At 38.4% G+C, this 72,089-nt stretch overlaps 1 long non-coding RNA gene across 1 annotated transcript; it reads left to right on the top strand.

The window, feature by feature from the left end:
- The first annotated feature begins 26,944 nt into the window (after positions 1-26,944).
- Positions 26,945-44,593, top strand: LOC122014457. The gene is made up of 3 exons (XR_006120681.1): positions 26,945-27,187; positions 38,741-38,822; positions 44,489-44,593. It is a non-coding gene; the product is annotated as an uncharacterized LOC122014457 (long non-coding RNA).
- Positions 44,594-72,089: the final 27,496 nt, after the last annotated feature.

Genomic DNA, 72,089 nt, shown 5'->3' with positions numbered 1-72,089 from the left:
GCAAACAATCACTCCGATTAGTGGCCTATAAATAGCACCCTAAAGCCAATTGTAAAGGACATACTTGTACTACAATTTCTGTATTTCTTTTTAAGAGTTCAACTACTATAAGGGGTTTCTCCACCTCTGACGTCTGTCAAAAAAGAAGTTTCCTTAGTGCACTTCTACTGTATTGGATTAACAACCATCCATATTATAACCAAGTAAATTTTGAGTTCCTTTTCATTTTATGTTATTTATTCTCTAATTAATTAAGTGTGTCATTGCTAGTTAGAAAGTAAGAGATTTAAAATTTCAAATTACAGGTTATTCACCCTCTTTAACTGATCCATCCGATCTAACAAGTGGTCGAATCTAGCAACTATCCATTGACTAAAGCAATAATAAGAATGACCAAATCTAGTATCTATCCACTAAAGTTTGAAGGCAAATTCACGATATGAAAAAGAAAATGAAGGTATTCTTTAAAATCAATTTTGATTTTATGCCTAGTATAAAACTTTGTTTCGAAGTGCTTAGGAACACGGATGGTGAAGAAATGGAAGAGCACATTTGGAACAAAAAGCTGTAGACTGACTTTATGACCAACAGTAAAGCATAATTTTATATGCTAACCTTACTACTACCTTGGGAAGTAACTCGAATTGGCACCTATGGCTCCGCTAAAGAACTCTAGAAAAATTTCTTGGAGCTACATGAAAGACCCTTAGAGGCTAAACTAACAAGATGAGACCTGTTCCGAAATCAACTAACTAACCTCCAAATGAAAAAGGAAGAAAATGTGGTTCAATTGCATGCAAAGATCAAGGAGTTGATCACAGAACTCAACAATCTTGAAGAAATGGTAATGAATCAAGATTTATTAAGGCATGTTATAAATGTATTTTTGAGAACACCGGAATGGACGTCAATAGTAGACTCCTACTACATCTCCAAGAACCTCTAGATAAGTAGTTTAGAAAATTTATTTTTGACTTTCAAAGTTCATGAATCTCGATGTGCAGATTTTAAAGACATAGAAAAGTCAAACAACAACATCATCCTAAAAGTAAAAAAAGAATGAACCAAATTCAGAGTCATCACCCGACGAAGATTAGAAGGCTTACATGGTAAGAAAAGTTAAAAAGTTTTTTAAATCTAATAATTTTGTTAAGACACTAAAAAGGGGGGGAAATGGAAGGTGAGGTGTTACAACTATAATAAAGAAGTACATATCAAAAATAACTTGGCGAAAATGAAAAGCAAAGAAAAGAAAAAAGACAAAGGGTCAAGACGGTACAAGCAAAGGAACCACAAATCAACATAGAGTGAGTTATCATCAGAAGATCTAAGATCAAGGAGTATACTGGACTAACACTAATGATAATCACCAAGAAGAAGAAGACGAAGCCACTTCGAAAGAGTATCGATGAAGGGGGACCATCTACTTATGAGTCTGACACAATAAGTGATGTACACAACATTCCCTTCGATAAACTTTACGAAGCTATTAAAATGCTAAGTAGATTCTTATGCAAATCTAGAAGCAAGTTTCTTGAAATAAAAAAAAAATTAATTGTAGAAACAAAATTAAAAAAAATACATGTTTAGAACGGAAAAAAAGTTGAAAATGAAAATAAAAAATTAAAAGATTAAATAGTATTGTTAAAAAAATTCTCTATGATCAAATTCAATTTTTTTTTATGAATTCCAAATCTTATAAATTATGGAAGAATAAATTGGTATTTAAAAAATTATAAGAGATAAATTGTAAAAATGATATTCCAAGAAAATACATTCTTAATCTAGTAGGTACAAATTTATATTAGATTCTAAAATCTTTATCAGATTATTAGATTTTTTTTCCTAAGAAATTTAATTGTTCTAAATTAATTTTGTTGAATTACTAAATGCATGCAAAATTATTTTTCATGAACTTTTTCTATTTGGTTTTTTGGATTAAATTTTTTTATAATTGACAAATATGTTATCTATTAAGATAAAATTTGAAAAAAAAATGATAGTTGCATAATTTTTTATGGGGTTTTAATAAAAAAATAAATTTAAAAAAATTGGTGATTGGTTTTTGAAATAATTGATTTTTTTATATAATCGTTATATTTTCAATTTCTAGAAAAATTAGCATAATTAAATTCTATTTTTAAGTATTTAATTTTAAAAATAATTATTTATGCAAAAACTATTTTGTGACTATCAAAAAAACTATTTTCTAGTGAAATTTTCTAGTGTCGCACCGAAATGCTCTCCACAACGCTCATAAGCTACCCCAACAACCAATGTTCAAGATTCTACTTTCAGTTGTTGGTATAATTATATTTTGCACTTTAACTTTCTATCTTATTGTAATTATTCGATTGATATTAGTAGATTATCCATCGGAAATTTCTAAAGGACCTAGGTCTTAGAGTAGGAGTCATTGAAGGCTCCAAACCAAGTAAAATACTTGTGTTCGCTTTCTCATAGTGTTTTCTTTCTTACTTAGTTTAATTTTTCTGCTGCGCACTCGACTTCAAATGAAAAGAAATATTTTTAAAATCACATGATTCATCCCCTTCTTATGTGCACATGATCCAACACCTTTGACTTTGTTGAAGGACTTTTCTCAATGCACTTATATTGTCTTGGATTAACAACCACCCAGATTATAATCATGTAAATTTTGAATTCCTTTTCATTTTATGTTATTTATTTTCTAATTAATTGTGTCTTTGCAAGTTAGAAAGCAAGAAATTTCAAATTTTAAATTACAGGTTATTCACCATCTTCTAACCGATCCACCCGATCCAACACTAACTATGCATCTTCATATCTCATGAGACATAGAGAATGACTGAAAGGTGAACCTAACTCTCTGTCCTATAAGGATCGAGAGTTGAGGGGTGTTCACGAAAGTAGTTCAAAACCTCACGAGGGTACTATTGGCTATAACTTAATGAATTTACCCCGATCTAATGCCATGAAGTTAATGATATTATCCATAGGATAGTGGAGTTTCATGGCAGGAGCCTCCCTGAGAAAGCGGTCACTTTAGTAGGGTTACCTTGAAAGTAGGTGTTGCATTTGGGTATACACACCAATATCATTCCAAAAGTCTATACTAATTACCTTGGGATAGACTGTTGGAACAATCCTAATGGTCCATACGATCATATGTTTTGGTATTTGGCCAATGTGTTTAAGTTAGATTCACCCTTGTATTTGATATGTGTATATGAGTGTACAGGTTTGTAGTATACACATATGACTCAACTTGATGGCTTCGGGTCCAGTGAAGAATGGAGCATCTGAGGAATTGTGGACAAGGCAGCAAAGACAAGGGCTGAGGGAAGTGACTTTGAGGCATACACGAAGGATGACATTGGGAACAAGCCACGAGCTTGAATGCATTCGAGGGATGAGAGCCAAAGAAAGTAGGCTTGAAGGCAAGAGGTCAAAGCTGCTAAGAAGAGTCAAGTGAGTCGTGAGCATCTGAGTATGAGAGAAATGTACTCGAGAAGGGAAACCCTAGGTTTAGGATTGTGTCAATCGATTGGTACTGGACCGACCAGTCGATTAGGGGTGACCACAGAGAGTTTCTGTCCCCGAATAGTTTATGCTCGAACGATAGAGACTAGTCGACTGGTGCAAGGACCAGTCTATTGGTAAAGAGCCGTTGAGAGAGCCGTTGGCTAGGCACCAATCGACTAGTAACGGTAAACAACCTTGTTGTTTCTTCCCAAGCTCTATAAGATGGAGCTTAGGATGACTGGCTAAGGTGACGAAATTAATGGTGGTTAACCCTAATTAGTAGTCAACAAGTACTCAAGAGTTCTTTGTGTTTCAAGAGGTCTTGGCTAGAGTTGTGGTGAGGTTTCTCAACCCACAAGGAGACTTGAGCTAGCCGAAGTTCCGGGGCTTGATCCACCGAAGGATCATAGGGGCGTCCACCTTACAAACAACCATGGAGTAGGAGCAAGTTATCTCCGAACTACGTAAACGAGCTTATTAATGGTTTGCATTTCTTTCTTAGTCTTTGGCTTTCTTATTTATATTAGTTTATATTTCTGCTGCACAAACTAATTGAATTGGGGGCAATGTCTATTCAACCCTCATTCTAGTCGGTCATATAAGATCCTTCAACAAGTGGTATCAGAGCTAAGGTCGCACTTCATCGGACTAACCGCTGAGAAGAGTAACGCTTAAGAAGATGACCGACTTGATAGCACCGTCGAAGTATGAAGGAGGAATCCTAGGGGACATCACATTTTGGATGATGGAGATGGAAATCTTCTTCGATACTGATTAGGACACCATGATGGTGGTCAAGGAGCCGTTCAAAGTCCCAAAAGATCGTAAATGGAAGAAACTCTAACCACGACATTGGACGGAAGAGTAAACCTCATAATCGGAGGTAAACTAAAAGGTAATATCAATCTTAATAAATATATTACCATCTAAAATGATAAGTGGTGTAGGTGAATATGAGAACGCCCACGATTTATGAAGCAAAGTGAAGATGGTTCTAGGGGAAGAACCTGAACCTACATAAGAAGAAGAAGAACCTAAGGAGATGAGTTTAATTGCTCAAGTTGAGGAGGATCAAACGGAAGTTGAGTCATACTCAACATCCGAAGAGGAGAAGGATGAAGAAATGTCATCCATAAGTGTGGATGAGGAAACATCCTCAAGGGTTAAAGAAGAATCCAAGACAAGCGAAGAAGAAGTCTTAAAAGTCAACTTAGTGATCACCTCCATCGAATTGAAGTCAAAAGACCACATTATTTGCCTTGAGTGCAATGAGAAGGGATACTACAAGAGTAGGTGTCCATTGGGTAAGAAAGAGATAACTCCTAAACTCAATTCAATTCCTTTAGAATCTAATTTGAGTTGTATGAAGAAGAAGGAGAAGAAGCACATTAAATGTTTCACGTGTAGTGAAAGAGGGCACTACCACACCAAATGCCCAAGGAAGGGAGAGCTCAAGAAGTTAGAGCATTTGAAGAAATGAGAGAAGAAGTGTAACGTCTCTAATCTACTTTAATTCAAAATGACTCTTCCTCTTTTGTATATGTCTTTTTATTTAAATTTTTATTTATTTATTTAATCTCTAATAATAGGAAGAAAAAAGGTACATGAATATCCCGAGAAAGTCGACTAAGTCATAAACAACTAGTAATTCTTATAGAAAATTTGCTGGACTAAATCTTTTATTACATCATTTCAATTAAAAGCGGAAACATAAGCTAGGGGGGTCCATGGGTTGTGTTGCCGTCATTCTAAGCTTGCTTGATTGTCAAAGTCTCTTGTCTCATTGGTTCCGCCTCCTGTATTAAACAATATAATGAGTCTAAAGACCCAGTACGTTCAAACCATAATAGCCAATAATCAGATCCACTAAATTAGGTTAGACAATGAAAGAGATGTAGGTCGAAAGCTTGCATGCCGTAAACATAAGGAAAAATATTCTAATAACAAAATTAACTTAAATGCTTTCATGACATAAATGTAACAATTCTAGTAGAGTTCAGTTCAATGAAAATGGCCACGTAACATAATTATTTGATCAAACATTTATCCTAGCGCTAGGTTGATAGGAATTCGAACCTCGGAACGAACCCACTATCCATACATAATTTGGCAAGCTCCCCGGTTCATAACTCAACTCATACATAATTAAGTAAGATCTCCGGGCGTAGGTCCCCGGTTCATAACTCAACCCATACATAATTAGATAAGCTCCATGGGCGTAGGTCTCCGGTTCATAACTCAACTCATACATAAACATATATTGGCCACAGACAAATCACATTCCTCATAAGAAAACATGTTTTTTTTTTCTTAATAACATCATACATATATGCATACATAATTCTCATAAATCTCTAACATGCATATTCACTAACACAAAACATGGCCGAAATAAACATGATATAACTTAGCATGGATCTCATTCCCAATTTGCATGATATAATCATAGTAGGTACATCTCATCTTTATACCACGTTACACAATGTTTTGTAGAGGAAATTAAATAGCCATATATGGGTGGGTTGATGGTATCACATGATGTATAGGAAGGAATTGAATTAATGCATGGCTTAACCCCACGTGTTTTATCTTTGATCACCTTCCAAATTTGCATGATATTTTCACCGTAGACACATTAATCGTTAAAGAGTTATATCATGGTAAACAAGGTTCTATAGAGGAATTTAAGTAGCCATATGGGAGGTTGATACATTAATATTCGGCACACAATCAACCCTTAGAGCCTTACGTTCTTTTTTTTTTAAAAAAAAAAGATAAGTGGGTTCTAAGTTCTTGAGTCCCAAAAAAAACATAACTAGGAATTGGTAACGACATTGCATGTATCAAAATATTAATGTAATGACTTTATCATATCAATAGAATTGACATGTACAACATCAAAGCAAAGGAACAGATTAAGGAAAGAAAGAAAATGGAAGTAAATTAAGAAACAACATATGATTTGTAATAGGGGTGCCAAAAATGAATTCGACTCGACGATCCAATTTAAATCGATCTGAAAAAATCAGGTTCGGGTTGGATATTTTTGGGTTCGGGTCGAGTTCGGGTTGGAGGGTTGGAGAGTAAAAAAGTTTCGGGTTGGGTTCGGGTTGACCCGGGTTGACTTAAATATAGGGTTTTGTGAGTTTTTTGGGGGTTAAATAAAATTTTATTTTAAAAATTTAGATATTTTTATGTATATTAATATCATGTTTGTATGATAATGATGAAATATTGAGATAAAAGTGAAGAATTATAGGGAAAATAGCCCAAAAAAGTCGTTTTGAATAGGATTTTCGGGTTATATGGGTCGGGTTTGGGTTGATCGGGTTGGTCGGGTTCGGGTTCGGGTTGAGGTGTTTTGGGTTGAACTCGGGTTCGGGTTAGGTTTAAAAAAAAAACTCAACCCGACCCAACTCGACCCAGGCGAATTGACACCCCTACAAAATTTGTAATGCTTTTAAAAGTCAGACTTAAGGAAACTCACTCGACAATGAAGAAAAATCGACGCATCGAATCAAGAAAAATAAATAAAGAGGTATTGAACGTGTTCTGACTAAGGCATAAACAACATGAAGGGAAAATAATACATACACATATTACAACATGGATTCGACATAATTCATAATCTATTTGGATTATAAAAAAAACTGATCAACCGCGGAGAAAAACAAAGCATAACTTTTCTTTTCAAACTAGTATCAAAACATCCTAACCTATATCTCCTTCTAGCAATCAATCAATCTAGAACACTCTCTTTTGAACAACCTATTTTAATAGATTAATTGTTGAACTAAGATGGTAAGAACATACTCTTTTTTTTTCTTTTGCGACTAAACTCCACGACACCCGGCGGCTCTTCTCTCCCAACGACGGCTATCTCACCCTCTTCCTCTCTCAGGGTTCTTTCTTTTATAATTGTTACCTATGACTTGGTCCAACCACTAAACTATTTATTTCCAAATCAAATAATTCATTGTCATACTTATTAAATATATTTATGGCTCAAAATGTTTGTCCATGAATTAAATCTACTTTTTATTTATCTCATGAATCAAATAATCCATTACCATATTTATTAAATCTATTTATTGTTCAAAATGTTTATTCACAAATTAAATATTTTATCATCATATGTATACTAATTCTAAACCGTGCACTTCCTTAGCCATGTCATGTATATAATTAAATTGATTGCACATGCATATATTAATTAAATTATATTCATGAAATTAATTTGTCATGATATGGGTGTTAAGACCTTCGGATAGCGGCTAAAGAGGGGGGTGTGAATAGCCGACCTCAAATTCTCGTTTCTTCCTACAATTTAGGTTAGCGCAGCGGAAATACAATGTAGAAACGAAAGTGGAGAAGATCAAACCTCAAACACGATGATGTAACGAGGTTCGGAGATGATACTCCTACTCCTCGGCGTGTCCGTAAGGTGGACGAAGCCTATCAATCCGTCGGTGGATGAGACCCCGGAAAATCGGCTAACAACAACTCCTTCTGGGTGGAGAAACCTCGCCACAAACTCTTTTGCAACAGCAATAAAGGAGTACAAGATAGAGCAAGAAAACAAGAAGAATATGAATGTAACAACACTTTGCTTGCCTTCTTGTCGACTGGAGTTCGATGAAGCAACAACTTCACGATGCCAGCAGCAACTGATCAGCAAACAAGCCGAGGGAAGCTCACACGAAGCTTCAGAAACACAGAGCTCAGCAAAGCTCAGATCGCAAGAGTGAGGAACAAGAAGAAGAGTTTCGAGAGAGATTTATTTCTTCTCCTGTAGCAGCCTTATATCCTGCACCTGCAAAGAAGACAAAGAGCAACACAGAAATCTAGCCGTTGTGTCGCAACGGCTAGGCCTGGACCGATCAGGCTCCAACCTGATCGGTCTAGGAGACTCCTGATCGGTCTGTGTACCGATTAGGCCCTAGGCTGATCGGTCCCCAGGCCGATCAACCAACTCTCTGTGAGAGTTGGCTTCGAAGCCTGATCGATCTGTGGACCGATCAGGCTATAGGTGGATCGGTCCACAGACCGATCCCCCTACCTTTTTCTGCCTCCTGATCGTTTCCAGATCGGTCTGGTGACCGATCAGATACCTTACAGTAAGCCATTGTTACAGTAAGCCATTGTTTGGTTACTGATCGGTCACCACACCGATCAGATAACCCATAGTATCACTGGATCGGTCTGCAGGCCGATCCAATTTCCCAGCCTTAAACCTAAAGCCTTCCCGGTCTAGAGAACGAGCTACCGAGCCCTCTCTGATCTAGTCCGGAGAACGAGCTACCGAGCCCTCTCTAACCTAGTCCGGAGAACGAGCTATCGAGCCCTCTCCAACTCTGTCTGGTCCAGAGAACGAGCTCCCGAGCCCTCTCTGACCTAGTCCGGAGAACGAGCTATCGAGCCCTCTCCGACTTCGTCCGCGAGCTCCCAGCCCTCTCTGACCTAGTCCGGAGAACGAGCTACCGAGCCCTCTCCGACTTCCACGTCCGGTCCGGAGAACGAGCTCCCGGCCCTCGGACTAGTCCGAGAACGAGCTATCGAGCCCTCTCGGACTTCGTCAGAGAACGAGCCCCGAGCCCTCTCCGACCTAGTCCAGAGAGCCACCGAGCCCTCTCCGACTCCATCCGGACCAGAGAACCCGAGCCCTCTCTGACTTCCCATGCCAAGCTTCCATACTTGGACTCTTCCCCGTGCCAAGCTCCCTGCTTGGTCTTTTCCCGTGCCAAGCTCCCTGCTTGGACTTTTCCGTGCCAAGTCTCCATACTTGGACTTTTCCGCGCCAAGTCTCCATACTTGGGCTTTTCCCGTGCCAAGCTCCCTGCTTGGACTTTTCCGTGCCAAGTCTCCATACTTGGACTTTTCCCGTGCCAAGTCTCTATACTTGGACTTTTCCCGAATCAGGTCAACTCAAGTCGGGTCAACCAGGTCAACCTTGACCAAAGGTTGCACCCACACTCCCAAGTTCCTATTCTTGTCAAACATCAAAATACAACTTCTCTATTCTTGTCAAACATCAAAATATAACTCGAGTCAGGTCAACTCGAGTCGGGTCAACCAGGTCAACCTTGACCTAAGGTTGCACCAACAATCCTCCCCTTTTTGATGTTTGACAAAAACCATAATCAAGTTAGGTTAACCCGATAACCTAACTTAGGTTTTCCAATAGTTCTCCAATCAATGTTCTTCCTTGAACATTCTCCCCAAACTCCAATGGTCTTCCTTGAACATTCTCTAGACATTTCTCCTCCTTTTTGACACACATCAAAAAGAGTGAATCAAGGTTAAGAGTTTCTTACTAATGAAAGTCTCATACCTTTCATTGAAACCCTTAATTTCCCCCTTGATACTAAAGACAATAATCAACTTAGTGATAATCCCATATCACTCATCCTCAGAAATCGAGTAAAAACTCTCCCTAAAAGTCAACTCCCCTTTGACCAATAGGTAAAACTCCCCCTAAAGGTCAACTCCCCCTTGACCATTGCACCAACAATGTGTTGGAGAGTTTCAACCCTTTAGAAATCTAAAACACAACTTCCACAGCTGAAATTTCAGACAATCAGTCGAAAATCAGCATTTTGGCACGCTCTGATCGGTTACCAGACCGATCAGAATTCCTCTGGATCGGTCACCAGACCGATCAGAATTCCTCTGGATCGGTCACCAGACCGATCAGACTTCCCTGGATCGGTCCAGTGACCGATCCACACTACTCTGGACCGATCCGACTCTTCTCTGATCGGTCCACAACTCTCTGATAAGAGTTCTAAATTTTTTTTCTTCCCGAAATTCAGAAACCCCTAAAAAATTAGAGAAAATTCCAAAAATTGTAAAATTTTGAAGATACATTCCTCATAACATATATTATCATGGAAAAATAGTTTTCTATGAAAATAACTTCCATTTTTAAATCTTGATACAAAGTTTGAAAAACTTTGAAATAGCTCAAGGTTAATCCATCTTTATATCAACTTGCTCAATGATGAATGCTATCACTAGAAAAGCTTCATCAAGGTTTTTCAAATCAATTTTGAAATGATTTTAAACCATTCAATTTAGGACCACAATCTTAGGGCTAAATGTACATGACTTGTACACAAGCTTTCCCTATGATCCTCAATTTAGAATTAGGCTCATCTAGGTACAAGAGCTATGCACCTTGATCCTAACTCATAATCCTAATATCTCACACACATCTAAGGTGTATCAAACACATCCAAGTCAATTTTGATGTGAGATATGGGTTTAGGTCATCTTAAGCTAAGTTCTCATGCATTTTCTAGACAACAATTTAATTTCCATATCAAATTGAGTTTTTATCCTTAAATCAATTTAATTGATCATAAATGCAAGAGATGATGACATGACATAAAATAATATCATAAGTGAAAACATGTGCCAATGTCATGATGTCATGTCATAAAGTATGAAACTTAAATAAGGCATGACATATAACTAACCTAAGCATTATCATGACATTTCAAATGATAATAAAATAAATATGATGTCATGACATGACATATGATAAACAATATATGACAAATAACATATAAAGGTATAGAAAATACCTAATTCTAGCCTTAGTTGCCATTTTTGATAATTTTGATCATTTTGCCACAAATTCTATATTCCTAAGTGTAATAGACCTAAAATCATATACTAAAGATTTTTAGATCACTATGTGCCAATTAGATTGATCCTAGAAAACTCCTCAAATGTGGTTGGCACATCCTAATCACCTTAGGAATAATTTTTAATTTCATTTTCAGGGCTTGGTTATACCTTGAAACTTCCTAAAATGCCACCTTTTGCCATGATTAGGTTAACTACCTATCCAAATAAGATGGGCACACCCTAAACCATCTAGCGTGATGAAATCACGCTCCTAGGAACCCAAAACTTATTTGAGCTCATTGGGTTCACTAAATATTCACTAGGGATGACTTCCCTAGTAACCCTCCTAATGACCCTCCTAGGCTTTAAAGCCTTGGTCATTTGAGACTCATCAAGATCAACTCTAGGGATGACTCCCCTTGTGACTTTGGTGATGGTCTTCCTAGCCCTAGGTCTTGTTCCATAATCGAATGGAACATTATGATAAGTGGGCTTGACCACTTGAGACTTAGGTTTGTGACTCAAACCTCTCATGTCCTTGGGCTTTTGCTTTTGACCCTTAGACCCTAGAGTTGACTTCTCCAAATTCTTAAGAGTCTTTTCTAAGGTGTCAAGTCTTGACCTCAAGACTTGATTTTCCTTCTCTAATACCTCAAGTTTTAATTTGTCATTTTTCTTTGAGGTATACCTAGGCATATGTCTTGTTGTTTTGGGATTCCTATCTAGCTTTTCCTTAACCTTAGATGAGTTAATTCTTGGGTTGGCATTTCTAGTATCATCCTTACCTAGACTAACATGTTTGGCACCTAAGCACATGTATCGATTTCTATGGTTATCATGCTTATCATCATTGACAATTGCAATAAAGCTACTAGCATGTTTCTTATTAGAATTGCAATAATGTGCCTTAAAAGATACCTTAGGGTTTGCCTTAGCTCCCCCCATAGATGTGCTTGGTCTCTTGTCCTTGTGAGGTTGCCTCCCCCTTGGACATTGACTCCTATAATGTCCCCTTTGCTTGCATTGGAAACACACCACGTGCTCCTTGCCCTTGCGTATCGGGACTCCGACTTCCTTGACTTTTGGTACCGGTGGAGTCTTCCTAATCCTCTTTGGACATTTACCCTTGTAATACCCATATTCCCTACACTCAAAGCACATTATATGTAATTTACTTGAAATTAAGTTGCTTGAGTTACCTAGGGTTGAGGATGACCATAAACTCTCTTCTTCATCCCTTCCGGAGGTAGAGGCTTCTTCTTGCACCAATCTTGATGAAGAACTCTCCTCCTCTTCTTCCTTAGATGTTGAGTAGCCCTCAACTTCTAATTCCATACCTCCATGATGTGAGCTACTTGGCTCACTTGACTCCTCTTCATGACTTGAATTGGAGCTCTCCTCATGGAACTTAGCCAAGTTGTTCCACAACTCCTTGGCATCGTTGTATCCACCTATCTTACACAATATATCATTAGGTAATGAAAATTCAAAGATTTTCGTTACCTCGTCGTTGATTATGGATTGGTGGATTTGTTCCTTCATCCACTTCTTCTTCTCGAGAGGTTCTCCTCCTTTATCCATCGGAGGAATAAAACCTACTTGTACACAATTCCAATTTACTAGGTTAGTCATAAGAAAATACTTCATTCTTACCTTCCAAAACGCGAAGTTGTCGCGATCGTAGAAGGGTGGAATCGTGACGTCTTCTCCAAGTTGATCCATTCTCTAGCTCGTGCTCCCCCGGGTGTTAATCCGACGAAGAGCGACCTCGCTCTGATACCACTTGTTAGGACCTTCGGATAGCGGCTAGAGAGGGGGGTGTGAATAGCCGACCTCAAATTATCGTTTCTTCCTACAATTTAGGTTAGCGCAGCGGAAATACAATGTAGAAACGAAAGTGGAGAACATCAAACCTCAAACACGATGATGTAACGAGGTTCGGAGATGATACTCCTACTCCTCGGCGTGTCCGTAAGGTGGACGAAGCCTATCAATCCGTCGGTGGATGAGACCCCGGAAAATCGGCTAACAACAACTCCTTCTGGGTGGAGAAACCTCGCCACAAACTCTTTTGCAACAGCAATAAAGGAGTACAAGATAGAGCAAGAAAACAAGAAGAATATGAATGTAACAACACTTTGCTTGCCGTCTTGTCGACTGGAGTTCGATGAAGCAACAACTTCACGATGCCAGCAGCAACTGATCAGCAAACCAGCCGAGGGAAGCTCACACGAAGCTTCAGAAACACAGAGCTCAGCAAAGCTCAAATCGCAAGAGTGAGGAACAAGAAGAAGAGTTTCGAGTGAGATTTATTTCTTCTCCTGTAGCAGCCTTATATCCTGCACATGCGAAGAAGACAAAGAGCAACACAGAAATCTAGCCGTTGTGTCGCAACGGCTAGGCCTGGACCGATCAGGCTCCAACCTGATCGGTCTGGGAGACTCCTGATCGGTCTGTGGACCGATCAGGCCCTAGGCTGATCGGTCCCCAGACCGATCAACCAACTCTTTGTAAGAGTTGGCTTCGAAGCCTGATCGGTCTGTGGACCGATCAGGCTATAGGTGGATCGGTCCACAGACCGATCCCCCTACCTTTTTCTGCCTCCTGATCGTTTCCTGATCGGTCTGGTGACCGATCAGATACCTTACAGTGAGCCACTATTTGGTTACTGATCGGTCACCAGACCGATCAGATAACCCATAGTATCACTGGATCGGTATGCAGACCAATCCAATTTCTCAGCCTTAAACCTAAAGCCTTCCAGGTCTAGAAAACGAGCTACCGAGCCCTCTCTGATCTAGTCCGGAGAACGAGCTATCGAGCCCTCTCTGACTTCCTCATCCGGTCCAGAGAACGAACTACCGAGCCCTCTCTGACCTAGTCCGGAGAATGAGCTATCGAGCCCTCTCCAACTCTGTCTGGTCCAGAGTACGAGCTCCCGAGCCCTCTCTGACCTAGTCCGGAGAACGAGCTACCGAGCCCTCTCCGACTTCGTCCGGTCCAGAGAACGAGCTCCCGAGCCCTCTCTGACCTAGTCCGGAGAACGAGCTACCGAGCCCTCTCCGACTTCCACGTCCGGTCCAGAGAACGAGCTCCCGAGCCCTCTCTGACCTAGTCCAGAGAACGAGCTACCAAGCCCTCTCCGACTTCGTCCGATCCAGAGAACGAGCTCCTGAGCCCTCTCTGACCTAGTCCGGAGAACGAGCTACCGAGCCCTCTCCGACTCCATCCAGTTCAGAGAACGAGCTACCGAGCCCTCTCTGACTTCCCATGCTAAGCTTCCATACTTGGACTTTTCCCCGTGCCAAGCTCCCTGCTTGGTCTTTTCCCGTGCCAAGCTCCTTGCTTGGACTTTTCCGTGCCAAGTCTCCATACTTGGACTTTTCCGTGCAAAGTCTCCATACTTGGGTTTTTCCCGTGCCAAGCTCCCTGCTTGGACTTTTCCGTGCCAAGTCTCTATACTTGGACTTTCCCGTGCCAAGTCTCCATACTTGGACTTTTCCCGTGCCAAGTCTCTATACTTGGACTTTTCCCGAATCAGGTCAACTCAAGTCGGGTCAACCAGGTCAACCTTGACCAAAGGTTGCACCCACACTCCCAAGTTCCTATTCTTGTCAAACATCAAAATACAACTTCTCTATTCTTGTCAAACATCAAAATACAACTCGAGTCAGGTCAACTCGAGTCGGGTCAACCAGGTCAACCTTGACCTAAGGTTGCACCAACAATGGGTGTATTCAATTTAATTAATTTTTTTATTTACTACCCTACCTTAACTGAATTATTAATCCCTTCCTTATCTATGTCATTAATTATTTTAACTTATAAATAGTGAATGAATTTTAGGTGCTACAAAAAGAGAAGCAAAAGTCAAGGGAGACCTTCAAGGGTAAGGGAGGTATACCGTAATTTGAATTATAATTCAAATGTTTATTCTTCCATGCATGCTAGAAATAATTTTTATTATTTACCCATGTAAAATTTCATATTTAAATATTATGATAGAAATATGGTCAATATACATCATAACCCTAGAACATCTATGCATGATAAATCTAGAAACGATAGACCTAAGGAAAATCAAGACATTAATCCCAAGAAGGGGAGGCACATGCCTAGAATGGGTAGGTATAGGAATGTCCAAGGTGGACATACTGATTCTAGGTTTAAGAATCTAGAAAGAGAAAATTAAACTTTGAAGGCAAAGTTTGATCATTTGGAGAAAACCCTAGAGATATTCAATGTTGGATCTAAGGGGTTATTTATGGTGTTAGATAGTCAAAGATCCAATAATAGCAGATCAAATTTGGGATACCGATCTAAGGTCTCCAAGGCTAAGGGAAAGTCTTATATTAGTTGCATATGACTATAGCAAGAAAAAGTCAAGAAATGGCAAAGGGAAGCCATTTAAAGGTAAGGATAATTTAACCAAGGACAAAGTGTCTAAGGTTAAAAAGGTTAAATTTGCAGGCAAAGTGTCACCGGAGGTGCACCGATGTGACCTAGCAATTATGGATGAGTTACCTAGGGAGGTAGCTAAGGTTAAGAGATCTAGGGGGAGCTCAAAGAGTCAATTTGGAACCCTTGATCAATGGATCTCAAGTGAGTATTACTTGGGATTCTAGATGGGTCATGGAATGTGTCAAGGGGTTTTGGAGACGGACTTGAATCTCAAATCTAGGGATTTGCCACAATTAGATTGTGTTTCATGCTTGAAAATATGACATTATGGTCATATGACATAACAATTAGTTTAGATGTATATATGTCATATAAATCAATGCTAGAGATGCATTGTGGTTTAATATGGGCAAATACATCAAAAGGAAGTCAAAACTAGGACTTTAGGTCAAGGTTCAATTGAACCATTTAAATAGCTTTGGGTTTTGTGTCAATCTTGGGATCCGAGATATGTACATTTTTAAATATATTTTTTTCCAAATAGACATGGGTAAAACAGACATCTCTTTGAGAATTTTTAGATGCCTGTAGAATTATTGGTGCATTTTTTAAATCGGGTTCAGAATGTAGTTTGGGCTGGAAAAGGGTACCATTCGACTGGTAACAATGCTTTTTGATAATAGAATACTTCTGTGAGGTTGTATCGAAGAGACCAGTCGACTGATGTTAGAGGCAGTCAACTGATACCTATCTGAAACTATTTTTCAGTACTGATTTTGATGAAGCCAGCTCGTTTAGGTATATGAGATCCATGAGGGATAAATACATGAGTTTATGGTCAGTTTGATGATTAAGTTTTCGATAATTGGGATATTGTTGGAAACTTTTTAATGTTAGGTAAAAGGGGAGAAGTAAGATTTAGTTGGAAAAACTTTAAGTGTCTTTGTGTAAGGGGAGCTTTATGATAGGTTCTTAAATATCTCTGTGGTAAAATTCCTAACTTAATGGAGAGCTTAGGTGTAGGGGGAGTCTTGGGGTAGGTTCCAATACTTGTTTGCATTTTTCATTCGGCGATGTAAGTCCAAGTTGTGTAACCTTTGCAACGTAAGTCCATTCGGCGATGTAAGTCCAAGTGTGTAGCCTTGGCAACATAAGTCTATTTATTTTTAGTATATTGTTTTGCTATTATGTTTTCTCAAACTTAAACGTATTGTCAAACATAAAAAAGGGAGAGATTGTTAGAGCAATCCTAATGGTCCGTGTGACCATATGTTTTGGTGTTTGGGCAAAGGGTTTAAGTTAGATTTACCCTTGTATTTGATATGTGTATATGAGTGTGTAAGTTTGCAAGATACACATATGACTCAACTTGATGGCTTCGAGTTCAGTGAAGGATGGAGCATCTGAGGGACCGTGGATAATGCAATAAGAACAAGGGCCGAGGGAAGCGACTTCGAGGCATATGCGAATGATGACATTGGGGACGAGCTGTGGGTTTGAATGCATTCGAGGGACGAGAGCCAAAGAAAGTAGACTTGAAAACAAGAACTTAAAGCTGCGAAGAAGAGTCAAGTGAGTCGTGAGGGTCTGAGTGCGAGAGAAATGTACTCGGGAAGGGAAACCCTAAGTTTAGGGTTATGCCAAACTACTGGTACTGGGACCAGCCAACTGGGGGTGAGCACAGAGAGTTTCTATGCTCGAACGGCAGTGACCAGTCGATTGGTGTAAGGATCAGTCCACTGATAAAGAGTCGTTGAGAGAGCTGTTGGCCAAGCACAGTCGATTGGTGCAAGGACCAGTCGACTAGTAATGGTAAATAACCTTGATGTTTCTTCCCAAGATCTATAAGATAAAGCTTGGGATGACTGACCAAGGTGACGAAATTAGTGGCGGTTAACCCTAATTAGTAGTCAACAAGTGCTCAATAGTTCTTTATATTCCAAGAGGTCATGGTTGGAGTTGTGGTGAGGTTTCTCCACCCATAAGGAGACTTGAGCTAGCCGAAGTTTCGAGGCTTGATCCACCAAAGGATCACAGGGATGGTCCACCTTACGGACAACTGTGAAGTAGGAGCAAGTTATCTTCGAATCACGTAAATGAACTTGTTAACGGTTTGCATTTCTTTCTTAGTCTTTAGCTTTCTTATTTATATTAGTTTGTATTTCCGTTGCGTAAACTAAAGCCCCCTTCTAGCCGGTCATATAAGATCCTCCAACATAAACCACCTTCATGTGTATCAACATTGAGATAAGAAGTGAATAATCTTTAGGGTGTTAAAAATAATTGTGACAAAACCAAAATTTTAGAATTGCTCCCTAAAGTTGATTTTCTCCTAAGACTCCTCTTTCTTTCTTAATTCATTTTATTTCTCTAACAATTCTCACAATTTTGATTGTTCTAGATAGCCTATTTTATGATTTTAACTAGTACTCAATTTACAGTTCTTATGGGACAATCTAGTTACGAGTTCATCAAGAAATGAGATTGATGCCGATGAAAAAAGTTTGTGTAATGAAAACTCAACCTATGCAATTATGATATCCCAAAAATTAGGTTCAACGGGACAACATACTTACACTATCTAAGTCAATTACTCTAGGGGAAAACCTAATAGATTAATCAAAGGATGAAGGTTAAACATACGACTTTTAATTATCTAGTGGAGTAATGTGGATTACTTTTGAGATATCCCTATGTGAGGAAGAAGTGGAGCTACTTCAAAGATAATTAAAAGATATAATTCTTAGAACTTCTCATATAATCATGCACGTTTATAACTAAGAACGAATATATCCATGAGAACTGAGTTGTATTAGGAAATCTTAAGTGAAATATATCAATACTTACACAAACGACAGAACATTTCAAAGATATTACGTCTATTGTCAGCTAGTAAACAAACATGTCTTCACAAGAAAAAGTTTAAAGGATAAAATACACTCAACCTATATTGGACTCAACAATGAATACTATTTTATATCCTATTTCCATTCATGTGGGATTGTTAGAAAAAATGAATGGAAAAGAGTGGTGGATGGAAGAGACTCCATTGTGAATGAGATCTTTAATTTTACATTGAGAGTTTTAAGGAATGATTATGATTTATATGAAATCACAAGCATTCAAGTTATGAAAATATGCATTGGAAAAGACTTTTTTCCCATGAGCACCTGTGTAGGAGAGTGCAAATTCAGGCCCAAATTGTGGTGAAGCAAATGTGACTCGTGTGTAAGCATTAACTACGCGCGTCGAATGTTGGACTGGTCAAGAAAAATTCTTAGTCAATAATGGCTGACCATTGATGGCCAATGATTGTCATGAATCCTCGGCATTGAATACTCATTACTTGACCATTTAACACAACCAAGGATTCACGCTCCTATATAAAGAGTTTGTGATCTTGAGTAAAAACAAGTGAAAGAGGCATAAGCAAAAGAGACAAAAAAAATCCATCCACTTCGGTCCCCTCCTCTTCTTTTTCTCTACCATGTATTTCACTCGATGGAATTTTGGTGATAAAGTTCGAGTACACACTCAACTTATCACGAACAACTAGTACTTGGTTGTATACATGATCATCTTATTATATCTTGGAAAATATATGTCCATCGTTGTTAGGGTGCTTGATGCAGTATGTGCTTAACACGTTTTGCAAAACATGCAGCAGGAGCAAAAAAACGATAATAAAATTAATTTTATTACAAGACATACACCACACTCATGCAGGATACAACTCATACAGATATAATCATAAAATAAAACTAAAGAATAACAATTATTTTAGGCGTACTTTATGTTGGGTTTTTCGGGCCGCGAAAACCGCTTTTCGCGTCGCGGAAACCCCGAATCGCCCAAGCCACGGATCTCGTGCAAGGTAAAACCGAACGAAAATACGAGTACGAGTTTGAAAACTTTAATCTACAGTAGATCTACATAAGGATAAACCATTTATACCTTTGATGCGATGCCCTTCGCGTTCCCGCTCGTCCAAATGATGCCGGATCTCAAGACCGTCAAGCGCCGGTCCTCTAGAAGTATCCACACGGACACACTAGATGGAGATGACCAAAACCAAGGTGTGCTAGCACCTATGTGGTTCGGCCAAGGGAGGAGAGGGAGAGGTAGAGCTTGAGAGGAAGAACACAAGGGAGAAGAAGAAGTTACACACTTGAATGGGAAAAATCAAAAATTCTCCCCCAAAAACAAGTGGCCGGCCACTTTCAAAACTAAATCAATTAATTGCATTAATTGCAATTAATATGACACCATTACAAATTAATTGCATTAATTGCAATTAATATGAAACCATTAAGAGAGTGCCTTGTAACTTCCATGAGGTGGCACCCATGATGATGTGGAACATCATTATTGGTCCACCTAATGCCAACTCACCAATGAGGTGGCAAAAGGTCAAGTCAAAATTGACCTTTGGTCTTCCTTCTCTAGTCAAGTCAAACTTGACTCAATCTCTACCATGGTTGATCTAATCCCACCAATTGATTCGAGCCAACTTAATATAATAAATCTAATTCATTAAATTAAATTGATTTAATAAGTCATAATCTAAATTAGACTCATTAAATACATGAATCAACTTGAGTCGAACTCAAGTTAGCCCAATTAGGATTACTCTTAATCCAATTAGATTCATCAAATGAATCTAATCTTCTTGGTTCATCAAATGAACCTAATCTCCACCTAATTGTCCTAAGTGTGTGACCCTATAGGTTCTTGTAACGTTGGCAATGCCCTAAACCTATTTAGGAGCATAAGTAATGAGCGGTATCTAGCAACACATCATTACTACCCAAGTTACAAGAATGTCGAGATCCGACATCACCTTGTGACTACCAATTGTGACTACTCACAAAATAATGACAAGTGTCCTTCTATCCTAGACATCTAGATTGATCAATGTGAGGCATAGACCGTGTCATCCTCTAATCAATCTAAATCTTGAACTCCAAGTAGACTCACTCGATCAAATGAGCTCAACATCTAATGTTGACTCATTTGGGCATGGCCATGCACTTAGTGGTCTCACTCTATCAAGAATACCGATGTCGCTCCCGTCATATGGGAGGGATAGATCCCATCTACATCACTCACATCCCTCTACATAATTCGTTATATACCCAGTAATCGCCTTTATAGTCCACCCAGTTATGGGTGACGTTTGACGAAACTAAAGTACATAACTCCTTATGTAGGGATCCATGGTGACTTCAGGTCTAAGGACTAATAGTCATACTAATAGCCACATGAGAAAGTATATGACACTCATATAACGATCCATGATACTTTCTCATGGCGGGTCATTCAGTATACATTCTCCAATGTATACCCATGTGTCAGCTTGATATCTCTATATCCATGACTTGTGAGATCAAGTCATCGAACTGACCTACATGCTAGTCTTATTGCATTAACATTGTCCCTGAATGTTAATACTCGACTAGGAATGATTTAGAGTAGTGTTCCCTATATCATCTCACTATCGATTCAACTAATCGATTGATATAGGTATGAACCCTCTACTCAAGGACGCTATTATACTTAGTCTATTTGGCACTAATATAAATAAGTATAATAACCAAACAAATGCCTTTATTAATATACAAGAATATGATATACATGAGTCCATATAATCATCAAATGATTGGCTCTAGGGCTCTAACTAACACTTTATGGCTAATATGAAAGGAAAAGAGAATAAACTTAGTAACATCAATGGATCTCGCCTATATTCATATCCACGCTAAGATCTTCAAGACAACTCTGATGAGCAACAAGGTTCGCCTTTGATTGGTACTAGCCAAGTATGGAGGTGATGCGATCCAAGAGAAGGAAGAAGAAGCAAAAGCTTGAGGAAGAAAAATTCTTCCTTGGTCTTTTTGTGAGCATTGACAAAGAGAGGATAGGATAGGAGAGAGAGGAGGCTAGGTTTCAAAAACCTAAACCAATGAATAATGAATTGGTTATTTTAATTTCTCCCTTCTATATCAATATATAATTTCTCTTGATGAATTGGATTAAAAAGCTCAAACCTAGGCCCAACCCAAAATTCCTTAACCAAAATTGGGCTCATTGACCTCTTAGTTTGGTTCACAACCAAACCAACTTGGTTTAAATTAAACTAATTTGGTTCATTACTAAACCAAATAGGATCTAACTCTTTCATAAGAGATGAGACTCATCCGCACTTCCATTCTAATAAAATATCTTCCATATCTGTCCTTCATGTGGTCTAACCAAACATCTTATTTCTTGATATGAAAATCAAATTCTCAAAGTTATTTTACGTCTTTTAGATACTCATAGTACGTGTGATCCAATAGGTTTCTGATTTATCTTAGCCACCTATAATTAACTATTTAATAATGGATCAATCATGAGTGACACTATTACGTGAAACCGCAAGTGTATGGTCATCGTCAAATAATAAAATTTATATAAATCGATCTCATAATGATTAAAGATTAAATGCTAATCAGTTTTGCACTTTGAATTTAACTAAACAAAATCAATAATTATTTGTATTAAGTTTTCAACTAAGATGTGAAACAAAAATAAAAGAAAGATAATTGAGGAAATCCTTAATTCAGAAGATGTTCTAGGTCGTTGGTTTCATTGTAATGGTGGATATTGTACAATGAATTCACTCATTCTTAGTTCTCCACTTGTATGTTTACAGGATAGTCTAAATTACTACCGAATATCACATCGTGACAGTGTGTCAGAGTACTTTCTCAATTTCTCTGCTAGTAACCAAGTATGTCATCAAGTGAAGAAGTAACTTAGAGAGTCCGAGTTTGCAGTAGGGAACCTCTTGTCACAAAGCTTCCCCCTGGTGTACGTCTCTAGATTACGTAGGTCACTTGCATAATATATGGTTAGATAAAGCTCATTAGGTTAAGTGATAGACTTATCCATACATAGAATTATTCTCCTTTAGGAGGTTACATTCCATATAGAAGGATAGTTGCCTTAGATACTCAACGTTAAACAAATATCCTAAGGCTATGCCGAGCTATATCGGAGCATACACTCAAAAGAGACAACAATTTATGCATCAATTTAATGAAAATTCAGGTTCATGTCCAGACATAGACACACAACGATATATATAACTCAGAAATTAGATCTACGTATACAAAAATATAATCTAGATAGATAAATTCATGTTCATAAGGAAAGCTTACTTGCTAGCATTTCATCAAACAGAACAAGTGTCATACAAGTTTCATCAACACAAGGAAATTGGCAATTCAATAGAGTTTATAATATCCACACATTAAAATTACTTCTTATGTCCTAGAATAATAGAAATCTACTCCATAATTAAAAGAACTATAATTCAAGAACTTAAATACATAAGAATTTCAAGAACCCTAAGGAAGGGAAGGAAAAACTTATCTCTGATGTCAAATGAAGCCCTTAGATGCAGATCTTAGAGTGCCAATGAGGATGGATCAGTAGGACATACTTAGATCTCCTAGATGATTCCTTCGAGTGCAAGGATTTGACCTAGACGACCCCTTCTTGCCTTGGATCCTCCTCCTTTAGTAAGGGGATAAAGCACCCCTTTTATAGAGGTGAGGGCACGGGGTGGTCGTGCCTTGGAACATGGCCAAACTGCCCTTTAGCTTCTTGGTCATGACATAAGGTATGGCCAGACCCAATTTGCATCTAAAATGACTTGACCACTCTAATCCTTGTTTTTCTCTCCTTGGGGTAGACAGGGTTGGGTCATGATCTTCTTCAATTGATCTTATTTTACATTTTTAGATTCCTTTTCTGCTCTAAACTATTCTTGAAAGTGAAAACAAACACCAAGCAGACCTTTGGATGTAAAATAGCAATTATGTTGAAATTATCATAATAAGTGGTGCAAAAGCATAGATCATAGACAATAAATATATAAAGATATGCATTAAACAATACAAAATAACATATATAATCTACGTACATAAGACACCTAGTAGTACATTATGATCTTTAATTAATAAAAAAATCACAGTTGATTCTAAAACTAGTTCTGAACCATTCAGCAGCTACAGTGAATCATGCTTCGTTCTTTTCACTTGTCTTATACCCACTTGGTTCAGGACATGGTCTATGTGTCTATCCCTATTAGGCTGACTACATCACACTTAGCCCAAGTAATATTAACTTGTCATGTGGATTCAAATTACTCCTATATATGTCTAAGAGTCCCATACCCTTAAGATGTGATACTTTGCAAAGACTTTAAGTAACAATCATAACAAGTGGTCATAGGGTATACGTCTCCTCGCAAGGAGCGATGAATTCTCTGTGGGTTATCCAAACACCTTCTTATACTTTGACTTATACCTAATTATCTCGGGTTCACATCTCCAAGGAGATGCTTGGCTTATGATGTCAATGTATAATTAAAAAGAATTTAGATATCTCCACAATGATATGATATTGTCCATTTTGGGCCTAAGCTCTCATGGTTTTACTCTTGGGCTCTACCCAAAAGGCCTCATACCAATGGAGATATCTTTTCTTTTATAAATCCATGATATTTCCCATGTGTTTTCAATGTGGAACTATATTTGCAACCTTGCAACCTCAACAATCCCCCCCTCAAATAAAGGACCACAAGCTTCCCACGTTCGATCCTTGACCCACCAGGTCTTCCTGCCCCTCGATCCACCCGACCTACTAGGACTTTCTTGCCTAGCCACAACTAGGGCTTCCTGCCTAGTGTTTGGTCCTCTTGATCCGAACACAGGAGCCCCCACTTTCTTTATTCGAGTTCAATATTGTACCCACATGACCAATCAGACCATAGCTCTTGTGCACAGTCGGCGATTAAATCTTCTGGCAGTCTAGGCTCTGATACTAATTGTAGGATCGAAAATAATTTATATATCTCCATAATGATATGATATTGTCCACTTTGGGCCTAAACCCTCATGATTTTGTTCTTAGGTTCTACCCAAAAGGTCTCATATCAATAGAGATATATTTTCTCTTATAAACCCATGATCTTTCCCATGTATTTTTAATATGAGACTATGTTTGCAACCTTGCAACCCCAACAGTCAAAGTATAAGCCTCCATGACCAAGGTGACTTGAATACCTCAAGTCGAAGGAAACTTGTACTCGAGTTGTAGTAAGAATTTCACAAACATATCCATATATGTAGAGAATCATATAAAACCTTACAACATGTCATTCCAATTAACTAGTTACTATAACTAGCATCTACATTTAACTTTCGACATCTTAATGTTTCCAGCTAGTGAATTACAGCTGCTTGATTAAATTAAGGAGTATCACCCATGCTAGTTTTATAGAATTTATGATGTCTGAATACATTAATTCATTGACTAGAAAATATTTCAATACTTTAATAATTACACACGTAGAGACACTCACTAATTGAGATTCAATCACAAGTTCTCTCATGTTATGAATTATATTGCGGACATCCAGTAAATGAGTTTAAAACCATTCAAATACACAGGCAATGTCTAATCAAATAGTGAATATTTATTTATTAAAATAAATAGTACAAACTATAAGGCTATTGCCTTACGCCACATCTCAAACATAACAATCATAACCTCGAAGCACCACTGAAGGAGACAAATTAATTTTAACGAAACTACGTTGAATGTTGACATTGACTTCTCTATTTTTGAGCACTCAGAAACTCACTCGGATTCGGGATTACTTCTCTAGCACTTTGCGTTGATTCCTGACCAGCTAGATGCCCTCTAGAGTACTACGACTCCATTCCCGAGCACTTGATGACCCATTCGAAACTCGACCACTTCAATATTTAGCATTTGCTAATCAGGCACTCGACGTCTTGACTCGACAACCCACTTGGGTGGTTTAACATCCTGACTAGATGCTCGACTCAATCAACATCAGCAGTCAGGTGACATCCCGACTTAGACTGGGCTTCCCACTTGGACTCGAGAAGCAAACACTCAGGAACACTCGTCGCTTAGCTTCCTACTCATGCCTGAGAAGCACTTGGCAATCAGCTAGTGACATCTCATTCATGCTCGGACAACCCGACAACTCATCTTTTCGACAAGTTTGAGATTATCAATTTAGGCCATCTAACAGATAAATTTGAAGTTGAATTTATTATAATTTTTAATTAAGAATATCCCTTATATCTCTAATAAATATTGTCCAACACTTAATACTTGGATGTTAGCGATGTAACCAAGTTTCCCTTTTCCTCCTATCACCAACAAGTCAAATTGAAACTATTAAAGAAAGTTTTACAATCCAACTTATAACTTGTGATACGCATCATTTTCCAAAGGGACGTTGAAAGTGCTAAATGAAGATAAATCGTTACCATGCTAGTATATTGTGGCAAAAGGTGAAATGTTCGCCCCCAGCGCCCCTGTCATACCCGACCCAAGGCCATCATGAGGGAGGTAAATCGCAGCATCCGAGCGAGCATATGATGGATAGGGTGTAATACGAAGATAGGGGATGTTACCATGCTAGTCTATGAGCTCATTATTGGAAGAGAAAGGAAGATAATGGGAAAAATAATGAGTGATATTTGTTTTATGACTTTGATAGATGAAATTGATTAAAAAAAATAGGCACACACGTAAAAAAAAAAAAAATCATTAGGTAGGCAGACCATAATATTTAGCTAAAAAAAAAGAATAAAGTAAAAATTATTTAAAATAAGAATAATAAAATAAAAAAGAAATAACTTCATCTTCTTCCAAAATAGAGTCAATGTTCTACTAAATATTCTGAATATTCTAACATGCCACGTGCTCTCTACGGAACACCTGACGACAACCTCATGCTTTGCCTATTTACAGCAATCTTGTAAAGACCTTAAATTCATAATCATCGTGATTACTAGACTGCGATTGCAAGCTCGCATTGTCAGTGCGACCATGAGTTTGTAGCTTGACAGCGACGCTGCGAGAGTTTAGTGGGTTGGGATTATGATCAGAGATCACGTCTTTTTAAAGGATGAAAAATTTATTTGGATAAAAAAATATCAAAATAAATCCATTGAATAAATTATGGATGCATATTGAAATAAATAACTATGTATGCACGAACTATGTCAACACGCGGCAACAAAAATAAATCCATTGCAGGTACTAAAAATTTATCTTCTTTTTATTTTTAACTAAGTAAAAAAAAGAGAAATGACTTTATTTTAGTGTAATTTATCTTTTCTCCAGTCAACACTAGCACTAACCGCCCGTCCCGTCCCGTCCCGTCCCCGCCCACACGGCCCGAATTGAACGCTATTTTCATGTTCGTAGCGGTCAGAGGAAAGATCGGCAGGCGAGGACCGACCCTCCACAACCGGTCACCACTAACATTGAGCACGTGCTCCTCTCGTGCCGCGCCGACTCGATTTCCCTTTCCCTTCCTTTCTCCCTGCAGGGAAGACTCCACCGCAGGTCTTTCGACGCGACATCGCGAATCAGATCAGGCGGAGGAGGCGTCGATCGGAAGAAGGAAAAGCTCCTCCGTTTCTCTCACGATTCCTCTTCCACGCTTCCCCTTTCTTGTCTTCTCGCGATCGTATTCACGTGTCCTCCCTTCTCTGTTTCGTCCCGATTCTTCCATGGAGCAGCTCGTCAATTTCATCATAAGGCCCCCCAGGTGCGGAACTGTCTCACGGATGTCTAGTTCTTTATTCCTTGTATTTTTTTCGTGCATGAATTGATTGGATAGGGCATCTATGCTTGATTTGTTGTCGAGATTTTTTGATACAGCATGTTGGAATCAATGATTCTCGATTAAATTTCACTCTGATTTTTTCTCCCCTTTTAAACCTACAATTTATACTGTGAAATATCAATTGCTTTGATGCAAACATGTTCCTGATAATGAAGTCACCTAATCTGGATTAACCTATCGTATTATGAGATTAACCGATCTTCTGCTGTCTAATCTGAACTGATTTAACTCAGACATGATGGGGAGATAGGGGGAGGGGCATCATTTCAACAGCTCCAATCCTTGACACGACAAATTTCCAAATGTTCCATACTGTCTCTGAGCACCCAAAAGGTTCCATAACCCTACGCTAGCTCATCTATGTGTTTACTTATATTAAACACATTCCTTTTGGTATTCATTGTCTTTATTCCTCGAGAGAATAAAGATGGTTTGTTCATTTGTTCTCAATAACTCAGGACATGTATTACCAATCCTAGTTTTATAATATCTTTTTTAACAAGGTCCTCTTAACTCAATAACTAATCAGATTGGACACTAGATTAAAAATCCAGCTTATCTGACATCTTTTTAGCACTGGATTAGGCAGTAATGTATCAAGTCTCATGTCATTGGATTAATGAAATTATGAGTGCATCCGCAATGTGCATAAATGAATTAATTACTCAGAGTTAAAAAGGGTTAGAGATATCAACTAAACTTTATGCTTATCTTGTTAAGCCTTATTATTATTATTATTTTTTGCCTTTATTTGGATTAACACATATTATGCTACATCCACTTTGATGGAGGTTAGAGAGAAAGAAGAAGGTCCTAAGAAGGGATAGAAGTTAGGATAGAGGAGTGATAAAATATTGCCTACTTGGATGTGGTGGTAGACCCGACTCCGGTTCGGAACCTCCGGTTCGATGATTTAAAAAATGTCAACCCTTAACCTTCAAAGGTGCATACTGTTCATGGTTTGGAATTGCTAGTTATGATTCGGTTTATAATTCATGATGGTTCAAGATATATATATATATATATATATATATATATAATATTAAAAAATTTTGAAAAATTAAAAAAGATGTAAACTTATTTAAGTTGTCTATCTATCCACTTAGAATATATAAAGGAATTAAAACCATGTAGTTCGTTAGTTCATTTGGTGTCAAAATCTTCCATTTCATCCTTTGAAAATTGCATTCCTTTTATTCTGTTTATAGATTTTGTCCAATCATCAAATAGTGCTTGAGCTTCTAAAAAGTCTTGAGTCAAAGTAGATTGAGAAGAATATTATACTAAACCCTAAACCTTCTTTACTTTTGATACTAATGTTTTTTTTAATGTAACGTTAACATTATTATATTTTAGTGTGATGAGATATTATTTTTCATTAATTTTGGTTGTTCGATGATAGTATTCAGTGTGTGTGTTTATATATATATATATAATGTTATTGTTGAGCAAATTATATCCATTGACAAACTTATTATTGGATATATCGAACAAGTCAAATAGTCTCTATAAACGCAACGTTGAATGAATAAAAATAGAATAAGTCCAATGAGAAACCTATTAAGAGTTAAATGAGATTAATAAATTTAATGAGTTAAAGTCTCATATTAGAAAATTTAAGACAAATAGGTTGAAAAATTGGCTTCAATGGAAAGGTAAAATAATCCTACATTGAAAAATTTAAAGCAAATAAGTTAATTATATTGAACCACACCATTAATATCACTAAAATATTATAAATATTATTAAATAAAAGGCTTTCAATTGAAAAATCTAAAACAAAATTTAAAGTTTTAAAAAATAAATACTAGTGAATTGGCAGTTAGCCGTTGGTCAGACCACTGGTTCACCTATTCACTCGGGGCCCGACCCTTGGTTTGTTTTGAGATGGATCGGCTAGCCTATTGACCGGTTCTGATTTCAAGCTACGTCTAGTCTAAATCGGACGCAGCTTGTGGTCAGGTTTATATAGAGGAGGTTGATGTGCAAAATTCATAAGTGCACGATTGACATCAAGTAATAAAAAATTGAGAGAATTATAAGAGAAAGAAAACAAATTAAGAAAGCATGAAGAGTTGATGGGGAAAACCGGTTTTGGGAAGCGATTATAGGACTTCGGTTTCACCACGATGATTGTTGACACCCTAAATATAGTTTACTCTTTTACCTCAGTGTTGAAATGCATAAGGTGGCCTATCCCGAGGTGCCCGATATCTTCTTTTGGAATGATACTAGTGTGCCTACCCAAACACGACGTCTACTTTCAAGGTAACCTTACTAAAGCGACTGCTTTATAGGGAGACTCGATGCCCCACGATCCTCTAGGTGCTACCCCTACTTCGTGACTTCGAATCGGGGTAGACCCATTAACCTCTGTGATAGCCAATGGTGTCCTCGAGAGGTTTTAGACTACTTTATTGAACAAACCCTCTAACCTTGGTCTTTATGAGTTAGAGAATTAGGTTTACCTCTCGGTCCTTCCTCGCATCCCTATGGTATGAAAACACACGCGAGTATCGTAGTCATGTATGCATAATAAAACTAGATTAAGAATCAACACATCATGCGATAAAAAGAGATAAACTAATAGAAAACGAATGTCAACAATGCATCGACTACTCCCTTATTCTAGAATAAAAAAAACTACTCCATGGAGATGGAGTTAGGACACAAAAACATGAAGGAAAACATTCTACAACTCAAATCAAAGAGAAAAGAGAGAAAACTTAGTTGTCGTGTGTGTCAGCATTTCCATATGAACTCCAAGCTATCAGAAGGACGAAATCTTAACAGCTTCTTGGAAACGACACTTTCCTAGGGTTCCTTGTCATAAAGAAACCCCTTCTTTTCAACATGAGGCCCTTGGATTCTTTTAAAGCCTCCAAAGCCTTCCTAAGTCATGGAAACTTTTCAAAAATACTTGGGTATCACCACCGTACCATGGTCGTGTGAAAAAACATAGCCAGATCGTGTTGGCTACTGGAAGTTACATCAACGAGCAACAGTGAGAACACAACCGTGCCTAAAAGCACAGTTAGCTCGTGCTTTCTTCTATAAATCCAATTGTTGTTCTGTTTCACGCCTAACTCTTCAAATGATGCACGATTGTGTCAGGGGACACGGTCAGACTATGCATCATGCTTGAAAATCATGTTCCAAGGCCCCTTGTCTCCATTTTAGCTCCGAATTCGCATCTTATCAATAAAAACATGCAAAGAGCAAATATTCGAAAAAAATGATGAATACAATGCAAAGATAATCAATGCATGTCAAATATGCTCATGTGATAGAACAAATGCATGCAAAATAACATAAAAACATATGTATGGAACACACATTAAATACTCTCCGACTTAAACTTTTGTTTGTCCTCAAGCAAAATGTGTAATCTAAATCCTATGTGTGTGAATGAAACATCCTAATCCCGGCGAATTTATCAAATCCTATCAAATGGTTTCACTAATGAGCATGGGCATATAAACCATTTTAATGTGGCTTAACATGAAATTTCTACGTGCGCATTGCAATATGACTTGACTTTCAAGTATCAGCTACCAATTATAGTCATTTCATCATGCCACTGTGTTCTCAAAGTCTCCGGCGCATGTCACTTACTTGACATGTGCAAGGATCGTCCCCAAATGTTTTGCATTCTCTACGCAAGGTCTTAAAGGAGTATTCGGTGTTGAGAGAAATTGACTGATATTTTCAAAGTAACCTTGGGATCCTAAAGGGTCACCTAATTTGTTTTTTTCCAAATCACTGTCTCAATGGGGTACCATGTTGTTTCCACTCACGAAGAAACACATCTTTCATTAATATTTTTTTTTCTCACACTTTCAAGAGCACAATTTTTTTTCTAATGAGATTTACAACCCAAGTGTTCTTCAGTAACCAAAATGCAGTGGGGGTCACCTAAGAAACCAAGCTACTAGTCCAATTGTATGATTCCTAACTGTTTTCAGATATATCAACTATTGAGATCAAGTATAAGTGAAAAAAAAAGATAAAGATACAGGCAAGTAGGCCAACACAAAAATCTTTCGATAGTGCTCATGTCATGCTTAACATATATAAGAAAAAAACAAATCGCTAAAGATATGAGCATTTTTTTTCATGAAAACATAGAGTTTTTCTTGCTAATGTTTTACTTAACAAACAAATAAATGCATGATGGCATGACGAATATAATGACACGATGATATGAAAGAAAAAAACTAAGCACATGATGATCAAGCAAAAACTAAGTTAAAAACTAATCAAAACTAGGAAAATCTAACTATACTAACTAAAACCCCCCAGACTTGAATCTAGCATTATCCTCAATGATAAACAAAAATTAGGAATCCTATTAAAAACTTCCTGAAACTAAAAGGGGAGTTGGCCTTGAAAAATTGGGTCCAAGAAAGTTTTTGACTTCACGATTGTGTGGGAAAACATGGTTTGACCATGTTCTATTCGGGATATTTTTGTTGGCAACGTTCAAGGGTTAACATGGCTGTGCTTTTAAACATGGCTTGCCGGCGTATCTTACTGTTAGTGGACATGGCCGTGCTTTAGTCGGGAATGTCTTCCATGCCTGTGATTTCTTGGCCTTGAAAACACATAAATCAAGAAGGAATAATAGAAAGAACAATCTATACTAAAAACAAAGAAACTTTGTTGCCTCTGAAGAAGTATTTGTTTTAGGTCATTAATGAAATATCTGGTTCGAGGAAGTTTTGCTCTTCCTCTCTTTCCATAGACATGTTAATGAAATATCTCTGCAACCTTTCCCCGTTTACTTTGAAAGATCCTACAGTTGCATTCCATATATCCACAGCTCCGTACGGGTATACCCTCTGAACCTTAAAAGGTCTTGACCATCTTGATTTCAATTTCTTAGGGAAAAGTCTCAACCTAGAGTTGAAAAGCAACACGAGGTCCCCTTCATGAAATTATCTTAGTACAATGTGTTTGTCATGCCACAGTTTGGTTCTCTCCTTGTACGACTTGGCATACTCATAAGCATCAAGCCTTAATTTACCAAGTTCGTGAAATTGAAGCTTCCTCTTTTCTCCGATGGCTCTTAAATTAAAGTTTAACTGTTGAGTTGCCCAATTAGCCTCGTGTTCTAACTCTACCGGAAGATGACAATGTTCCCATAAACTAATTAAAATGTGGTCATACTGATGAGAGTTTTATATTCTCTTCGATATGCTCATAAAGTGTCATCCAACTCCAATGACCAATCTTTTTTGGATATGGATACCATCTTCTCCAAAATGCTTTGGATCTCCTTGTTTGAAACCTCCACTTGTCTACTAGTTTGAGGGTGATATGGTATTGCAACCTTGTGATTTACTCTATACTTCTTGAGTGCATTCTTGAATTGCCTTTCAATGAAGCGAGAACCTCCATTGCTAATAATCGCCCTAGGACTCTAAATCTAGTGAATATTATTTTCTTGAAGAGCTTGATGACTGTCTTGGCATCACAGGTCGGGGATGATATGACCTCCACCCACTTTGATACATAATCCACGACCACCAAAATATAATTATTATCGGATGATGGGAACGGTCTCATGTAGTCAATCCCCCAAATGTAAAAAAGTTTGACCTCCAGAATGATATTTAATGGCATCTCATGTTGTTTTGGAAATATTTCCGGTCTTCTGACAACGATCACAAGCCAACACATACTCCCGAGCGTCCTTGAATATGTGAGGCTAATAGAATCTAGCTTGTAAAAACTTTGGCCGCTGTCTTAGCTGCACTTGCATGCCCTCTATAAGATGAAGAGTGATAATGGTAAAGTATGTCCTTAATTTCGTCTTCGGGAACACACCTCCTATAAATAGTATCAACACACTTCCTGAAGAGTAGAGGCTCGTCCCAAACATAATACTTGACATCTACAAAGAACTTTTGTTGATAGCTAAGGTACGGTGGCAAAATTCCGCATGCATGATAGTTTACGAAGTCCGCGTACCATTGAGTGCCCAACTTATCAAAAGCTAGAAGATGTTCATCTGAAAACGAATTGTGAGTACCTCATCATCTTTGTCTACTTGTATATCTTGCCGTAATCTTGACAAATGATCCACAACAACGTCGTCAGAATAGTTTTTGTCCTTGATTTTCAAATCAAACTCTTGGAGTAAAAGGATCCAATGGATGAGTCAAGGTTTATTTTCTTTTTTTTGCTCAATAGGTACCAAATAGCTGTATGATCTGTGTAAACAATTACCTTTGATCTGACTAAGTATGATCTAAATTTGTTGAAGGCAAATTTAGATCAACATCTTTAATTAACAAATTTGTCAAGGTTTGGAAATCTTGGAGAAATATTTTATGAAGAGTTGGTAAACACTCGCATGCCTTAGAAAACTCTTCACTCCTTTCATGTTTGTTGGTGGGGGTAATTTCTCAATCACCTCCACTTTAGCTTTATCGACCTCAATTCCCCACTCAAAAACCATGTGTCCCAATCTAATACCTTCTCTTACCATGAAATATGACCAAATTCACTTCTTCACATTTCTAAAAACTCTAGAAAGGTTAGCCAAGCATGTATCAAATCAATCCCATAAATAGAAAAATCATTAATAAAAACCTCCATTATATTTTCAATCAAATCCGAAAATATAACCATCATGCAACGTTGAAAAGTAGTAGATATATTACAAAGTCGGAGGACATTCTTCTATTGGCAAAAATACCATAGGGAATAAAAACCTGAATATTCATCTAAATAGCAAAAATGTGAATGCTTAGCTAGTCTCTCAAGCATTTGAAGGGAAGGGGAAAGTGGTTTTTCCTAGTTTCTATTCAACTTCTTATAATCAATACACATTCGCCAACCTGTAACAGTTCTAGCAGGGATTAATTCATTATTTTTGTTTTTCACCGAACCACATGTACATGGCTTACCCACTGTCAGAAATAGGAAAAATCACCCTAGCATCTAACCATTTCAATATCTCCTTTCTGATGACTTCCTTCGTGTTGGGGTTTAGCATCCTTTGATGTTCACCGAAGATTTATGATTGTCCTCAAGCAAGATTCTATGCATGCACACGTAGAGGCTAATTCCTTTAATATCATCAATTTTGTAACCTATGACCCTCCTATGTGACCTAATTTTCCTAAGCAATTTCCTAGATTCAGAGGCATTCAAACTTGCATTGACAATAAGAGGATATGTAGAGTTAGGTCTAAGAAATTCATACCTGAGGGTTGAAGGAAGGGTTTTAAGTTCTACATGAGGAGGCTTGTCTTCTTCCGGCCTTTGGTCCGGGTTAAGCTTTCAATTCTTCTCTGTTTAGGGGAAACGTGGGGATTTTCATCCATGAGACGAGCATACTCCTTGACTCCATCGTTCTTGTCCATAAGTTCTTCACTAGTAAGGCATACTTCCAAAGGATCATCCAACTAACGTTGAGGTGCTTCTTCTGCCATCACCTGTAGTAGATCCACCTTGCAACAAACATTTCCATTAATCGGTTGTTTAAGAGTCTTAGACAAATCAAATTCAATTCTCTTTTCTCCAATTACTAAAGAAAGCTTATGTTTTTTAACATTGATGATAGTTCCAGTTGTTACTAACTTCCTAAAATAATGGGGATCCGAGGATCCTCATCTATCTCCAATACCACAAAATCAGCCGGCACATGAAATTTCCAACCTTAACCGGAACGTCTTTTAAGATTCCCAATTGATACATAACTGAATGATCTGCGAGCTGCAAAGCCATTGTCATTAGTTTCAAATCACCGAGACCCAATTTTTTACAAATAGAGGAAGACATAAGGCTTACACTCGCAACAATCTCACAAAATGCTCTATTGAAATTAGTTTCACCAATCATGCAAGGGGTTGAAAAACTACCTGGGTCTTTGAGCTTTTGAGGTAACCTATTTAGGATCAATGCGCTGCATTCTTTCGATATAAGGCCACAATTCCATATTCTTCCACCTTTCTTTTGGGTGATAGTATGTCCTTCAGTAATTTAGATTAAGTGGTTATTTGTTATAGTGCTTTAGTGAAGGGATATTGATGTAGAGTTTCTTTATCACCTCCAGAAACTTCCTGAATTGCTCACGCAACTTTGTCTTGGCTAATCGTTGAGGAAATGGTATCGACAGTCTATAAACCCTCTCCTAAATGACCCGGGGGGGGGGGGGGGGGGGTAGATTCTTCTTGTTCTCCTCTGTCATTTGTTTCACTGGTGCCTCTTCCATTCTTCTGAAGCTCTTCTAGGTTCCTACCACTATATCTTGGTGGCAATACTCCTTGCTCTAACAACAAACACGACCTAGCTGTGTTTCTTGGCATGACCGTGTCATGTATTGCGGCAACTTCAAGAGAATCCTTATGTCTAAAACATCGTCGCTGACTGCCCTTGCATACTCTTCTGGTCTCTTGTGTAGGTATAATCCTTTTTCCGTCTAACTATAGATGAAGATTTAGTGCTATATTGTCAATAATGTCGTATGCTTCATCCAACCTCTTATTCATTAAGGAGCACCCTATAGCTGAATCTAATGAAGCTTTTCCCGACTATGCTACGCCAATGTAAAACGTGTGAATGATTAACCATTTTTCCAAACTGCTGCAACAACCCTTTAAACTTGTCCCATGCTTCAAACAACGAATCTGTCTATGCAAAGCTCGTGATTTGATTTCTCAGATAAACTATCTCGCTAGGTGGAAAGTACTTGTTCAAGAAACGTTGCTTCAGCTTTTCCCATGTTGCGATGCTCCCCAATTGAAGAGAATGTAACCAAGTCTTAGCTTTGTCCTTCAGAGAGAGGGAATCCCCATAGCCTAATAACATCTATGGACACACCTTCAAACTTCAACGTATCACAATACTATATAAATTTCTCTAGGTGTAGATAGGGGCCATGCCTTCTAATTGTTTTTGTTGAATCATGAAAATTAATGCCGAGTTTAACTTGAAATTATCAGCATCAATCAGAGGTCTTATGATGTTGACCTTAAATCGCAATCAAACTAATATCAATTTGAAACAGTCCCGATAACGGCGCTAAAACTTAATGTGCAAAATCTGCAAGTGCAAGACTATCGCCAAGTAATAAAATATTGTCCATTGGGATCGTAAATTGAGTAACAATTCAAATTGCGCAACAAACTATCTAAATCAATCAAAATCAAGAGATTCGTGAGAAAGAACACGAACTAAGAATGCAAGAAGAATTGGAGGAAAACCGGTTTTGTGAAGTGATTCTAGGACTTTGGTTTCACCGCGATAATCGTTGACATCCTAAATATAGTTTATTGTTTTGCCTCAATGTTGAAATGCATCAAGGTGGTCTATTCTGAGGTACTCGATATCTTCTTTTGGAATGATACCATGTGCCTACCCAAACGCGACGCCTACTTTCAAGGCAACCTTACTAAAAAGCGACTGCTTAGGAGGCTCTCATGATGGCTCATGGTCCTCTAGGTGCTATCCCCTACTTCATGATGTCGAATCGTGTAGACCCATTAATCTCTGTGATAGCCAATGATGCTCTCGAGAGGTTTTAGACTACTTTCATGAACAAACCCTCTAGTCTCAGCCTTTATGGGTTGGAGAAATAGGTTCTCGTCCTTCCCTGCATCCTTGTGGTATGAAAATACATGCGAGTGGCGTAGTCATGTATGCATAATAAAGTCGGATTAAGAATCAAGATATACTAATAGAAAATGAATTTTAATAATACATCGGGCTACTCACTCATCTTAAAATCAAAAGAACTACTTCATCGAGATGTAGTTACAACACAAAGACATGAAGGAAAGCATTTTACAACTCAAATCAATGAGAAAAGAGAGCAAACTTGGTCGTCGTGTGTGTCGGTGTTTTCGGATGAATTTTAAACTCTCGAGAGGACGAAATCTTGACGGTGGCTTGGAAAGGACGTTCTCCTAAGGTTCCTTGTCACAAGAAAACTCACCCTTTTCATCATGATGCCCTTGGTCCTTTTAAAGCCTCCAAGCCTTCCAAATTCGTGGAAACCTTCCAAAAATGCCGGGGCGCAGCCATTGTACCACTGTTGTGTGGAAAAACATGACTGTCGGCAAGCAGTAGTGAGAAACACGATCATGTTTAAAAGAACGGTTAGCCTGTGTTTTCTTCTTGAAAGTCAATTGTCGTTCTGTTTGGCACCTAACTCTTCAAATGATGCATGACCGTATCAGGGGACATGGCTTGACCATGCATCATGCTGGAAAATCATGTTCCAAGCCCCCTTATCTCCATTTTAGCTCCAAATTCGCGTCCCGTTAATAAAAACATGCAAAGAACAATCTCCGAACAAAAAAGGATGCAAACAATGCAAAGGTAACAAATGTATGCCAAATATGCTTGTGCGATAGAACAAATGCATACAAAATAGCATTGAAAACATATGCATAAAACACACACATTAGAGGTGAAGGAGGGGAAAGAGAGGAAATTTAAAAAAAAAATCATCTCTACAATTCATCATATTCGTCACTCTATTTGGAAAGTTGACAATGGTGGTTGATGTGATGTGGATCCAATAATAGTGTGTGGTGGTTCAACGATTGGATCTGACAATTATTGTGGTTCTACCATGGCTCGATGATGGTTTATAGTGGTTCTATCATCAACTTTGATGTGTGGTGATGATTTGATGGTAAAATTTGGTGTCTAATAATGGTTTGACGAAAGCCAGTGATGACCAATGATGGTGATGACTCAATGGTATTTGGTGATGGTTTAATGGTGGCTGATAGTGATTGACGGTTAGTAATGAAGAGAGGATATATTGGTCTTTTTATCATTTTGCTCTTTCTCTTCATTCAATCCGTCCATATTTGTGTGGATTAATTTTTAATGTAAAGATAGGTCAAGGATCCTGTCTTAGCTTCCTTCTCTTTGTAGTTCCATCCAGGTGGACAACAACTCATCTTTTCCCTATCCCTCCCTCTTCATTTTGGCTCACACAACCTAAAAGACCATATATAATCAGCACCAATGAATGTACAAATAGGTCATTGAGAATATCTTGGACATTAGTTAAAGCCAACATAGTATTGGTTGGAATCGCCAGTTCTTCTGTCTATTAAAAAGCTTCACTCTGTAGACATATTATCAACACTGAATTCTTGTTTTGAGTCTTTTGACACCTTCAGTTACATAACTTCATTGGAGTGGGAAATCCTCAGCTACTACTAGCCTATACAATTAACCAATCTCATATAGATGCAATTTATGGCCTTTTGCTAATGTCATTGCCTTATGCAATTGGCCAAATCTAAAATGTTCAGTCCAGGTACAATACTTTATGACAATTTGCTGGACCAGCAGACCATGTGTGCCTTAGTTGGCATTATCAATAGCAATGTGTCTTGGGGATACCAAAAACTTATCTTTAACATGAGGAACATTATTATACCTCGTTGATATTATCTATGCTGCTTTTAGAGTTTTAATATCAATGCGCCTAATGCATTTCAGGGCTGATTACAATCCGCAAGATGATTTGTTAGACCAGGAGTTTATGCTGAGAGGGCGATGGTTTCAAAGGAAGGACCTGGAGGTAATAGAATTTGATGATTTTGAACACTTCATCGATGACATATTTCAAGTACAAAGTACTTTTTCTAGCATATCTCTTTGCAGTTTTAACAAGCTAGTAGAAACATCAGAGCATATGAAGCTTCATTGTTAGATTACCCAACAGCCGCGTTGAAGCAGCGTGACCCAACGTCTGCGTCGGAGTCGTGTGACCCCCGGGGCCCCGCCGAATGGGTCAAGTGACCTCACGGCCGTGTCGGAGGGGTCGTGCGACCTTAGCTGTTGCGCGGGAGGGGTTGCGCTGGTTGGTTGTGCTTGGTCGGTTGCTTGCGAGGAGCATAATTATTTTAATTAAAATTGAAAACTTACCTTTGATTATCTCAATCAACTCTTAGGTATGATAGGGGTAATCTAAAGAGGGTTTAATAACTGCCGCGCGGGAGGGATTGCCCTGGTCGGTTGCGTGCAAGGAGCAGAGATTTTTTTTTTTTTAAATTAAAATTGAAAACTTACCTTTCATTATCTCAATCAACTCCTAGCTATGATAGGGGTAATCTAAAGAGTCTAAATTAAACCCTAATGAAATTAATATTTTTTTAAAAATTTATTTATCTCTATAATTTTTTCTTTTTAAATTTTTTTAGTTAATATATTTTGTATTTAAAAAATATCAAAACCATATCGGCACGGTGCGTTACGGTACCAAAATTGTATTGTTCCGGTCATAAACTCAAACTCCAGTATGTCTTGAGAATTTAAACCATAGTCTCAACTGTGACAACTTATTCCTCAACTTATCTTAGTTTGGCATTCTTCTCTGATCTCCAGTGAATCTTGAGCCACCGAGTCAATCAACTTGGCCGTGCTAAGTCTAGCTCTATGAGCTACTCCAATACCACCTTAATGCTTCTTGTTTTATGCGTACTTGGATGCCTCATGCAACCTTGTTTGAATTCCATCAAATCTTTAGGCTGTTGAGCATTTTCCCTTGGCTACGCCAAGGCTTCATCTACACTTGATCTTATTAAGTCACCAGCTCTGTGAGTTCTATTTGTATCTTGCCAAGTTCCTACCTAACTTAACACATATATTAAATACATATGCATACCTAACTTAATCCTTTCCCCAAACATTAAAAAACTGATGATTGAGCCCGATTGCTTAGGGCACAGTTGCACTGATAAATGATGCAACTTTTGAGTGTATATAGTTATAGTTTTTCATAGGTATGCGATTTTTTTAATATATTCATACATGACATGAAATCCATGGGCTTCCAAGACATCTGAATTGATGTTGCCTTTTTTTTTTTTTTTTTATATTTAAATAGTTTCATTAAATTATCCTTAGGGATGGTACATCTCTACTGGGATCAGAAATGGAGATAATTGGTCATAAAATCTCTCTGTCCATATTACTTTCATTCAATAATATGCTCACCAACCATGAGCAAGCAAGATACTTGCAGTGGTGCTATTCTGCCTTGATTCTTGATTTCCTTTTTGTGAAAGATTGGTATAGCTTCACAAAAATTTATTTAACCATGACACCTTGTCTTGTTGAGTTGCCCACTACTTAGATTTTTCTTTAGCTTAAATACTATCTATATATATACACAGGATATAGTATTTAAGCTAAAGAAATTAAAAAATAAATTAAAAAAATACATTAGGAGATTTTTATTAATATATACTTAAGTTTTACTGATACTCTATCTATAAATCGTAAAATGGAGGAATGAGAAATTTTCTCCTTTTTGCAGATTTTTAAACTAGATACACATGGTAATTTCAAATAGAAGCTGTCTTTGAGATAACTCCTTCACAGACGAATCTCTCCGTTCCACATAGATCCAGCAGTTGCAACCTACACAATAATTTATTTATTTTTTTTCACTATAGGGCTATTGTGGTTGTGACCTGCATTTTTGAGCTCTTGCATCATCTTAGTCAACTGTTCATTGTCAGTTTTCTACGTGAATAGGTTATTGAGGTGCTACCTTGCTGGAGGCTAGATCAGGCAGTGGAAAAGGGAGGAAAAGGTGATAAAAATGCAGTGATTGTGGAGAAGAATGGGAAGGAGAAGCTAGTGGTTTAGGAGATAAGGAGGACCATTAAAGTTGAGCTGAAGTTTGGCTCATTTTTGAATTTCTTGAGGGTAAGTCTGTCAACTTTTTGAAGATCCTTCTGCCCACACCTCTCCATTTTGAGTCCTAAACATGCAACTTGGTGTGGTACTGGTGGCATTCCCCTTTGATGCAACATGAATAATTATACTGTTTCTGTGAACTTATGACTTGCTTCTCGGGCGTGATCTTTTGTTGGATCTTACTTCATCCGTTACCCATCTTGATGTTTACCCATAGTGATTACCCCTACTTCATCTACAACAATCAGGGAGGTGAGAGGAAGAAAGTGGTGAAGAGATTGTTGCAACCCATAGAGACCACAAGGCCTTGCTCTTGTGAAACATTAAGGTGCTAATCATCAGATTAGGCAATCAAGATGTAGAGGTATTGATTGATGCAACAGAAAATGGATTTGATGTTTGATTGATTGAATGGGTGCAATCATTTATGGATTGCAACAATGAGAGAAAATGACATTCTGCTATACTAACTTACCTACGACCATTTTGGTCAGCATTTCTAACTAAATTATGCTAATTCATCAGCATCAAATCAACTATTTTCCTTTCCTTTTTTTTTTGTTTGCTTTTTAAATGGAGAAAACATAGTCAATTAAGAGAGATGAAGTATAGTTAATAGTTGTTTAAATGAATCACGATGCTGATAAGAATCAAAGCCATGCTATTTGTAGTCAAGCATCCTTGCCATTCAAAATGGGAAAAAAAACTTTGTCCATAACAAAATTAAATTGAAAAAGATACGGTCAAACTATTGCCATTTTAGCAAGATACTAGGAGCAATACAAGTAACATGGAATTCTAGAGTTCATAAAGATGGATTGAAAAATTAATTAATATAATTCATTTTGAATCAATATTTTGTTTCATACTATGTAAATCAATAAACTTTTGTGTTATTTATTTATTATTATTATTTTACTTCTATGTTTTTTAAGACTATTTGCTTAGCAATTGTTTATCAATCTGAATTCATCTATAGCTATAAGCATTACGGAATATCCCATCTTTCAACCTGATAAATTATCAAATAAGAACAACACAAGTAGGGAGATTTTCAATTTCTAATCGCATTGCTGTTTCCTTGTTTTGAATGAGTTCATTCTATGGTTCAAGGTGTCGAGTTGCGCTAGTTGGCATGTGTGAAGTTTACCATTCTACCTGTTGACCTACATTGAGATACTTCGGCATCACACCGTCTTGCAGTAAAACAAAGAAAACATAGTGGCTCAATGGAAGCAAGGAGAGAGAATCTCAGTGGAAGCAAGGAGAGAAAATCTCAGTGGAGAGAATACATAGAGTATGGGAAGAGAAACGTAGATAGAATGGGCTAGAGAGGCAGAGGACCGAGTGTGGTGGTGCACAGTGAGCACAGTGCAGGACAATAGGTGTGGTTGTAGACTTGTAGGTGGCTGCGACAATGGATTGGGAGAGGTGAATGGTTGCGAGAGAGAAGAGAGATTGGGAAGGGAATGATCGCGAGAGAAAAAGTAAATTAAATATGCTTCCTTATTTTTGAAAATCCCATTATAATTAAATACTAATGGACTAAACCTATCTCATATAAATTTAGTTTTATTTGTGTTAAACAAAATAAATTGAAATAAATTCCAGTTTGAACCTACTAAATCATAATCCCAATATATATTCGATGAGCTACACTTAACCCTAAATCAACTTTTACTCTATCTCAAAACTCAATATATTAATTTTATTTAACTTAATTAATAATAAAAACAAAACAAAAATTTAAACTCAAAAAAATGAAGAAGATAAAATTTGATATTTAACATGGTAAAAAGTTTTAGTTCTAACTTTTCTGATTTCAAAAAAGAGTGAGATTCTTTGATCAGGTTCTAGTTCAACGAGATTGAGCCAAACTTCTTTGTAACTTCATTAAGCTTTGGTTTAAATGTTTATGGATAACTAACATTAAATAAAAATTTATTTAATTAAGTTAACAAAATAATTTATTTATTTTACTAGTTTGAATTTATTTTACTATAATATTATAAAAAAAATTAATTGTAATAGGTATACATTGATCATATCAGATTAATTTTTTTATAGAAAAAATACTATCCAATTTAACTTGAGAATACAAGTAAATTTAAAATTAAAATTTAATTTTATCTAAAAAATTTAAATCTATTTTTTTTTTCAAATTTGATTGACTGCATCAAATTTTATATTTTCATTCTTTAAAATATTTATACTTGTAAAATTGAATAAATTTAATTATAAAATTTAAAATCAAATTTGAGCATGAAATATAGTATTTTAGATTCTAAAATTTAAAAAATAGGTCTTTGTATTATAGTTATGTGAGATAAAATTAAATCAAATTAAAATATTTTCAAGAGTTTTATATAGTCTTATAAAATAAAATCCAATAAACAAAGTGATATTTAATTTTCAATATTTTTTTTATCAAATACTCACGAATAAGTTTCAAATACAATTACATAATCCAATAAAAATATACATTCATTTGTTTACATCCTCAACAGTCAAAAGTTTCTAATTTGAGATTGCTTGAATGTTGTAGAATTCTAAAGCCAATTATGTCTCAATTTATGTTTCATTTATTTGTTGTTCATTTCAATGCTTTACCTTCAAAAATTGAATAAACTATAAATGTAAATCATTATGAAATGAAAAATGTCTACAATTTACAAATAACTAAAAGGAAAAAATTTAAACTTAATTGGTATTTTAATTCTAAAAATTGAAGCAATCAAATTTATTAACAATCTAATTAAATATCATATAACTAATTAATTACAGTATAAATTAATTAAAATGTTACAATTTAATATTAATTATGTTATTATTAATAATTTAATTAAATAACTATTGGTATCGTATCAATATGACACAATATGATATTGAAACTCCAACACGGTTCAAAATTTAAAATCAATTTTCTTCCTCAGATTTTATTATTTTCCATTGGATAATGTAGCATAGCTTCATACTCGATGATGAATGAGATCCATGTAACTGATTCCAAATAGTTTGGCTTCAAATAGATGATCTCCCCACTTATATAACAAGTAGACTGCTAAGAAAAACACAGTTGTAAAACTTTCTGATTTGCTTCTTGCCAACAGACCAATATGTTCAGTAAATCAGTTTTCTAGGATTCTCCATCTTTATCAATTATCTGTAAGGCTTTTTTGTGGTACTTATGTTTTAATTCATCTCAAAGTGTCTACAGTTCAATCAGTACAACTAACTGTTGAACCAGTTGCTGCAGTGCAATCCTCATACTCATCAGAGATTAACTTGATTCAGTTAAATGCAACTCATTAAACTCAGTAACCAATATGAATTGCCCTTGACATTGATGATTAATTTTAATGTAACAAGGAGATTTTTAATTTTTTTTAACACCAGTCAAGTTATTTTTTTTAAACATAATTCATTTTTGATAATTTGAATAAATATGGGTGGGGTGGTTCAGCTAAAAAGAAAAAAAGTTTTAAACTGTTTGCTCTACCTTGTCTATTCTGATATGGATATTACAAGTTCATGTTTCAGGTCGTAAATTGTCGTGGAAAGAAACTTCAGTGCAGCCACTACTTGCCCCTTGTAATTCCAGAAGGAGCAGCCTTACCTTGTGTGATATATTGTCATGGAAACAGGTAATGAAATAGATGAATGACTGACTTATGTTGATCACATCAACATTTTACATACCATTTCTTGTTCATAGAGGTAAATGTTTACTTTATTGCATGAATATACTATAGCTGGTTTAATGGATTCATTCATTGAATATTTACCATAGTTTGAGACTGGCTGGCAACCTAATGCAACTCTCCTCCTTTATCCGGGCTTGGGACCGGCCATGACCGGTCGTCATGGGCGGAGTTATACTATAGCTGGTACTACAAATAAAATAGACCTATTCAAAAATCAAATCAATCAAAGAAAATAAATTGACACTCGAATACATTTTTATTTTATTCTATTTTCAGAAAATAAAGTATTATCATATTTGTTTTTAAGAGGGCCACGAATGCTATTTTATTTTATCTCTACTTCTATCAGTTGTACTTAATCTATTTGCCAAGATCAGAGTGAGACTTGGGGATATAGCACTGTGAAATCTCACCTAAAGAAATATTTTTTTTTAAACTAAACTACATAATAGAATTACATGATGGACTGAGAACCTCTTTATTGATGAAGGACTAATTTTCGTAAGAGTGAGGTAAATTTTATCTTAGTTATAAAACACCTAGTAAAAACATAATAACTATTTTTTTCATAACTTTTATAACAACCTTTTTACCACCAAAACCTTTACTACATCAAATTGAGTTAAAAAGATGATGATTAAGCTTTGCGATGCATTACATAAGTACAAAGCAAGCAATTAAGAGGTGCCTGTGGAGAAGATGGGTTTAAAGTAGATTGTACTGAAGTTGATAGCATGAAGGATAAGTAGGCATGGAACTTTTGCAACACAATGCAATGCATAGTCAAATCCACAAATAAAGAATAAGACTTAAATGTCTATCTCTATGATCTTGTCATCTTCATTGAAAATTGAACATATATTTACAACGTTATTATAAAACATTATCAACTTCATTAGCATAAAATTTTAAATTGATAATTATAACATGTATTGATGTGCATGAAAATAAAATGTTAATAATAGTGGAAGTCAATGACATGGTTTAAAGTTTTAGTGCCAAAATCAATTTTGTCCTAGCCTAAGATGATTCCATGTTGGTGTTGTTTTGTTTGCACACATGTTATGAGTTGTTCACACACGCTAATTGGTGTTCACACATGTCTTTGTTTGGTCCCGACTCTTGTATGCCATTGCATGTCTATCTTACATAAGTACTACTCCAATAGTGGTGTTGGAGTCATTAGTGTTAACTTGGAACTCATTTCATAGTTAGGAAGCTTGAGCACTGATTTCTCCATAATGCTTTCTTCAAAGTCTTCAAAAGCTTCTATTTTCTATGATGATTAATGCCAAATTTTATCTTATTTTTTTGAAAGATTAGTGAAGGCTTGAGAGTAAGCTATGATGAATCATTGGTAGTAATTCATAAGACTAAAAGATTTAAGCTCTACCTTAGTAGGGATCAAAGTTGGGATCAACCAGTTTGAGATTGCCAAAACATGTACCTTGTCCATCATGATCGTGGCTCCATTGTTACGATGTCCCAACAAAATGATATTTAAAAATAAAATAACACTTTTATCCTTTCACATACAAAGAATTTCTTTGAGAATTTAAAGGGTAATCTTTTAGTGTCAAGAGGTGGTCCTCTTGTTAGTGCAATTGTACCCCAAGTGGTCAGATTTGTGAGTAAATAATTTAAGGTAAACATTGCTTGTGTGTTTTATAAAGCTTGCAGAGCTTGTGACTCAATGAAGTCAAGTGTAGATGATGACTTGCACATCTAAGACAACATGCTCAATGCATTAAATGTTTGATGGAGTTTGGAGAAAGTTATATGAGGCATCCAAGGAATCACGGGACGAGAAGCATTGAGGTGGTGTTGGAGTAGCTCATGGAGCTTGACTTGGAGCAACTAGTTGGTTTACTTGGTGCTTAAGGTTTGCTATTTGGGAGTTCAGAGGAAGATGCTTTTGGACATTCGAAGGACCACAAGACGAGGAGTATCGAGACACAACGTTGATAGGAGATGGAATAAGGCGAACTACATAGGTGAAACATGAAGGATGCTTGTGGAGTGAGTTGAGAGTTCTCCAGACAAACTATATAGGTGAAGTATGAAGGTAAATGGAGCGAGCTGAGGGCTGGTTGCATCCAAGGAATGAGTAATTTAGCAAGAGACGACCTTGGTGGCAAAGTAAACCTATGAAATGTAAGCTTTTGTTGTGAGCTAAGAAATTTGTATCCTTGGGAGAGAGTAAGTTTCAAATTAGGTGAAGATTCGATCATTAGGATGATTGTAATAAGGGGGGCTGTGATTGATTGCAGTTGGTTCTAATCAACTAGTGAACTGAGTTGACTAAGGATCCGACTCAAGTTTGGTGGCACATGAACAAATATTTTTGTTCAGAGCCATGTTGACTAGGTAATCGACTGAATGAGTTTAGTCGACTAAGGGTGGATGACTTGCAAGAAAGTTGAAATGAACTATGGATCTGACATTCAGGAGTTGTAATGGTCAAATGGCCTAGGGCCTATAGTGGATCATTCAACTCAGTCTTAGGGTAGCCATTGATGGATTGAAGATGAAAATGATCAGGAATAGTTGATTGATGTTTGATCCTACCAACTAATTGACGAGAGAACAATGAAATAGGAAGTGAAGTTGAAGAAGGTTTAAGGAAATAAAAGGAGAATCAAGAGGAGCATTCAAAAGTTAGTGATTTTTTTGTAAATCTTTTGACCTTTCCTTGTATCCTAAATCTTTAACTTTTCTTTCTAAAGGTTGTTGTGAAGATAATTGATTTTGAGAGTGGTTCACCATAGCATTGTGGTATGCTTTGACTCATGTTTTTTACTGTTGCTAATCTTGTTTGTGTAATCTCTCTAAGGCATTTACAATAATAAAAGATTCAATTACTATTCATGGTCTCTAGCCATCCTAACACTTCTATGAATTGGTTGTAGACTGACATCCAAGTACACCACTATAAATTTATCGAGATGATCATGAAACAACTTGTCAATCAAAGTTGCTCGGCATCTGAAGGGCCATGCGAGCGGACGGACCACCTTCCGCCTTGATTGCCTTATCTCCTCTTACTGCCGCGTGCGAGGCGGTTGGCGTGACTATCTCTTCCACCACCCGTGCAAGCGGAAATTGTTAAAGGCGAGCGGAAAAATGCAAGTGAAACGAGAGATACACCCCGTGGATGCTGCGCGGCGCGCTGGTGGCGCTCGGTGGCATCATCCTGATCGTCGTCGCGCGCCGAGCGCTTCGCTGATCGTTATTTGACGAGCTTCGGCAGATCGGCGATCAGCGCATCGCGAGTCGCGAAACTGATAGGGTGACCAGAGCTGATGCGGCCGTGACCGGGGACCCTACAGGGATCGAGCCGTAGCGGAATATTGAGAATGGATGGTGAGCGCTGGTGATCGGCGGGGGCGGAGGCGTTGAACTGACTTGTGGGGGCCGGCTCGTCCAATCGAGAGGAGTCGTCGGATGAAATGGCTTCAGCTGGCGCTTTCCCAGTGTGGTGGCCCTTCGGATGGTTGTATTTGATGTGGCCGGCGAAGGAGTCTCCGCTCGGCGCCTCTTCTGATTGCTCTTCCTCGGCGGAACCTTCCTCGAGGCGATTTGTTCTCGATGGGGGTGGCTCCGCTGGCCCCGATTGGTGAGAAGCTCGGTGGCCGACTCGGCGTGGGTCCGCTCTCTCCCTCGTGGGATCGAGACAATTGGATCCCGAGCCTCCGTCTCCTTTCTTCTGCGGCAGGCGCCGCCGCCTTTTTCTTAGGATACCATCACGATTCATTGCGATGTTGGTACTGAGAAAAATGAAAAAATCGTTAGATCAAAGTGAGTGGACGAGTAAAATTCTTCCGGCCGGTCGGAAGAGGAGTCCGCGTGGGGCTCAAGCCGAAATCACTCCCTCGTGAAGAAGTTTATTGATGTCGAGCCGGGCCGGCTAGCATATTTGCCTTTGGAGGTATTCGGTCGGGTCTTGAATTCTTGACTCGGGAGTGGGAGGTAAGCTGACATGCCGTTGGGTCGGAAAGTTTGCCCGATCGGGCGTGCGGATGTAAAAAGTAATCCTTCAATGTTTATTGGAAGTAGGAAGTTTGTTGAAGAAGACCAAGCCGGGTCGAGCTTGGAACATGAAAGTGCCAGCTCGACTTGCTTTGGATAGTAAATAAAAAGACCTCGTAGGAGAGGATGTTGTGAATCTTGAACAAACAACAACTGAGAGAGGCAGGTATTGGGTACTAAGCGCGGCGGCACAAAATAATTCTGAGACCTACATGATAAAGGATGTAGAGGAAGCGCGAGACCGACGGTAAATTGGTCGTGAAAAACAGAGAGGCTCAGCGGCTGTGCGGCAGGGCGGAAGGACTAAGCAATTCAAAATCCTCTGGGATTTCAAATTGTCTGTCGGTATCAAAATCTCATTGGAATCATGACTGCGTGGTGGTGTACCGTGGGTCGGCCGTCTTCGGGATGGGAAGAGAGCTAGTCATGGGCCGCTCGGAAGGAATCAAAAGGTAAAAAGCGGAGAAAAACAGCAAACGAAAGGAGGGTTCGAGGATCGAAGCAGGGGAAAAAAAGGCGGAGGAAACACCGGACAGAAGGAAGAAAAGATATAGAACCTTACTGCGGGGAAAGGGATCGAGAAAGAGGTGCCGGAGAGCGTTGAGGAGAAGAAACAGGATCGCCGGAGCTCCAAGGCGGGGCAGTGGTCGAAATCGCGGAGGCAAAAGAGGAGGAGAAGGAAACGAAGAATTTATAGGGTGAAGCGTCCATCGGGCCGTCCATTTCGAATCGCTTCGATCACATCAAAACACCCTACCACCGCCTTCGTATGATGACGACATTGCGCCACGTGGCATCCGACCATTCGGAGCATTTAATAAAAGCATGCTCAACCTTAATGGCGAAGATTGGCGCAGAACCCGGGGAGATCCGGCGAATGCCATTGTTGATTCGCTCAAGGCCATCTTTGCGGTAAGCCGATCGAAGGATACTTTCACGAAGGAGCCGGTCGGCTAGACTCACAGTCCAGTCAGTCGGACAAGTCGCCTCCTTCGACTAGACTTGAAGGGGAGGCAAGTGATCCGGTTGTAAGGATGGGGGACCCCCATCTGGTGGAGTCGACGCCACGTGGAAGTCAAAGTGGCAGGTGTCCGGCCGGAGAAGGGTGGGTCCGACCGGCCTGCCGGTGTCGGGTCGGTGGTCAAAGGCGCCCTGACGGGAGTCAGGGTTTCGACGCTCAGTAGACAGATTGCGAGGCCGAGCGGACGTCACGCTCGGCCAAAGACATTAGGAAACATACTGCTACCGGTCTCCACAGAACACGCTACCAAGAGTCTCCAAGTAAATCATCGTATGCGGCCGGCTGGACGTTGATGAGGCCGGCCGACCGGACGACAGATCAGGAGCAGGGGAAAAGGACAAGAGACGTCTCTCTGACAATGGTCATGTTCAGGCCATACTCCAAATCTTATGACCAGGGGTTCCGATGTCCCATCGAGGACATGCTGGTGCTGTAGCAGTATGGGTCAGGTAAGCTCGCTGACAAGCCCATACCGGGATATGGGCTGAGGACACGTGTGTGCCTCTATCAGCGTACTCACGCTCCTTCCTAGCTCTATATAAGAGCCCTCATACCTTCGCCGGAAAGAGGTTTTTTTTCAGGTATTCTACGATTCTCGGATCCACTTTCTTGCTGTGAGCTTTGCCTGACTTGAGCGTCGGAGGGTCGCCGCCGGGAACCTCCCCGGCCCGACTTTTGTGCAGAATCGCCGGAGCATCGTGCAGTTAGTTGGAGACCCACATCAGCAGCAGGGGAGCGCCACGTGCCCAGAGTCCGTTGGATCATCATTCGGACAGGATCATATAGATATATACGAATGGACAAAATAAGAAATGAAATTATTAGAGAAAAAGTCAGGCTTGCACCTATTGAGGGAAAAATTACATATTTAAGATAGTACGGACATATACTTACACAACCAATAAATAAATATTCCACTTAAGCAATATGAAACTATAATAAATGTGTACAACAAATGAGGAAGAGGAAAATCAAAAAAGACTTAATTAGCAATAATAAAACAAGATAAAATTAATTTAAATATAAATGATGATATAGTAGGAGATAGAGTCTAATAGCGTAGAAGGATCCAAATAACCGACCCCCACCAGTGGGATATGGCATAGTTGTTATTGTTATTATCCCTTTTACTACCCTCTTCACTTATTGCCTTTATCAATATCCTTCATTATCAAATCAATGTGTGTTTCTAGAGTGCCAAAACAATATTGGATGTTTTTACTTTATCAGCACCTCAAAATTGGCATCATTGTTTGAGACATCAACACCTATCTCTCAAGCAATATCATCCATTAGGCAATATAAACACAATATGTATATAATTACATGAAGAAATTTATCAAATATCACTTTTCTATTACAGTACAATAAAATTTAATGTTCATCGACATATATCATGTTCAGCCATCACACAACTATGTAACCTCAATGTAAGCCTCCTTGAATTTTAAATGATAGAATTCATGTCTTGATCTCCTTCACTTGTTCGTCTAGGTATGCGCCAATAATTTTATATGCGAAAGACTTTAGATGTTGGACACTATGTTATGGTAGTACATATTGTATGCTACATCAAGAAAAATTTAATTGAAATGATAATATTATGCAATAATTTAGCTGATAGATTTCTTCTTCTATTTTGTGTAGACATCATCAATCCTAATTTGCTTGCTATCGTGGTATGGAATGTCATTGAATGAATATTAGTAGTTTTAATTACACATCTTTGCCCCATGGACTGAAAGAAATGACTAATACCATCTCATGATAAGGTAAGACGAACACTTGCACTCCTCCCTAATATTGGTGCAGCAGTTGCACCACTTCCATTTACACGAGTTTAGTTTCCTTCACCAACATTAGTACCACCTATGTCACCGCTATATCGTATTTGTTGCTCATATTCATATTTAGCTTAGGAGACACAAAAGGGCTAGAAATTCTCAGTCATTTTGATATATCATCACTATGACCTTCAAATTCATCATAAATAGGCTTTCCAAACACTCATCTATCATACTTAAATCTTTTTTAGCATCAAGTTCTTCTTTCATTACACATGGATTTTTTGAAAGACTTGAACACTTAGAAACAACCAAGTATCCACTAGCATGAAGTTTCGTAAGGCATATGACCCACTGTCATGTCTCATCATATCATAAAATTGATTCTCTAATCGAGATTCATGCATCTAAGCTAAATCATGTGTTTGATTGTTGTTTGATTATCTATACATTATTAAAAAATTAAAATATCATAAAAAATAAAATCAATCATATATTAATATAATTATCACACTATCTACACCAAATAAATCAAACTAATATAATATTAGTTAAATGCAAAATTATTTAATTAATACCTTATCTAATTACAATTGACTAATTGTACTACTTAATAACTAATTATATATTATTAATTAATTAATTATAATCAGTTATTTAGATAAGATATATATAGTTATTAGTTATTAATTAATTATATAGATGAATGATATACATGTATGTCAGTTATCAATTAATTATATTATATTATAATTAATTATATTATTAACTAATTTATTAATTTTAATCAGTTATCTAAGTATAATATATATAATTATTAGTTATTAATTAATTCATGTAACTGATATATATCAGTTATTAATTAATTATATATAACTATATTTTATATAACTAAAAATATATATTATAACAATACAGTTTTAATTAAATCATTACATCTAAAATAATAATATGATTGCTCTCATTTCTCATGATTCCATTGTTCCCATATCTCACTATGATTTCTCAATCGCCGTAGGCAATCGCTACTTCTAACTGACAATCCCTTCTATGACCACAACTCCTATCCCTTATAAAAGCATCCACATTAGTTACCCTATCCAAAAATTTTGCCATAAATTTTAGATAGGGTAGATAAAAAACCTTTACATCAGCTACCCTATCTATTCCCTAAATTTTACATTTATGAATAGTATTTCTCTAAATTTAGGGAATAGATTTCATTCCCTAAACATTATAGAGGAGAGAGAAAAAATAGGGAAGTTGATATATGGTGTAGTGAAAAGTGGATATCCAAATTTAATAAAGTAATTTTTTTACCTTAAATTATACATTTTGGATAAAGAAGCTGTTGTGGATGCTCTAATATCTTCAAACTTGATTATTCATTGTTGCTTAGGAGCCCACATTTCCAACCACCACTTACCACTGTAATCCCTTTGTTCACTGATCCACACACATCCTTTCCTATTGCTAATTGAATCCTCGTTTTATAGACATCAATTTTGTTCACTATGATCAATAGAAGTAATCAAACTGGATTCCTCTGTCTCATCCACGTGGTCAAAACAATAGATTCTAATAGTTTAAGGTGGCATAGCTCGACACCAAAATCCTTGATCCCAATGTGGCCTTTGTAAAATACCGGAAATAGGCGAATATGATTAAGGGAATTTTTCGGAATTTTTGGAAATTTTTTGGGAATTTTTCGGAGCTCGTACGGATAAGTTCAACGGGGATAAAATTTGGGTTCCGGAAAAGCCTGTTTGGGCTTCCCTATTTAAATGAGGAAATGCATGATTTTCTTTTAAATATTATTTTCTTTTTAGCTATTCCTTTTTCTCCGTTTCTTTCCCGTGCACCCGACGCCGAAACCACCGCGCGCCCGACTTCTTCCCTTGCCCTAACCGGCGCCGACGCCTCTCTTCTCCTATCCCTTCTTCTCTGCCGACGACGTCGCCGTGCCCTAGCACAAACCACCACCGTCCGGGCTGTGTACCTCATCCTCCCGAGACACTCCGGCCACAGGAGTAAGAGCCGGCCTCTCCACGCCGAGCTCTAAGTTTTTAGCGCCGACCACCGCCGGCTATCTTCTCACCTCTTCTCTGTCTCGGTGCCCTAGCCGCCGGCGACGCACCAAGCCACCCAATTATCTTCCTCTCTGCCCACTGACGCCGGCAGTTTGTCCTCAGCAAAACACCGCCGCACCTCTGCACAGTGCGACGCCACTGCTTAGTGATTTCTACCGTAGCCGAATTGGGAAGGTAAGGGTCATACCTAGCTGTGGAATTAGGTTTGTGGCTAGATCTCAGTTCATGTTTTTCTTTGCTTCTAGTCTAGGTCACGGATTGGTGAGGTTTGGTGTATTGTGGGGTGTTTTTGATTTTTGGCAGCCTTCGAATCAGCATCATCAGTGGTTTTGGATCAAGAACAAAGGATTGGAGATTGAGGTATGTGTAGGGTAAATGATACCTGATGTGTAGTAAGTTTGATACCAATTGGTTAAGTTGAATTAGGCTTATGTGTAGGTATTTGATCTTGGTTGTGGATATAGTATCATTTTGAATTCATGATCATATGTAGAATTGAATTAGATAATTAATCCTTTATGTAGATCATGATTGGATTTGATTATTTTAGATGGATGATCATGTGCAGGTTTGATTGAAGGTTTAATTAGATAAATTGTATTGTGGTGATTAGGGTTTTGTCCTAATTCAGTTTTGGGAATTTTATTTAGCTATTTCGTTTGGATTTAGCTAAATAAGTATATATACTGTTTTGACGCAGGACTCTGATTCGAGACGGACGTCTCGACTTGGATTTGCTAGATTGGACCTTTCTATTTTCGGAGGCGGGTACTTTTGACTTATGTCATTTGATATGCTTAGTAATTAAATTAACATGTTGCATTAATTGTGTTTCTTATCTGTTTCGGTTAATCACTACCCAAATCTTACATGCTTGATTGATTGATTGGTTTTGCATCTCATGTATATTTTACCTGTTTATACATCTTATAGGGGTAGTGATATATCATGCTTGACCGTGTTTAGGACCTAGGTTTTTATACATACTGTGTACCTTTGATTCGATATGATTCGTTGACCTAGGGTGCACTTTTCTATATATATGGATTAGGTCAGGATGTTTATATGGTTATTGCCATGCATCGTTTGCATGATTGCATGCTGTGCGATAGTCCGCTCCATTATTGTTGAGCACATCGCCCGTTACGTGGATCTGCGCACCACCACTCGTGGGTTAGTGGTCGATTCGGTGAGTGTGTTGCGTGAGGACTCTGTTAGGCACCGTTGGTCTTTCGTGGGTAGTGTGACCTGACGTGTTATCCGTGATTCCTCCCGTCTTTGAGTCTGGGAGTTGAGGCGTTCGCTCCCCGTATGATTTGGGGTAGGAGGATGGTGTACTCCGGCGTCCGTCCACTCGGTCGCTCGTCGGGAGTAGTGACTGACGAGTCTGCGGTTGTCGCGACCACCCACTCGGCCTCGCTTTGGTATGAGATGATCGTGGCGTCGGGGGTGACCGGGACGCATCATTAGCGTCATGCGTGATCGTTTATTGTTTGTGTTTGTAGTTCTTTGCGTTTATATCTGCGTATTGTTTGGATACCTATGTTTGACATCATAGGATTTCTATACCACTCGGATTGTTTGACCTTATACTCGGGACACGGTTAGTCTGCATTCTCTGTTTACTTGAGATCATATTTATATCTTTCTTATATCGAGATGTCGCGTGATTAGTGTTAGGTGTTATTTCTTTACTTTGCATATCGATTGTACCTGTGAGTGACTCACCCGCCTCCGTTGTTGATATTTTCGGGTTGATCTTTGTCGGGAGGAGTTCGGTCGCTAGTCCTCATTGCTGGCGTAGTCTGGTCCTGGAGACCTTGAGGATATGTTTGGTTTTCTTTGGTTTCTTTACATTTCAAATTATTTGAACTCGTTATGTTACGGATTTATTTGCTTATGGACATGATATAGATTTTATTATATTGATGGATTTGGATTTGGTTTTATTCTACTACATTTTTGCTGGATGGCGAGAAGAGGTGAGTTAAATCGGTTTTGAGCTTTACGAGTGTAGTTGAGTAGGGTGGTTTTGAGTCAGAGTATTACTGCGTGGTTGTGTAGAGGTGAATATATATATAAGCTGCGTGGTGATTGATTTTTATTATTGTTATGATTCCAGCTGCAGTATTTAGTGCTTGTAGAAAATTTTGATTGTCCCGTCTGGGAGATCTTTAAATTTTCTCGGGGAACTCCTCAGGCGTGATTTAGTGGTATCGAGCACGGTTTCACGATCTTTTGTTTCGTATTTTGGATTTTGAGTTTAGGTGATACGATTTATTAGTTGGTATCGAGCGGGTTATGATTCTACTTTTGGTGTTACGAGATTTATCGGATACATTGTTGGTATTCGGGATATTTGGGTTAGCAGGTTTGCAGTCAGGGCATTATCAGATTTCGATATGGTTATGTTTGGTTCGTTTGGTTTATTTGGATTCCGTGATATATGCGTTGAATTTTGAGGTCAGTGGGGGCTGGGACGGAACATCTCGAGCAATGAAATAGGTATGTTGTTATTTTATGTTTGTTATATTGGTATTGATATACGTAATTTAATTTAACGAGTGAATAATATTTCTATCGTGGTCTTTGCTATTAAATTAGTCTTTGGGCGGTACCCTGGAAATAATCTGCAGATACAGATTTGTAAATATCGATTCGAACAAATCGTGACAGAGATCTAAATTTCAATAGCTACATGTGAGATACCAACTTTGGCCACCAAGCGGTATCACGCCTACCATTTACGTACCGTCGGGAGTACCGTTGGTGTACCGACATACGCTCGGTAGACTACGGTGTATTCGGGACCACCGCCACTTGGACCTCTGTGTACACACCTACAGTGGCAGCTGCTACACCATATCCGTACCTTATTCTACCGTACCTCCAGTTGCCACCACTTTTGTTCCCAGGCGGTACCAGAGGCGTATGCTCCGGTATATACAGCAGCACCGGGAGTTCCTCCTCCGGTTTATTCCGCGGTACCACCTGTAGTGTCAGCTCCAGTGTTTCCTCCAGTTTCTGCTGCCGTCCCGACACAAATCACTGATATTGTTGCTGCACGAGCTAGGATTCCAGTATTGGCTGAGTCGATGAAGACTCGTTTCACTCTTCTCCGTGGAGATCTCGATCCGAGTATGGCTCTGTCGTGGATAGAGACTATGGAGCGACTTTCTTCTATGGCTTGCTCGAGTGGGAGAAAGCGTGGTGCTTACCGTTCTGGGATGAAGCTAATGTCGGTGGGTTACTCATTATTATTGGTGGTATGACGTCGCGTGGACGAGTTGAGAGGCTTTTGAGCCGTTTCTTTCCATCTGTCGGATGTCTGTGGCGAGTTTTATGAGTCGAGGCGAATAATCGCTCGATGGCCGAGTATAATACCGAATTCCTCCGGTTGGCTCAGTTTGTCGAGTTAGTTGCGGAGACGAGAACTCGCGTGATCACGGTTTATCACGAGGTTGGATGGTTACTCTGCGTATACGACTTGCGGATTAGGGATTACGTCTTACTACGTGCGTTAGATCGAGCTTTGATGATAGAGTTAGCTCGGCGGCGTATCCGGACGGGAAAAGCGTCGGGTCGGACGTGAGGCGGTCCGGCGGACTCGAGCGGCGGGGACAGCCTCGAGTAGTCGCGAGACAATCGGTCGAGTTCTTACAGGCGTCTCGTGAGCCTCGAAATCGAGGCGGTCTTCTTGGACGTTCCGGTTTTCAGCGAGACCGTGACCACCTTCCGGTGATACTCATTGTTTCGATGTGGATCGGAGATCACCTCACTGACTTGCTCTGCAGGGCGATCGGTTTGCTTTTATTCTGCCTATAGGCACCTGAGCCGAGTGTCGGTGAAGGCTCGGCCTGCGGCTTCGGAGGGTCAGTCGAGGGGGATCTAGTCGATCGAGGCGTATCGAGGAGGCGGCCCGATCTTTGCGTCGTGAGGCGGCTCCCTCGCGGCATTTGGCATGCTTGGGCAGAGTACTCGGTTAAGCACCCGAGTTTTGCTCAGGACCTTATTATCCAGGCTCGGGCGATGTCGAGACTCGATTCCGGCCGGTGCGATGTCGATCACCATCCTCTCGATCTTATCGGCGCATAGTCAGCGCCTCGATGGCGGGGACTACCTGACGTGACTGGCGGATTACCACCTCCTCCTCCGAGAGGCGGTGGTGTTCATGCTATTACGGAGAGGATGCTCGGTAGACGGATCCGTTTCATGATCGATTTCCATTTATGCATTCTTCGCGATATTTTGATTGATCTTGGTAGTTCGCACTCTTTTATATCCGGTACTTTTATGCGGGAGATTGGTAGATTACCTCTTTGTTAGGTTGCGGCGATTGTTGTCTCCCTACCGGTGATACTTTAGGCGTCACCCAGGAGATCGAGGTTGCAGGTTAGACTTTGCAACATGATACTTATGGTAGATCTTCTAGTATTGGAGATGGTCGAGTTTGATATCATTCTTGGTATGGATTGGCTATCAGTATATCATGACCGTTGATTGCAGACGAGGGTGGTCACCTTCCCTCAGAACCAACCCTCGTGAGTTTCAGCGGCATCGAGGCGGCGACATTTCGATTATTTCGCGATTCAGCGCAGGTTGTCTCTACGGTATCGTGGTTTCTGTTATCGTTGATCGATCTTGAGGCGGTAGTAGTTCATGACTCTCCGATGTTCTGTAGTGGGAGTACCGATGTATTTCGGAGGAGTGCTGAGTTTGCCTCTAAAGGCGGTGGAGTTCGCTATTGGTGATTCCAGAACGCGCACCGACATCGAAAGCTCCGTGTCGTATGGCACGAAAGAGTTGAGCAGTGAAGGTTCGACTCGGGGAGCTTTTAGGCGAGGATTTATTCGCCTAGTGTTTCACCTTGGGGTTCTCGGTTTATTTGTCGAGAAGAAAGCGGCACCGTGAGGTTATGTATTGACTACGAGCGGTATGAATTCGGTGGTGCCGAAATAAATATCCATTACCACGGATTGAGGATTTGTTTGATCGGCTCGAGGTACTTGATGTATTCTAAGATTGATGCGATCCGGATATCATCGGTGAGTCGAGATTACGATATCGAGCGACTTTCCGTACGGATCGGTCGTTATGAGTTTTGGTAATGCCGTTTGGGCTTACCAATGCTCCAGCGGTGTTTATGGACTTGATGAACCCGTCTTTCCGGAGTATCTGGATCGGTTTGTTATCGTTTTCATTGATGACATATTGGTCTACTCGCGTTCAGGAGGAGCACGGCGTCTTCGTATAGTCTTGGAGATTCTTAGGCGACATCAGTTGTACGCGAAGTTCAATGCGTTCTGGTTATCCTCGATTGGTTTTCTTGGACACGTGGTTTCTAGCGGTATTTGATTGATCCTCGAAGATCGAGGTACATCACGGTTGGGAGCGGTAGAAGTCGATTCGAGAGATCCATGATTTTCTAGGATTGGCGGATATTACCGACGTTTTGTCGAGGGCTTCTCGCGTATTGCTATCCTGACACGTCTTACCGGAAAGGCGTGAAGTTCGTATGGTCAGAGGATTGCGAGACTTCCGGAGCTGAGCGGAGATTAGTGTCGGCTCGATTTTGGTTCTACCTTCGGAGAGGATGGGTTTGTACTTTACACCGAGCGTCTCTTGTTTTGATGTAGCACGGCAGGATAGTCTCTTATGCTTCTCGTCGGTGAAGGAGCATGAGAAGAACTACCAGTTCATGACTTGGAGTTAGTTGCCATCATCTTTGCTCTGAAGCTTTGGTAAATCGTTTACGACATCACCTTTGAGATTCTCACGATCATAAGAGTCTCGAATATATTTTCACTCGAAGGAGCTTAATCTTGACGGAGGAGATGGATGGAGTTCTGAAGGACTACGATTGTACCATTAGCTACCACGGGAAAGCTAATGTGGTTGAATACTTTCGGCGAAGTCGAGAGGACTTTGGCTTGCCGGACTTGATCGCGGACTTGATTGAGTTTCTGAGTTAGATCTTGAGGCGAGGGGCCAAGCGGGCGGTATTACGGTTACCATGGTTGCTCGATCGTCGATCGAGACGATGATCCAGAGGCGCGAGCCGGTGATCGGCGTTTGCGGTTTATTAGCGATCGAGATAGCTTAGGGCGTCGGGCCAGTTTACAGATGAGGAGGTATTATATTCTTAGGCAGATTATCGTACCTCGGTCTCATCCGATCTTACGAGAGCTACTTGAGGCACTGCAGTTCTCGATTTGCGATCCATCCGGTGGGACCCGTATGTATCGAGACTTGAGGCGTTCTATTGGTGGAGCGGTATGAAGAAAGACATCGCGGTTCGTAGCTAGATGTCTTGTTTGTCGGCAGGTGAAGGCTGAACACGAGAGACCTGCAGGATTACGGATTCCTATTCACGAGTGGAAGTGGGATCACATTACCGTGGACTTTGTGGTAGGGTCAGAGGACACGGCGAGGCCGTGGCGATTTGGTGTCGTTGATCGATTAACGAATCGGCGCCTATATAGCGATTCGGAGGGCGATTCCACGGATCGATTGGCGGATCTGTATTAGAGAGATCAGACTACGTGGTGTTCCATTGAGTATCATTTGGATAGAGATCCACGGTTCACGCGTCTCGTTTACAGCGAGTCTGCGGCGAGCTTTGGGCACATCCGCTTTCGATCTGACTTTCCGTCCAGACGGATGGGCGGTCGAGCGGACCATTCGAGACTTTAGAGGACTGCTGAGGTCGTATGTTATGGTTGGGCGGTTGGGAGGACCGTCTGCCGTTGGTAGAGTTCTGACAACGGCTTCATTCGGTATCCGGATGGCACCGTTTGAGGCGTTGTATGGTAGACCTTGTCGGACACCGTCCTTTGGGATGAGGTTGGAGAGGCCAGTTGTTGGGACCTCATAGGATTCAGCAGGATCAGAGTTGGTCCCTATCAGACGGAGGATGTCGAGGCGCAGGATCGCCAGAAGAGTTATCTTGATCGGAGGCGCGAGACCATTAGTGTTCTTTGTTGGTGACCATGTTTTTGCGAGTTTCACCCACGAAAGGGTGAAGAGTTTGGCCTCAGAGGTAAGCTAGCTCGGTATATTGGTCCTTCGAGATCTTGGAGAGGATCGGAGAGCTTACCGGCACTACCACCGTCCCATCGAGGCGTGCGATGTATTCGTGTATCATCTTTGAGGAGATATGTACCGATCCGCGCGTGTCGGTAGATATCGGTTCGATTCGACTGACATTACGTATGAGGAGGTTCCGATCGGATTCTCGGCCGGAAGGAGCGTCGATTGCGAACAAGACCATCCATTTGGTTAAAGTCGGATGGCGGCATCGTTCGGACGAGGAGGCTACTTGGGAGCTCGAGGACACTATCCGACTCGATATCCCGTCTTTTCACTTGAGGTATGTGAGTTTATTTACCGTTCAGCATTTTATTATTATTATCTGTTACTAGTACTTGCGATGGTAGATAGCGAAATTGGGGACCAAATTTTTATAAGTGGGGAGAATGTAAAATCCGGAAATAGGCGAATATGATTAAGGGAATTTTTAATTTTTGGAAATTTTTCGGAATTTTTCGAGACTCAAATGCGGATAAGTTCAGCGAGGATAAAATTTGGGTTAGGAAAAAGTTTGGGCTTCCCTATTTAAATGAGGAACATGATTTTCTTTTAAATATTATTTTCTTTTTAGCTATTCCTTTTCTCCGTTTCTTTCCGTGCACCAGCCGAAACCTGCCATGACTTCTTCCTTGCCTCTACCGGCAACGCCTCTCTTCTCTATCCTTCTTCTCTGCGGCAGCGTCATGGTGCCTAACCAAACCACCACCGTCAGTTTGTGTACCTCGTCCTCCAGAGACACTCGGCCCGGGAGTAGGCCGGCCTCTCAGCAGAGCTCTAGTTTTTAGCACCGACCATGGCTATCTTCTCACCTCTTCTCTGTCTCGGTGCCCTAGCCGCCGACGCACCAAGCCACCCAATTATCTTCCTCTCTGCCCACTGACGCCGGCAGTTTGTCCTCAGCAAAACACCGCCGCACCTCTGCACAGTGCGACGCCACTGCTTAGTGATTTCTACCGTAGCCGAATTGGGAAGGTAAGGGTCATACCTAGCTGTGGAATTAGGTTTGTGGCTAGATCTCAGTTCATGTTTTTCTTTGCTTCTAGTCTAGGTCACGGATTGGTGAGGTTTGGTGTATTGTGGGGTGTTTTTGATTTTTGGCAGCCTTCGAATCAGCATCATCAGTGGTTTTGGATCAAGAACAAAGGATTGGAGATTGAGGTATGTGTAGGGTAAATGATACCTGATGTGTAGTAAGTTTGATACCAATTGGTTAAGTTGAATTAGGCTTATGTGTAGGTATTTGATCTTGGTTGTGGATATAGTATCATTTTGAATTCATGATCATATGTAGAATTGAATTAGATAATTAATCCTTTATGTAGATCATGATTGGATTTGATTATTTTAGATGGATGATCATGTGCAGGTTTGATTGAAGGTTTAATTAGATAAATTGTATTGTGGTGATTAGGGTTTTGTCCTAATTCAGTTTTGGGAATTTTATTTAGCTATTTCGTTTGGATTTAGCTAAATAAGTATATATACTGTTTTGACGCAGGACTCTGATTCGAGACGGACGTCTCGACTTGGATTTGCTAGATTGGACCTTTCTATTTTCGGAGGCGGGTACTTTTGACTTATGTCATTTGATATGCTTAGTAATTAAATTAACATGTTGCATTAATTGTGTTTCTTATCTGTTTCGGTTAATCACTACCCAAATCTTACATGCTTGATTGATTGATTGGTTTTGCATCTCAGGTATATTTTACCTGTTTGTACATGCTTATAGGGGTAGTGATATGTCATGCTTGACCATGTTTAGGACCTAGGTTTTATACCTTCTGTGTACCTTTGATTCGATATGATTCGTTGACCTAGGGTGCACTTTTCTATATATATGGATTAGGTCAGGATGTTTATATGGTTATTGCCATGCATCATTTGCATGATTGCATGCTGTGCGATAGTCCGCTCCATTATTGTTGAGCACATCGCCAGTTACATGGATCTGCACACACCACCACTCATGGGTTAGTGGTCGATTCAGGCTGAGTGTGTTGCAGCAGGGACTCTGTTAGGCACCGTTGGTCCTTCGTGGGTAGTGTGACCTGACGTGTTATCCGTGAGGATTCCTCCCGTCTTTAGTCTGGGGAGTTGAGGCATTCGCTCCCCATATGATTTGGGGTAGGAGGATAGGTGTACTCCGACATCATTCCACTCGGTCACTCATCGGGAGTAGTGACGACAGTGCAGTTGTCGCCCACCCTCGGCCTCGCTTTGGTATGAGATGATCGTGGCGTCGGGGGTGACCGGGGCCATCGTTGGCATCGTATCATGATCGTTTATTATTGTGTTTGTGGTTCTTTGCGTTTATATCTGCGTATTGTTCAGATACTATGTTTGCGCATCAAGATTCCTATACCACTCGGATTGTTTGACCTTATACTCGGGACTGGTTAGTAGTTACATTCTCTGTTGCATGTTATATCTTTCTTATATCGTACCTGCATGATTAGTGTTAGGTGTTATTTCTTTACTTTGCATATCAATTGTACCTGCTGAGTGTTGGACTCACCCTGCCTCCATTGTTGATATTTTCAGGTTGATGCTGTCAGGAGGGAGTTCCAGTCGCTAGTCCTCACTGCACGTAGTGCTGGTCCTGCAGACCTTCAGGATATGTTTGGTTTTCTTTGGTTTCTTTCTGTTCTAGACTGTTTGAACTCGTTATGTTCTGGATTTATTTGCTTATGGACATGATATAGATTTTATTATATTGATGGATTTGGATTTGGTTTTTATTCTACTACATGCCTGCCTGGATGGCAGAAGAGGTGAGTTCGTCGGTTTTGAGCTTTACGAGTGTAGTTGAGTAGGGTGGTTTTTGAGTCAGAGTATTATTACTGCGTGGTTGTGTCAGCCAGAGGCTGAATATATATATAAACTGCGTGGTGATTGATTTTTATTATTGTTATGATTCCAGCCGCATGTGGCTGAGTATTTAGTGCTTGTAGAAAATTTTTGATTGTCCACCGTACAGGGGAGATGCTGCCGAAATTTTCTCGGACAGGAACTCCTCTGGGGCGTGACAGCCTTAGGCGAAGATTCTTATATTTTAATAAAAAAAAGGGTAGCCTGGTGCACGAAGCTCCCGCCATACGGGGTCCCGGGGAAGGATCCATTGTATGCAGTCTTACCCTGCTTTTTGCAAGAGGCTGTTTCCAAGATTCAAACCCGTGATATTTTGGTCACATGGCAACAACTTTACCGTTGCGCCAAGGCTCCCCTTCGAAGATTCTTATATTTTAATATGACACTTTATATTACAAGGTACACTAATATCAATTTGGTAACTAAATGAAAGATACACATCAAGTTAATGTGTCCTTACACGAGAGAATTAATATATCAAAAAAAAGGTTTATTTTAGAGAAGTGTAAGTACGAGGCTATGGCCCTGGTCATAAGAACTTATTTAGCTCAAGCAATTAACTATCGAGCTAGGTTTTGTTATGATGAAGAAATAGATCCACATTTTGTCAAAATGAAAAATACAATTTACAAAGTTAAGCAAGTTTTTTCGAGGTTCTAGAATTTAATATATTTGTAATATGTTGGAGCATTATGAAATATGTTGGGATTTTATTGTAAATATGCATGAGTTATTTTAAATTTCTATAATATAATTGATAGATAGGTAGAGGATGATATTACTAGATATTACCTTGCATAACGCTCAATGAAGAGACACGATTCATACAATCTATCCCAAATCGTTGGGATAACTATGATTTGATGAAAACTAATGATGTTGATAGATAGTGCAGTACCTAGGATAAGTAATCTAATTCTTAATTAATCTGACAGGATAACCATATTATATTACAAAAACATTATCTTCTGCAACATAAAAACCAAATAGATAAAGAGTAACTCATGCTCACCGTAAGTACCGACGCTGGAACGGCCAACACAGTCAAAGGAATATAAGCAAGAGCCCTAATTACAAACAAAATCAAAAGATCAACAAGCAGATAAGTGATAAGAAAAGGTAATTCTCAGGACTAACAAAACATGCTACAAAATGTCTAACTCATTAAATGCATCCTTCAATTAAATCACCAATTCAAGAAAGGCAAGGGAAAACTCAAGAACTTAGATATTCTGTAGCATCCAGATTTGGGAGGAAAAAATATCTCTTTCTGATCATTGTACTACTGAAGGAGCTGGTCTGATCAGAACAGGAAGATGGGGGGCTCTGGATTAGATAAATGACTTGCGCATATTACTTTCCTAAGGAATAACAGTGTTTCTAATTATAATTCAGTTTAGTTCTTTCGCTCGATTTAAGGTTGTATTTTTTTTTTCCAGGGAAGCACATCTCCTCTATCAACTGAAATCTATTTTAGCACTTACCAAACCCCCTTGTTTTCCTCCATTTTGAAAGGATACCTGGTAATTTCAAACTATGGCAGTAGCTGAATATGCTGACTGGGACAGTACGAGCCTCATTAGTGCTTAGTGTGCCACAGGTAATTGAATCATATTTGCAGTTTACACAATAGCATGTACAAGTGTAGTAAACATGGGAGAAATGAAATGCAGTTTAGTAACACATGGAGAGATGAGTAAAGAGATTAATAAGCTTAGATGATTGTTAAGTTACACAATATTTTGGGGCAGTAGTCAAGTTTAACAGGTTAACTGCTTTAAAATTTAGATGGGAGTTAAGGGCACAAGATTAGAAGTGCCAAGCTCAGTGACAGAGTCTAGAGTGTTAGGTTAAGATTTAGGGAGTGAGAGCAGCATTTAGGTGTTAATGACCTTGATGAGGTTTAGGTGCTAACCATGAATGATTTGAGTACCTAGTGGAGAATTCTTCCATAGGTCAGGTGTTCAATTGGATGGTGAAACTTTATGAGAGGATGTAGTGTCCAAGATTTTCATGTTGAATTTTTAATCGAGTAATTAGTAACTAAAGATTAATGTTGAGTTAATTATTGGATATGAATAGAGGAATAGATTACCAGATTTAAATTATAGAGTTGTCAATCATCCAGAGATACAATTTGATGTATCTGACTAAATCCCAAATAACATATGAGGGTGAATCAGTTTAGATTCATTTAATTTGAATTTATTTTTTATTTTCAGATGATTGTGAAGAATTACTGAGTGGAATTAATTTGAGATTTCATTTAGTGCATGGTTGAAGAGTTTTAGTTTTCTCTAATAATATTGTGAATTTTTTAATTGAAGCATGGCCTTACATTGAAGAGAACTGAAGATAATTCGGAACCAGATTATTTATTGTGTATTGATATTAAAATTAATAGAAATGTGTTGAAAGTCAAGATGTTATTCAAACCCACCCACCCACCCCCCAACCTTCCAATATTATTATGATCAACTATCCTAATAAGTAATTAGTATGAAACTCTTAGAGGAAGAGGAGTAATCACCAACAACTATCCTAGTAAGAGATTGATTTATTTTGTATTGTTTTCTAGAAGATCTCTAGTGTTAAGAAATTTTAGAGGAATTAAAAAATATATTGTCAATTTTATTCATCAATCTCATATATAGAGAGAGAAGGGGAGCCTTTGTACAACGGTAAAGTTACTATCATGCGGGTTCAAGTTTCGGAAACAGCCTCTTGCGAAGCAGGGTAAAGCTGCATACACCGCGTTGGCAAGAGCTTGATACATCGGGTTGCCCTTTTAATCTCATATATAGAGAGAGAGTATATACACTTAATCAAATCTCTATCCTCGAAAAGTAAATTATATCACTACAATGAAGGTAAGCTATATCCCTATATTTCATATTTTTATTTATATAATCTATCAAACTCTCCCTCAAGATGGAGCATAGATATTGACCATGCTTGGCTGGTTACAAAGATAATCGACCCGAATCTCATATAAAGCTCCTGCCTTCACATAACTTGTAGAATCAAACCTTGTTGAATCGCTTGGTTATCACACCACAATTTGTCTAGTACTGAAGTTTAAGATATACTTAAGTCAAAAGTTAATGTATCCACATTATCTTACACACAGCATTTACATAGCTTTATATTTTGATTCTACACTCAAACATGAGTAAACAATCTTCTTCTTATTTTTCCATGAAACTAGATTTCCCCGACAAAGACACAATACTAGATATGGATCTTCAATCATCATTGGATCCTACCCAATCAGCATCTGGAAAACCCTCAACCTTAGCATAACTACTAAAGTTATACAACATACCTCATCCAAGTGTTCTTTCAAATAGCACAAAATTTATTCTATAGCTGTCCAATGATTAACTATTGGAGAAACCATATAGTGACCCACAATATTCACTGAATATGCAATGCCTAGGAGACTCACAATGAAATAATTTAACTTTCCAACCAATCTTTTTTATCTCTCAAGATTCTTAAATAATTCACCATCTTTTGTGAGTTGCAGATGAGGAATCATTTGAGTACTACATAGTTTGACCTCAAATTTTCTGTACAATAAATATATATTTTGTCTGAGATAGAAGATTCCTTTCTTACTTCTTGTTGCCTCAACGCCAAAGAAGTATTTTAAAATTCTTAAATCCTTTATATAAAATTTACTGTGAAAAAAATATTTAAGAGATGAAATATTTATAATATCATTTCCAAACAATATTGTCTAATATCTACAACCAGCAAGATGATGTCCACTGTACACTATATGTAGAAACAAAGAATTATCTAACTTGCATTTATTCGTTCCAAACTTCTCAATCATCCCACTAAATTTGTCGAAGACATGGAAACTTTGTTTCAAATCATATAAGGATTTACAAAGACAACAGACTTTTCCATACTCCCCCTATGCAATAAAGCCTAGCGGTTGCTCCATATAAACTTCCTCCTAAAGGTCGCCATAGAAAAAAAATGTATTTTTGAGGTATTACATCATCAATTATGAGTGGCCTCCGTGGAAATAAATAATAATAGGAGAAAAGTATCAGAATAATATACTCCATAAGTTTTGGCATGGCCTTTAGCAACAAAATGGGCTTTCAATCAAGCAATAGACCTATTAGGATTGACTTTAACTATAAACAGTCATTTGCCTCTAATTGCCTTCTTCCTACAAGTAATTTAAGTAGGGTCTAAGTACCATTGTCATCTAGGGCATTCATCTCCTCGATCATAGCATTACGCAAACCAGGTTTAGATAGAGCTTCATGAATAGTTTTAGGAAGGGATATAGAATCAAGAGATATAATAAAGGAACATGTAGATGATGATAAGTGATTATAAGACGCAAAAGAAGACACTGAATAAGTACATTGACATTTACCCTTACGAAGAGTAATTGATAGAGCATTACTTAAAATCGGATCTGTTGACAAAAAAAAGTTGGCATGAGACATGAATTAGGAGGAACATGTCGCTGAGGCTTAACAAGAACATATTCAATAGGATCATAAATAGAGGATGTGACAGTATACAATAACAAATCATCATCCTCCCCGACAAGGGTCGTCAATAGAGGGAAAGAAAGGTGTGGGTTCAAGAAAAGTGACATCAGTGGGCAGTAGCATCTAAGGCTGAATAACCCTTATACAGCATATACAACCAAATGTTCAAGGTTCAATAGGAAACAATGACTTATTTGGAAAGAGAATGTGATAAAGAGTCTCATTATGATGAACAGACGATGGTATACGATTTAGAAAGCAACTATGGAAACTACATCAGCCCAAAACCATTTAAGAACCTACATTTGCAATACTAAAACTCTTACAATTTCAAGGTGTCTATTCTCTCTCAGAAATCCCATTTTGGAATGGCGTGTCTACACAAAAGGTCTAATGGAGAATGTCATGTTGAGTCATATAAGTTTGTAAAGATTTTGATAAGTATCCTTAGCATTTTAGTCTTAGTAAAAAAGACAGAGAAATGAAAGAATATGACTTTTCAGTTTTCATCTAGTATAACCATGTCATACAAGTCATCAACAAAAATAACAAAATGCCTAAACCCAGGTTGAGACATAATAGGACAAGGTCCCCAATGAATGAACTAATTCAAAAAGAGCACTAGCTCGTTCATTGACTCTTGGACTTGAACTAAGACGATGGTGTTTAGCAAACTGTTATAACTCACAGTCTAATGATAATAAATTATAAAATTGGGGATAAAGTTTCTTCACTACTAGGAAAGAAGGATGAACTAATAATATGCTTCAAATGGGGTGATTATTCTAGAACAGGCGATGGACTACCTGTGCATTAAGGATGTAAAAGCCCCCCAATTAATGTCTTTTGCCAATAATCTTCTTCATCATGAGATCTAATTAGAAAAGAATGAGAGACAACAATTAAAAGTACGGGTGAGTTTGCTTATTAAAATTAGATTAAAAGACAACTGAGGTAAGCTTAGACAGAGTGTAATGGAATTGAAAGAGTTGGAGTACTTGTGTCAGAATCAAGAACATAAGAGGTTGACCCCTAAACCCTAAAGTAATAGGAGTAGAGATATGTGACTAAAAGTAGCGAACAAATTAAAAGTACTTGTCATATGATCTCTAGCACCAAAAGCAATGACCCATTTGGAGGATAAGGAAACAAGGCATATATTTGGTTTAGTTGACTCGGCGATTGTAGTAATTGTTATAGATAAAGATTTTAATGATTCTTGATGCTAAGAGAATTTGACATATTCATCAATAGAGATCATGACAAACTCCTCCGCCATATCATCAAAGACTAGTAAGAAAAGAAATCAGAGAACTAAATTTGAAATACCAAAGAAACTCTAAACCTGTTATTCAAAAAAAGTTCCACCTAAACAGATGTTGGCTCATCCAGGTATGCGAAAATGTTATATGGAGCAAAGTGAACAAAATAGTCACAACCAAAGAGATTTTGGTAATGAACACGCTTTCACACACCAGCACATGGGACTGGACCAGAAAACTTATAACACGTGTGGCTCACGCACAGAGATTCGAATAGCTAAAATTTGGGTGATGACAAATCGGCGATTGGTGGTTCCTCCTAGGCCACAGCAGCTAATGGAAGAGAAGAGTTGTCATATTAATTAATAATGGAAAAGAAGAGGCGGCCAAGGCCCCCACAACCCTGCGGCGACCCCCACTGGTCGTAGCGAGGATGGGCGCCCCCGCGGGTGGTGACACAGTTTTAATTACAACTTAGGTCAATAATTTCAATCAACTCTTAGCTATAAATAGGATAATTTAAATAGGCTTAATCAAACACTAATAAAACTTTCCCATTAATTTAACATATATGTATTTTATTGATTTTAATTTTAAAAATATATATTTATTTACCATATAAAAGTGTCGCGGTCTCATATTTTTTCCTTTTTGAAAAATTATTTTTTTTATTTTTTAAATATTTAGATTAAAAATTTTATTTTTAATTAATATATTTTATATTTAAAAGGAAATCATATCGGCACAGCACGATATAATACCAAAACCGTATCATTTCGATCCAGGACCAAAACTATATCGTTTCGATCTGGGATCGAAACTTTGGATTTTAAACCATGGAGGAGGCTAGGGTTTCGAATGACAACTAGGGTTTTGTGTTGTTAAGTTTATTCATCAATCTCATACATATATAAAGAGTATCTAGACTTAATTAAATTACTACAATTAAGGTAAATTATATGCCTACAATCAAGGTAAACCATATCCCTATATTTTTTTTTTATTCATATAATTTATCATGTCTAGCAACAAGAAATTGTTTAGCCGATCACACCTAGTGGGATATGGTTTAGTTGTTGTTGTAGTAACAAGAAATTGCTCACTATGGCTGAGGAGGGGTCTCAAGAATTGAGTAAGGAGTTGGTGGGTTATTCGACTAAAGGAAGCCTAGCCCGAGGGTGTGTCTTAATATAGGGAGTAGATTAGGTCAATGGTTTGCTTAACTAAGAAGAAATGTAGCTAAGGGCATTTACTAAGTGGCTCTATAGCTCGTCCCTATGAGAAGAATCTAGTAATATGTCATACACATTATAGAGGTTTACTCTATTAATTCAAATTAAAAACCAGATTAGTTGATTTTTAAAGGTGACACACCAAACACGTTGGGTGCATGGATGTCAAAGTGAAGTTTCTTAAGCACATTACATCTTGTATCAACATTGTGCATTATTCATTTGTTTACATTGCATTATTTAGCATTTTGATTTACCACACACACACACATTGTATCTAACATTAAGTAGTGTTTGTTGTGAGAACTATGCACCATTTGTTCACCCCCTCCCCCACCCCCCGCGTCCCAACCCCTCTAGTTGAACCATCATCAATCCTACCAAATCGTGGGTTAAAAAAGGAGTTTTATACTCTTATCAATGTAAATGAATGCTCGATTACTAACTTAAGCCTAAGCATTGTGGATCAGCAAATGTGACATGCAATCGAACAAATTTAGATCACATGTTGCAAGGTTAACTATATAATTCCCAGTTAGTTAAAAGAAACAACTTACTAAGATCAGCTTGAATTAGATAGGAAATGACACTACGGCTAACTGCATTGGAGCACTAATTTACCCAAATGTCATTAGCATCACCAAGTCAATCCGGAGTGCAAGGTTAACTTATTCTTCCTAGCGAACTAGATCAGCAGAAATTGGATAAGATTCAATCAGATAAAATCAATATGGAATATTGCAAACAATATCGGTTAAATAACTCACAACTCTGATTCTTATAAGTATTAACAGCAAACAGAATGATGGACCATGAAAAAATAACATTGGATTTGGAAGTCAAAATATGCACCATTAAAGTAAGAGCGCTATTTGATGGGAAAAATCATCATCATCATTTTGACTGCTTCAGTTTCTATATTCCAAATCTACATTGCAAATATATGCAATTTCTCAATTGCTTTTAAATTCAATAAGGATGCTATGGACAAGAAATATGATTTATTACAAACAGAACAATTACAAATGAAATTATGCAAAGGATAAACTTAAAGAGAACCAAAGTTAGGCACAAACACTACAAGATGCTAGGGGAAATGGATCTGCCAATTTGCAGGGAGAAAAAGAATGCATAATATTTGCCAGAAAAAAATATACATAAATTTCTAGGAAGAAAAATTATACAAGTGAATTCTTATGACATAAATAGATAATCAAAGCTAGAAATATGCTACAAAAAGGTCATAACTCATAAAAGTAAACTCCCTGTCACTTACAGGACTATGGGACCCCATGGACCAAGATTCTGCTTCACCCACACTAGAAAATCCTTCAGAATCTGTTGGCAAGCAATATTAAAAGAACTGTCATCAAAACCAGATGTAAACCAATACTCCTAATGCATACTTTAAGTAAACATACCATAACCTTAACATGTGCATCAAAGACAGAACGAACACTTATTCTGGCCCAAAAGTGAACAGAAGCATAATACAAAAATTATAGTCCAAGGACCAAATTAAAATATAATAACAAT

Source organism: Zingiber officinale, chromosome 8B (genome assembly GCF_018446385.1).
Source record: "Zingiber officinale cultivar Zhangliang chromosome 8B, Zo_v1.1, whole genome shotgun sequence".
NCBI classification, from domain to species: Eukaryota; Viridiplantae; Streptophyta; class Magnoliopsida; order Zingiberales; family Zingiberaceae; genus Zingiber; species Zingiber officinale.
The sequence above is the reverse complement of the archived record's forward strand: the minus strand, read 5'-3'. Positions and strand labels throughout refer to the sequence as shown.